Raw genomic sequence first — 61,369 nt, forward strand, 5'->3', positions numbered from 1 at the left:
CAGACATTAATACAGACCCCCAGACCAGAGCCAAGACATAACTACAGACCCCCAGACCAGAGCAACATAACTACAGACCCCCAGACCAGAGCCAGACATAACTACAGACCCCCAGACCAGAGCCAGACATAACTACAGACCCCAGACCAGAGCCAGACATAACTACAGACCCCCAGACCAGAGCCAGACATAACTACAGACCCCCAGACCAGAGCCAGACATAACTACAGACCCCCAGACCAGAGCCAGACATAACTACAGACACATTAATACAGACCCCCAGACCAGAGCCAGACATAACTACGACCCCCAGACCAGAGCCAGACATAACTACAGACCCCCAGACCAGAGCCAGACATAACTACAGACCCCAGACCAGAGCCAGACATAACTACAGACCCCAGACCAGAGCCAGACATAACTACAGACCCCAGACCAGAGCCAGACATAACTACAGACCCCCAGACCAGAGCCAGACATAACTACAGACCCCAGACCAGAGCCAGACATAACTACAGACCCCCAGACCAGAGCCAGACATAACTACAGACCCCCAGACCAGAGCCAGACATAACTACAGACCCCCAGACCAGAGCCAGACATAACTACAGACCCCAGACCAGAGGCCAGACATAACTACAGACCCCCAGACCAGAGCCAGACATAACTACAGACCCCCAGACCAGAGCATAACTACAGACCCCAGACCAAGCAGACATAACTACAGACCCCCAGACCAGAGCAGACATAACTACAGACCCCCAGACCAGAGCCAGACATAACTACAGACCCCAGACCAGAGCAGACAAACTACAGACCCCAGACCAGAGCCAGACATAACTACAGACCCCCCAGACCAGAGCCAGACATAACTACAGACCCCCAGACCAGAGCCAGACATAACTACAGACCCCCAGACAGACCAGACATAACTACAGACCCCCAGACCAGAGCCAGACATAACTACAGACCCCAGACCAGAGCCAGACATAACTACAGACCCCCAGACCAGAGCCAGACATAACTACAGACCCCCAGACCAGAGCCAGACATAACTACAGACCCAGACCAGAGCCAGACATAACTACAGACCCCCCAGAGCCAGACATAACTACAGACCCCCAGGACCAGAGCCAGACATAACTACAGACCCCAGACCAGAGCAAGACATAACTACAGACCCCAGGCCAGACCCAGACATAACTACGACCCCCAGACAGAGCCAGTAACTCAGACCCCCAGACCAGAGCCAGACATAACTACAGACCCCAGACAGCAGACATAACTACAGACCCCCAGACCAGAGCCAGACATAACTACAGACCCCCAGACCAGAGCCAGACATAACTACAGACCCCCAGACCAGAGCCAGACATAACTACAGACCCCAGACCAGAGCCAGACATAACTACAGACCCCAGACCAGAGCCAGACATAACTACAGACCCCCAGACCAGAGCCAGACATAACTACAGACCCCCAGACCAAAGCCAGACATAACTACAGACCCCCAGACCAGAGCCAGACATAACTACAGACCCCCAGACCAGAGCCAGACATAACTACAGACCCCCAGACCAGAGCCAGACATAACTACAGACCCCCAGACCAGACATAACTACAGACCCCCAGACCAGAGCCAGACATAACTACAGACCCCCAGACCAGAGCCAGACATAACTACAGACCCCAGACCAGAGCCAGACATAACTACAGACCCCCAGACCAGAGCCAGACATCAACTACAGACCCCCAGACCAGAGCCAGACATAACTACAGACCCCCAGACCAGAGCCAGACATAACTACAGACCCCCAGACCAGAGCCAGACATAACTACAGACCCCCAGACCAGAGCCAGACATAACTACAGACCCCCAGACCAGAGCCAGACATAACTACAGACCCCAGACCAGACATAACTACAGACCCCCAGACCAGAGCCAGACATAACTACAGACCCCAGACCAGAGCCAGACATAACTACAGACCCCAGACCAGAGCCAGACATAACTACAGACCCCCAGACCAGAGCCAGACATAACTACAGACCCCCAGACCAGAGCCAGACATAACTACAGACCCCCAGACCAGAGCCAGACATAACTACAGACCCCAGACCAGAGCCAGACATAACTACAGACCCCCAGACCAGAGCCAGACATAACTACAGACCCCCAGACCCAGAGCCAGACATAACTACAGACCCCCAGACCAGAGCCAGACATAACTACAGACCCCCAGACCAGAGCCAGACATAACTACAGACCCCAGACCAGAGCCAGACATAACTACAGACCCCCAGACCAGAGCCAGACATAACTACAGACCCCCAGACCAGAGCCAGACATAACTACAGACCCCCAGACCAGAGCCAGACATAACTACAGACCCCCAGACCAGAGCCAGACATAACTACAGACCCCCAGACCAGAGCCAGACATAACTACAGACCCCAGACCAGAGCCAGACATAACTACAGACCCCAGACCAGAGCCAGACATAACTACAGACCCCCAGACCAGAGCCAGACATAACTACAGACCCCAGACCAGAGCCAGACATAACTACAGACCCAGACCAGAGCCAGACATAACTACGACCCCAGACCAGAGCCAGACATAACTACAGACCCCCAGACCAGACATAACTACAGACCCCAGACCAGAGCCAGACATAACTACAGACCCCCAGACCAGAGCCAGACATAACTACAGACCCCCAGACCAGAGCCAGACATAACTACAGACCCCCAGACCAGAGCCAGACATAACTACAGACCCCAGACCAGAGCCAGACATAACTACAGACCCCCAGACCAGAGCCAGGACATAACTACAGACCCCCAGACCAGAGCCAGACATAACTACAGACCCCCAGACCAGACATAACTACAGACCCCAGACCAGAGCCAGACATAACTACAGACCCCCAGACCAGAGCCAGACATAACTACAGACCCCCAGACCAGACATAACTACAGACCCCCAGACCAGAGCCAGACATAACTACAGACCCCCAGACCAGAGCCAGACATAACTACAGACCCCAGACCAGAGCAGACATAACTACAGACCCCCAGACCAGAGCCAGACATAAACTACAGACCCCCAGACCAGAGCCAGACATAACTACAGACCCCAGGACCAGAGCCAGACATAACTACAGACCCCCAGACCAGAGCCAGACATAACTACAGACCCCCAGACCAAGCCAGACATAACTACAGACCCCCTGACCAGAGCCAGACATAACTACAGACCCCCAGACCAGAGCCAGACATAACTACAGACCCCCAGACCAGAGCCAGACATAACTACAGACCCCAGACCAGAGCCAGACATAACTACAGACCCCCAGACCAGACTAACTACAGACCCCCAGACCAGAGCCAGACATAACTACAGACCCCCAGACCAGAGCCAGACATAACTACAGACCCCCAGACCAGAGCCAGACATAACTACAGACCCCCAGACCAGAGCCAGACATAACTACAGACCCCAGACCAGAGCCAGACATAACTACAGACCCCCAGACCAGAGCCAGACATAACTACAGACCCCAGACCAGAGCCAGACATAACTACAGACCCCCAGACCAGAGCCAGACATAACTACAGACCCCCAGACAGAGCCAGACATAACTACAGACCCCCAGACCAGAGCCAGACATAACTACAGACCCCAGACCAGAGCCAGACATAACTACAGACCCCCAGACCAGAGCCAGACATAACTACAGACCCCCAGACCAGAGCCAGACATAACTACAGACCCCCAGACCAGAGCCAGACATAACTACAGAGCGCAGACCAGAGCCAGACATAACTACAGACCCCAGACCAGAGCCAGACATAACTACAGACCCCCAGACCAGACCCAGACATAACTACAGACCCCAGACTAGAGCCAGACATAACTACAGACCCCCAGACCAGACCCAGACATAACTACAGACCCCCAGACCAGACCCAGACATAACTACAGACCCCCAGACCAGAGCCAGACATAACTACAGACCCCCAGACTAGAGCCAGACATAACTACAGACCCCCAGACCAGAGCCAGACATAACTACAGACCCCCAGACTAGAGCCAGACATAACTACAGACCCCCAGACCAGACCCAGACATAACTACAGACCCCCAGACCAGAGCCAGACATAACTACAGACCCCCAGACTAGAGCCAGACATAACTACAGACCCCCAGACCAGACCCAGACATAACTACAGACCCCAGACCAGAGCCAGACATAACTACAGACCCCCAGACCAGAGCCAGACATAACTCCAGACCCCAGACCAGAGCCAGACATAACTACAGACCCCCAGACCAGAGCCAGACATATCTACAGACCCCAGACCAGAGCCAGACATAACTACAGACCCCCAGACCAGACCCAGACATAACTACAGACCCCCAGACCAGAGCCAGACATAACTACAGACCCCAGACCAGAGCCAGACATAACTACAGACCCCCAGACCAGACCAGACATACCTACAGACCCCCAGACCAGAGCCAGACATAACTACAGACCCCCAGACCAGACATAACTACAGACCCCCAGACCAGAGCCAGACATAACTACAGACCCCCAGACCAGACATAACTACAGACCCCCAGACCAGAGCCAGACATAACTACAGACCCCCAGACCAGAGCCAGACATAACTACAGACCCCCAGACCAGAGCCAGACATAACTACAGACCCCAGACCAGAGCCAGACATAACTACAGACCCCCAGACCAGAGCCAGACATAACTACAGACCCCCAGACCAGAGCCAGACATAACTACAGACCCCAGACCAGAGCCAGACATAACTACAGACCCCCAGACCAGAGCCAGACATAACTACAGACCCCCAGACCAGAGCCAGACATAACTACAGACCCCCAGACCAGAGCCAGACATAACTACAGACCCCCAGACCAGAGCCAGACATAACTACAGACCCCCAGACCAGAGCCAGACATAACTACAGACCCCAGACCAGAGCCAGACATAACTACAGACCCCCAGACCAGAGCCAGACATAACTACAGACCCCCAACCAGAGCCAGACATAACTACAGACCCCCAGACCAGAGCCAGACATAACTACAGACCCCCAGACCAGAGCCAGACATAACTACAGACCCCAGACCAGAGCCAGACATAACTACAGACCCCCAGACCAGAGCCAGACATAACTACAGACCCCCAGACCAGAGCCAGACATAACTACAGACCCCCAGACCAGAGCCAGACATAACTACAGACCCCCAGACCAGAGCCAGACATAACTACAGACCCCCAGACCAGACCCAGACATAACTACAGACCCCCAGACCAGAGCCAGACATAACTACAGACCCCCAGACCAGAGCCAGACATAACTACAGACCCCCAGACCAGAGCCAGACATAACTACAGACCCCAGACCAGAGCCAGACATAACTACAGACCCCCAGACCAGAGCCAGACATAACTACAGACCCCAGACCAGAGCCAGACATAACTACAGACCCCCAGACCAGAGCCAGACATAACTACAGACCCCAGACCAGAGCCAGACATAACTACAGACCCCCAGACCAGAGCCAGACATAACTACAGACCCCCAGACCAGAGCCAGACATAACTACAGACCCCCAGACCAGAGCCAGACATAACTACAGACCCCCAGACCAGAGCCAGACATAACTACAGACCCCCAGACCAGAGCCAGACATAACTACAGACCCCCAGACCAGAGCCAGACATAACTACAGACCCCAGACCAGAGCCAGACATAACTACAGACCCCCAGACCAGAGCCAGACATAACTACAGACCCCAGACCAGACCCAGACATAACTACAGACCCCCAGACCAGACCCAGACATAACTACAGACCCCCAGACCAGAGCCAGACATAACTACAGACCCCCAGACCAGAGCCAGACATAACTACAGACCCCCAGACCAGAGCCAGACATAACTACAGACCCCCAGACCAGAGCCAGACATAACTACAGACCCCCAGACCAGAGCCAGACATAACTACAGACCCCCAGACCAGAGCCAGACATAACTACAGACCCCCAGACCAGAGCCAGACATAACTACAGACCCCCAGACCAGAGCCAGACATAACTACAGACCCCCAGACCAGAGCCAGACATAACTACAGACCCCCAGACCAGAGCTAGACATAACTACAGACCCCCAGACCAGAGCCAGACATAACTACAGACCCCCAGACCAGAGCCAGACATAACTACAGACCCCCAGACCAGAGCCAGACATAACTACAGACCCCCAGACCAGAGCCAGACATAACTACAGACCCCCAGACCAGAGCCAGACATAACTACAGACCCCCAGACCAGAGCCAGACATAACTACAGACCCCCAGACCAGAGCCAGACATAACTACAGACCCCCAGACCAGACATAACTACAGACCCCCAGACCAGAGCCAGACATAACTACAGACCCCCAGACCAGAGCCAGACATAACTACAGACCCCCAGACCAGAGCCAGACATAACTACAGACCCCCAGACCAGAGCCAGACATAACTACAGACCCCCAGACCAGAGCCAGACATAACTACAGACCCCCAGACCAGAGCCAGACATAACTACAGACCCCCAGAGCCAGACATAACTACAGACCCCCAGACCAGAGCCAGACATAACTACAGACCCCCAGACCAGAGCCAGACATTAATACAGACCCCCAGACCAGAGCCAGACATAACTACAGACCCCCAGACCAGAGCCAGACATAACTACAGACCCCCAGACCAGAGCCAGACATAACTACAGACCCCAGACCAGAGCCAGACATAACTACAGACCCCCAGACCAGAGCCAGACATAACTACAGACCCCCAGACCAGAGCCAGACATAACTACAGACCCCAGACCAGAGCCAGACATAACTACAGACCCCAGACCAGAGCCAGACATAACTACAGACCCCAGACCAGAGCCAGACATAACTACAGACCCCCAGACCAGAGCCAGACATAACTACAGACCCCCAGACCAGAGCCAGACATAACTACAGACCCCCAGACCAGACATAACTACAGACCCCCAGACCAGAGCCAGACATAACTACAGACCCCCAGACCAGACCCAGACATAACTACAGACCCCAGACCAGAGCCAGACATAACTACAGACCCCCAGACCAGAGCCAGACATAACTACAGACCCCAGACCAGAGCCAGACATAACTACAGACCCCAGACCAGAGCCAGACATAACTACAGACCCCCAGACCAGAGCCAGACATAACTACAGACCCCCAGACCAGAGCCAGACATAACTACAGACCCCCAGACCAGACATAACTACAGACCCCCAGACCAGAGCCAGACATAACTACAGACCCCCAGACCAGAGCCAGACATAACTACAGACCCCCAGACCAGAGCCAGACATAACTACAGACCCCCAGACCAGAGCCAGACATAACTACAGACCCCCAGACCAGACCCAGACATAACTACAGACCCCAGACCAGAGCCAGACATAACTACAGACCCCCAGACCAGAGCCAGACATAACTACAGACCCCAGACCAGAGCCAGACATAACTACAGACCATCAGACCAGAGCCAGACATAACTACAGACCCCAGACCAGAGCCAGACATAACTACAGACCCCAGACCAGAGCCAGACATAACTACAGACCCCCAGACCAGAGCCAGACATAACTACAGACCCCAGACCAGAGCCAGACATAACTACAGACCCCCAGACCAGAGCCAGACATAACTACAGACCCCCAGACCAGAGCCAGACATAACTACAGACCCCAGACCAGAGCCAGACATAACTACAGACCCCAGACCAGACCCAGACATTACTACAGACCCCAGACCAGAGCCAGACATAACTACAGACCCCAGACCAGAGCCAGACATAACTACAGACCCCCAGACCAGCCCAGACATAACTACAGACCCCCAGACCAGAGCCAGACATAACTACAGACCCCAGACCAGAGCCAGACATTAATACAGACCCCCAGACCAGACATAACTACAGACCCCCAGACCAGAGCCAGACATAACTACAGACCCCCAGACCAGACATAACTACAGACCCCCAGACCAGAGCCAGACATAACTACAGACCCCCAAACCAGAGCCAGACATAACTACAGACCCCCAGACCAGAGCCAGACATAACTACAGACCCCCAGACCAGAGCCAGACATAACTACAGACCCCCAGACCAGAGCCAGACATAACTACAGACCCCCAGACCAGAGCCAGACATAACTACAGACCCCCAGACCAGAGCCAGACATAACTACAGACCCCCAGACCAGAGCCAGACATAACTACAGACCCCCAGACCAGAGCCAGACATAACTACAGACCCCCAGACCAGAGCCAGACATAACTACAGACCCCCAGACCAGAGCCAGACATAACTACAGACCCCCAGACCAGAGCCAGACATAACTACAGACCCCCAGACCAGAGCTAGACATAACTACAGACCCCCAGACCAGAGCCAGACATAACTACAGACCCCCAGACCAGAGCCAGACATAACTACAGACCCCCAGACCAGAGCCAGACATAACTACAGACCCCCAGACCAGAGCCAGACATAACTACAGACCCCCAGACCAGAGCCAGACATAACTACAGACCCCCAGACCAGAGCCAGACATAACTACAGACCCCCAGACCAGAGCCAGACATAACTACAGACCCCCAGACCAGAGCCAGACATAACTACAGACCCCCAGACCAGACATAACTACAGACCCCCAGACCAGAGCCAGACATTACTACAGACCCCCAGACCAGAGCCAGACATAACTACAGACCCCCAGACCAGAGCCAGACATAACTACAGACCCCCAGACCAGAGCCAGACATAACTACAGACCCCCAGACCAGAGCCAGACATAACTACAGACCCCCAGACCAGAGCCAGACATAACTACAGACCCCCAGAGCCAGACATAACTACAGACCCCCAGACCAGAGCCAGACATAACTACAGACCCCCAGACCAGAGCCAGACATTAATACAGACCCCCAGACCAGAGCCAGACATAACTACAGACCCCCAGACCAGAGCCAGACATAACTACAGACCCCCAGACCAGAGCCAGACATAACTACAGACCCCAGACCAGAGCCAGACATAACTACAGACCCCCAGACCAGACCCAGACATAACTACAGACCCCAGACCAGAGCCAGACATAACTACAGACCCCCAGACCAGAGCCAGACATAACTACAGACCCCAGACCAGAGCCAGACATAACTACAGACCCCCAGACCAGAGCCAGACATAACTACAGACCCCCAGACCAGACATAACTACAGACCCCAGACCAGAGCCAGACATAACTACAGACCCCCAGACCAGAGCCAGACATAACTACAGACCCCCAGACCAGACATAACTACAGACCCCCAGACCAGAGCCAGACATAACTACAGACCCCCAGACCAGACCCAGACATAACTACAGACCCCAGACCAGAGCCAGACATAACTACAGACCCCCAGACCAGAGCCAGACATAACTACAGACCCCAGACCAGAGCCAGACATAACTACAGACCCCAGACCAGAGCCAGACATAACTACAGACCCCCAGACCAGAGCCAGACATAACTACAGACCCCCAGACCAGAGCCAGACATAACTACAGACCCCCAGACCAGACATAACTACAGACCCCCAGACCAGAGCCAGACATAACTACAGACCCCCAGACCAGAGCCAGACATAACTACAGACCCCCAGACCAGAGCCAGACATAACTACAGACCCCCAGACCAGAGCCAGACATAACTACAGACCCCCAGACCAGAGCCAGACATAACTACAGACCCCAGACCAGAGCCAGACATAACTACAGACCCCCAGACCAGAGCCAGACATAACTACAGACCCCAGACCAGAGCCAGACATAACTACAGACCATCAGACCAGAGCCAGACATAACTACAGACCCCAGACCAGAGCCAGACATAACTACAGACCCCAGACCAGAGCCAGACATAACTACAGACCCCCAGACCAGAGCCAGACATAACTACAGACCCCAGACCAGAGCCAGACATAACTACAGACCCCCAGACCAGAGCCAGACATAACTACAGACCCCCAGACCAGAGCCAGACATAACTACAGACCCCAGACCAGAGCCAGACATAACTACAGACCCCCAGACCAGACCCAGACATTACTACAGACCCCAGACCAGAGCCAGACATAACTACAGACCCCAGACCAGAGCCAGACATAACTACAGACCCCCAGACCAGCCCAGACATAACTACAGACCCCTAGACCAGAGCCAGACATAACTACAGACCCCAGACCAGAGCCAGACATTAATACAGACCCCCAGACCAGACATAACTACAGACCCCCAGACCAGAGCCAGACATAACTACAGACCCCCAGACCAGACATAACTACAGACCCCCAGACCAGAGCCAGACATAACTACAGACCCCCAAACCAGAGCCAGACATAACTACAGACCCCCAGACCAGAGCCAGACATAACTACAGACCCCCAGACCAGAGCCAGACATAACTACAGACCCCCAGACCAGAGCCAGACATAACTACAGACCCCCAGACCAGAGCCAGACATAACTACAGACCCCCAGACCAGAGCCAGACATAACTACAGACCCCCAGACCAGAGCCAGACATAACTACAGACCCCAGACCAGAGCCAGACATAACTACAGACCCCAGACCAGAGCCAGACATAACTACAGACCCCCAGACCAGAGCCAGACATAACTACAGACCCCCAGACCAGAGCCAGACATAACTACAGACCCCCAGACCAGAGCCAGACATAACTACAGACCCCCAGACCAGAGCCAGACATAACTACAGACCCCAGACCAGAGCCAGACATAACTACAGACCCCCAGACCAGAGCCAGACATAACTACAGACCCCAGACCAGAGCCAGACATAACTACAGACCCCAGACCAGAGCCAGACATAACTACAGACCCCCAGACCAGAGCCAGACATAACTACAGACCCCCAGACCAGAGCCAGACATAACTACAGACCCCCAGACCAGAGCCAGACATAACTACAGACCCCCAGACCAGAGCCAGACATAACTACAGACCCCAGACCAGAGCCAGACATAACTACAGACCCCCGGACCAGAGCCAGACATAACTACAGACCCCCAGACCAGAGCCAGACATAACTACAGACCCCCAGACCAGAGCCAGACATAACTACAGACCCCCAGACCAGAGCCAGACATAACTACAGACCCCCAGACCAGAGCCAGACATAACTACAGACCCCCAGACCAGAGCCAGACATAACTACAGACCCCAGACCAGAGCCAGACGTAACTACAGACCCCCAGACCAGAGCCAGGCATAACTACAGACCCCAGACCAGAGCCAGACGTAACTACAGACCCCAGACCAGAGCCAGACATAACTACAGACCCCCAGACCAGAGCCAGACATAACTACAGACCCCCAGACCAGAGCCAGACATAACTACAGACCCCCAGACCAGAGCCAGACATACCTACAGACCCCCAGACCAGAGCCAGACATAACTACAGACCCCAGACCAGACCCAGACATAACTACAGACCCCCAGACCAGAGCCAGACATAACTACAGACCCCCAGACCAGAGCCAGACATAACTACAGACCCCCAGACCAGAGCCAGACATAACTACAGACCCCCAGACCAGAGCCAGACATAACTACAGGCCCCCAGACCAGAGCCAGACATAACTACAGACCCCCAGACCAGAGCCAGACATAACTACAGACCCCCAGACCAGAGCCAGACATAACTACAGACCCCCAGACCAGAGCCAGACATAACTACAGACCCCCAGACCAGAGCCAGACATAACTACAGACCCCAGACCAGAGCCAGACATAACTACAGACCCCAGACCAGAGCCAGACATAACTACAGACCCCCAGACCAGAGCCAGACATAACTACAGACCCCCAGACCAGAGCCAGACATAACTACAGACCCCAGACCAGAGCCAGACATAAGTACAGACCCCCAGACCAGAGCCAGACATAACTACAGACCCCCAGACCAGAGCCAGACATAACTACAGACCCCAGACCAGAGCCAGACGTAACTACAGACCCCCAGACCAGAGCCAGACATAACTACAGACCCCCAGACCAGAGCCAGACATAACTACAGACCCCCAGACCAGAGCCAGACATACCTACAGACCCCCAGACCAGAGCCAGACATAACTACAGACCCCAGACCAGACCCAGACATAACTACAGACCCCCAGACCAGAGCCAGACATAACTACAGACCCCCAGACCAGAGCCAGACATAACTACAGACCCCAGACCAGAGCCAGACATAACTACAGACCCCCAGACCAGAGCCAGACATAACTACAGGCCCCCAGACCAGAGCCAGACATAACTACAGACCCCCAGACCAGAGCCAGACATAACTACAGACCCCCAGACCAGAGCCAGACATAACTACAGACCCCCAGACCAGAGCCAGACATAACTACAGACCCCCAGACCAGAGCCAGACATAACTACAGACCCCCAGAGCCAGACATAACTACAGACCCCCAGACCAGAGCCAGACATAACTACAGACCCCCAGACCAGAGCCAGACATTAATACAGACCCCCAGACCAGAGCCAGACATAACTACAGACCCCCAGACCAGAGCCAGACATAACTACAGACCCCCAGACCAGAGCCAGACATAACTACAGACCCCCAGACCAGAGCCAGACATAACTACAGACCCCCAGAACAGAGCCAGACATAACTACAGACCCCAGACCAGACCCAGACATAACTACAGACCCCAGACCAGAGCCAGACATAACTACAGACCCCCAGACCAGAGCCAGACATAACTACAGACCCCCAGACCAGACCCAGACATAACTACAGACCCCAGACCAGAGCCAGACATAACTACAGACCCCCAGACCAGAGCCAGACATAACTACAGACCCCAGACCAGAGCCAGACATAACTACAGACCCCCAGACCAGAGCCAGACATAACTACAGACCCCCAGACCAGACATAACTACAGACCCCAGACCAGAGCCAGACATAACTACAGACCCCCAGACCAGAGCCAGACATAACTACAGACTCCAGACCAGACCCAGACATAACTACAGACCCCCAGACCAGAGCCAGACATAACTACAGACCCCCAGACCAGAGCCAGACATAACTACAGACTCCAGACCAGAGCCAGACATAACTACAGACCCCCAGACCAGACCCAGACATAACTACAGACCCCAGACCAGAGCCAGACATAACTACAGACCCCCAGACCAGAGCCAGACATAACTACAGACCCCCAGACCAGACATAACTACAGACCCCAGACCAGAGCCAGACATAACTACAGACCCCCAGACCAGAGCCAGACATAACTACAGACCCCCAGACCAGACATAACTACAGACCCCAGACCAGAGCCAGACATAACTACAGACCCCCAGACCAGACCCAGACATAACTACAGACCCCCAGACCAGAGCCAGACATAACTACAGACCCCCAGACCAGACATAACTACAGACCCCCAGACCAGAGCCAGATATAACTACAGACCCCCAGACCAGAGCCAGACATAACTACAGACCCCCAGACCAGAGCCAGACATAACTACAGACCCCCAGACCAGAGCCAGACATAACTACAGACCCCCAGACCAGAGCCAGACATAACTACAGACCCCAGACCAGAGCCAGACATAACTACAGACCCCAGACCAGACCCAGACATAACTACAGACCCCCAGACCAGAGCCAGACATAACTACAGACCCCCAGACCAGAGCCAGACATAACTACAGACCCCCAGACCAGAGCCAGACATAACTACAGACCCCCAGACCAGAGCCAGACATAACTACAGACCCCCAGACCAGAGCCAGACATAACTACAGACCCCCAGACCAGAGCCAGACATAACTACAGACCCCCAGACCAGAGCCAGACATAACTACAGACCCCCAGACCAGAGCCAGACATAACTACAGACCCCCAGACCAGAGCCAGACATAACTACAGACCCCAGACCAGAGCCAGACATAACTACAGACCCCCAGAGCCAGACATAACTACAGACCCCCAGACCAGACATAACTACAGACCCCCAGACCAGACCCAGACATAACTACAGACCCCCAGACCAGAGCCAGACATAACTACAGACCCCCAGACCAGAGCCAGACATAACTACAGACCCCCAGACCAGAGCCAGACATAACTACAGACCCCCAGACCAGAGCCAGACATAACTACAGACCCCCAGACCAGAGCCAGACATAACTACAGACCCCCAGACCAGAGCCAGACATAACTACAGACCCCCAGACCAGAGCCAGACATAACTACAGACCCCCAGACCAGAGCCAGACATAACTACAGACCCCCAGACCAGAGCCAGACATAACTACAGACCCCCAGACCAGAGCCAGACATAACTACAGACCCCAGACCAGAGCCAGACATAACTACAGACCCCCAGAGCCAGACATAACTACAGACCCCCAGACCAGACATAACTACAGACCCCCAGACCAGACCCAGACATAACTACAGACCCCCAGACCAGAGCCAGACATAACTACAGACCCCCAGACCAGAGCCAGACATAACTACAGACCCCCAGACCAGAGCCAGACATAACTACAGACCCCCAGACCAGACCCAGACATAACTACAGACCCCCAGACCAGAGCCAGACATAACTACAGACCCCCAGACCAGAGCCAGACATAACTACAGACCCCCAGACCAGAGCCAGACATAACTACAGACCCCCAGACCAGAGCCAGACATAACTACAGACCCCCAGACCAGACCCAGATATAACTACAGACCCCCAGACCAGAGCCAGACATAACTACAGACCCCAGACCAGAGCCAGACATAACTACAGACCCCCAGACCAGAGCCAGACATAACTACAGACCCCCAGACCAGAGCCAGACATAACTACGGACCCCCAGACCAGAGCCAGACATAACTACAGACCCCCAGACCAGAGCCAGACATAACTACAGACCCCCAGACCAGAGCCAGACATAACTACAGACCCCCAGACCAGAGCCAGACATAACTACAGACCCCCGGACCAGACCCCGACATAACTACAGACCCCCAGACCAGAGCCAGACATAACTACAGACCCCCAGACCAGAGCCAGACATAACTACAGACCCCAGACCAGAGCCAGACATAACTACAGACCCCCAGACCAGAGCCAGACATAACTACAGACCCCCAGACCAGAGCCAGACATAACTACAGACCCCCAGACCAGACCCAGACATAACTACAGACCCCCAGACCAGAGCCAGACATAACTACAGACCCCCAGACCAGAGCCAGACATAACTACAGACCCCCAGACCAGAGCCAGACATAACTACAGACCCCCAGACCAGAGCCAGACCCCCAGACCAGAGCCAGACATAACTACAGACCCCCAGACCAGAGCCAGACATAACTACAGACCCCAGACCAGAGCCAGACATAACTACAGACCCCAGACCAGAGCCAGACATAACTACAGACCCCCAGACCAGAGCCAGACCCCCAGACCAGACCCAGACATAACTACAGACCCCAGACCAGAGCCAGACATAACTACAGACCCCCAGACCAGAGCCAGACATAACTCCAGACCCCAGACCAGAGCCAGACATAACTACAGACCCCCAGACCAGAGCCAGACATATCTACAGACCCCAGACCAGAGCCAGACATAACTACAGACCCCCAGACCAGACCCAGACATAACTCCAGACCCCAGACCAGAGCCAGACATAACTACAGACCCCCAGACCAGAGCCAGACATAACTACAGACCCCAGACCAGAGCCAGACATAACTACAGACCCCAGACCAGAGCCAGACATAACTACAGACCCCCAGACCAGAGCCAGACATAACTACAGACCCCCAGACCAGAGCCAGACATAACTACAGACCCCAGACCAGAGCCAGACATAAGTACAGACCCCCAGACCAGAGCCAGACATAACTACAGACCCCCAGACCAGAGCCAGACATAACTACAGACCCCAGACCAGAGCCAGACGTAACTACAGACCCCCAGACCAGAGCCAGACATAACTACAGACCCCCAGACCAGAGCCAGACATAACTACAGACCCCCAGACCAGAGCCAGACATACCTACAGACCCCCAGACCAGAGCCAGACATAACTACAGACCCCAGACCAGACCCAGACATAACTACAGACCCCCAGACCAGAGCCAGACATAACTACAGACCCCCAGACCAGAGCCAGACATAACTACAGACCCCAGACCAGAGCCAGACATAACTACAGACCCCCAGACCAGAGCCAGACATAACTACAGGCCCCCAGACCAGAGCCAGACATAACTACAGACCCCCAGACCAGAGCCAGACATAACTACAGACCCCCAGACCAGAGCCAGACATAACTACAGACCCCCAGACCAGAGCCAGACATAACTACAGACCCCCAGACCAGAGCCAGACATAACTACAGACCCCCAGAGCCAGACATAACTACAGACCCCCAGACCAGAGCCAGACATAACTACAGACCCCCAGACCAGAGCCAGACATTAATACAGACCCCCAGACCAGAGCCAGACATAACTACAGACCCCCAGACCAGAGCCAGACATAACTACAGACCCCCAGACCAGAGCCAGACATAACTACAGACCCCCAGACCAGAGCCAGACATAACTACAGACCCCCAGAACAGAGCCAGACATAACTACAGACCCCAGACCAGACCCAGACATAACTACAGACCCCAGACCAGAGCCAGACATAACTACAGACCCCCAGACCAGAGCCAGACATAACTACAGACCCCCAGACCAGACCCAGACATAACTACAGACCCCAGACCAGAGCCAGACATAACTACAGACCCCCAGACCAGAGCCAGACATAACTACAGACCCCAGACCAGAGCCAGACATAACTACAGACCCCCAGACCAGAGCCAGACATAACTACAGACCCCCAGACCAGACATAACTACAGACCCCAGACCAGAGCCAGACATAACTACAGACCCCCAGACCAGAGCCAGACATAACTACAGACTCCAGACCAGACCCAGACATAACTACAGACCCCCAGACCAGAGCCAGACATAACTACAGACCCCCAGACCAGAGCCAGACATAACTACAGACTCCAGACCAGAGCCAGACATAACTACAGACCCCCAGACCAGACCCAGACATAACTACAGACCCCAGACCAGAGCCAGACATAACTACAGACCCCCAGACCAGAGCCAGACATAACTACAGACCCCCAGACCAGACATAACTACAGACCCCAGACCAGAGCCAGACATAACTACAGACCCCCAGACCAGAGCCAGACATAACTACAGACCCCCAGACCAGACATAACTACAGACCCCAGACCAGAGCCAGACATAACTACAGACCCCCAGACCAGACCCAGACATAACTACAGACCCCCAGACCAGAGCCAGACATAACTACAGACCCCCAGACCAGACATAACTACAGACCCCCAGACCAGAGCCAGATATAACTACAGACCCCCAGACCAGAGCCAGACATAACTACAGACCCCCAGACCAGAGCCAGACATAACTACAGACCCCCAGACCAGAGCCAGACATAACTACAGACCCCCAGACCAGAGCCAGACATAACTACAGACCCCAGACCAGAGCCAGACATAACTACAGACCCCAGACCAGACCCAGACATAACTACAGACCCCCAGACCAGAGCCAGACATAACTACAGACCCCCAGACAAGAGCCAGACATAACTACAGACCCCCAGACCAGAGCCAGACATAACTACAGACCCCCAGACCAGAGCCAGACATAACTACAGACCCCCAGACCAGAGCCAGACATAACTACAGACCCCCAGACCAGAGCCAGACATAACTACAGACCCCCAGACCAGAGCCAGACATAACTACAGACCCCCAGACCAGAGCCAGACATAACTACAGACCCCCAGACCAGAGCCAGACATAACTACAGACCCCAGACCAGAGCCAGACATAACTACAGACCCCCAGAGCCAGACATAACTACAGACCCCCAGACCAGACATAACTACAGACCCCCAGACCAGACCCAGACATAACTACAGACCCCCAGACCAGAGCCAGACATAACTACAGACCCCAGACCAGACATAACTACAGACCCCAGACCAGAGCCAGACATAACTACAGACCCCCAGACCAGAGCCAGACATAACTACAGACCCCCAGACCAGACCCAGACATAACTACAGACCCCCAGACCAGAGCCAGACATAACTACAGACCCCCAGACCAGAGCCAGACATAACTACAGACCCCCAGACCAGAGCCAGACATAACTACAGACCCCCAGACCAGAGCCAGACATAACTACAGACCCCCAGACCAGACCCAGATATAACTACAGACCCCCAGACCAGAGCCAGACATAACTACAGACCCCAGACCAGAGCCAGACATAACTACAGACCCCCAGACCAGAGCCAGACATAACTACAGACCCCCAGACCAGAGCCAGACATAACTACGGACCCCCAGACCAGAGCCAGACATAACTACAGACCCCCAGACCAGAGCCAGACATAACTACAGACCCCCAGACCAGAGCCAGACATAACTACAGACCCCCGGACCAGACCCCGACATAACTACAGACCCCCAGACCAGAGCCAGACATAACTACAGACCCCCAGACCAGAGCCAGACATAACTACAGACCCCAGACCAGAGCCAGACATAACTACAGACCCCCAGACCAGAGCCAGACATAACTACAGACCCCCAGACCAGAGCCAGACATAACTACAGACCCCCAGACCAGAGCCAGACATAACTACAGACCCCCAGACCAGAGCCAGACCCCCAGACCAGAGCCAGACATAACTACAGACCCCCAGACCAGAGCCAGACATAACTACAGACCCCAGACCAGAGCCAGACATAACTACAGACCCCAGACCAGAGCCAGACATAACTACAGACCCCCAGACCAGAGCCAGACCCCCAGACCAGAGCCAGACATAACTACAGACCCCCAGACCAGAGCCAGACATAACTACAGACCCCAGACCAGAGCCAGACATAACTACAGACCCCCAGACCAGAGCCAGACATAACTACAGACCCCAGACCAGAGCCAGACATAACTACAGACCCCCAGACCAGAGCCAGACATAACTACAGACCCCCAGACCTTCTAAATGCCGACCAGCTCCCTTAATTAATTCAGACTCTGCTTCAGGCCCCCTAAACAACTGCAGACCCCAAATAGACGCCTCCTCTACATGTTCTAACAATTCCAGCTACAATTCAGGACAGGAAGACGCTTAAAGGGGGTTTCCAGTAATCTTGATCATCCCCAAGGGCAATGGTGGGGAATAATAGAAAGCCTACCCCTCTCCAGCTCCCCCTAGTGGCGGCTTCTGGCACCAAACATTTCTCTTTCCCCTTTTTGCAGGTGATTTGAAGTAACAGAGGAGTCGGGAGAACCTGACAGCGGAGAATGGACGGGAGCAGCCAAACTCCTGGAACGTTCCCCTTCCCCTTCCAGCCCTACCCCATCCAGGAGCAGTTCATGGCCGAGCTCTACCGGGTGCTGGAGGAGGGCAGAGTGGGGATATTCGAGAGTCCTACAGGAACGGTGAGGATATTCATAATGTCCAATATAAACTGCGGGGACCCCATCAGGACAGGAGGGGTCACAGGGCCCCCCTGCTATGCTCTATATATTATCTCCAAAATGGGGGTGCACCACACAGACCTCTTCTCTGCTGATCCTTGGGCTGTGAAGTGTTTGGACCCTCAGCATCCAGATCCCGATTCTGTCTCCCTGATTGTATACAGAGCACAGCAGTGTGAGGACACTCCCCCCCCCCCCCCAGTACAATGCTGGAATATAAATTTATTTATCACAGTCCTGCTGCTACTTATAACATACACTAAGGTATGATTACACACCTCTCCAGGGACAATACATAACACTGGCTGCACAGAGCACAGCAGTGTGAGGTCTGATTACACATCTCTCCAGGGACAATACATAACACTGGCTGCACAGAGCACAGCAGTGTGAGGTCTGATTACACATCTCTCCAGGGACAATGCATAACACTGGCTGCAGAGAGCACAGAGCACAGCAGTGTGAGGTCTGATTACACATCTCTCCAGGAACAATACATAACACTGGCTGCACAGAGCACAGCAGTGTGAGGTCTGATTACACATCTCTCCAGGGACAATACATAACACTGGCTGCACAGAGCACAGAGCACAGCAGTGTGAGGTCTGATTACACATCTCTCCAGGGACAATACATAACACTGGCTGCAGAGAGCACAGAGCACAGCAGTGTGAGGTCTGATTACACATCTCTCCAGGGACAATACATAGCACTGGCTGCAGAGAGCACAGAGCACAGCAGTGTGAGGTCTGATTACACATCTCTCCAGGGACAATACATAACACTGGCTGCAGAGAGCACAGAGCACAGCAGTGTGAGGTGTGATTACACATCTCTCCAGGGACAATACATAACACTGGCTGCAGAGAGCACAGAGCACAGCAGTGTGAGGTCTGATTACACATCTCTCCAGGGACAGTACATAACACTGGCTGCAGAGAGCACAGAGCACAGCAGTGTGAGGTCTGATTACACATCTCTCCAGGGACACAACATAACACTGGCTGCACAGAGCACAGAGCACAGCAGTGTGAGGTCTGATTACACATCTCTCCAGGGACAATACATAACACTGGCTGCAGAGAGCACAGAGCACAGCAGTGTGAGGTCTGATTACACATCTCTCCAGGGACAATACATAACACTGGCTGCAGAGAGCACAGAGCACAGCAGTGTGAGGTCTGGTTACACATCTCTCCAGGGACATTACATAACACTGGCTGCAGAGAGCACAGAGCACAGCAGTGTGAGGTCTGATTACACATCTCTCCAGGAACAATACATAACACTGGCTGCACAGAGCACAGCAGTGTGAGGTCTGATTACACATCTCTCCAGGGACAATACATAACACTGGCTGCACAGAGCACAGAGCACAGCAGTGTGAGGTCTGATTACACATCTCTCCAGGGACAGTACATAACACTGGCTGCAGAGTGACAGAGCACAGCAGTGTGAGGTCTGATTACACATCTCTCCAGGGACATTACATAACACTGGCTGCAGAGAGCACAGAGCACAGCAGTGTGAGGTCTGATTACACATCTCTCCAGGAACAATACATAACACTGGCTGCACAGAGCACAGCAGTGTGAGGTCTGATTACACATCTCTCCAGGGACAATACATAACACTGGCTGCACAGAGCACAGAGCACAGCAGTGTGAGGTCTGATTACACATCTCTCCAGGGACAGTACATAGCACTGGCTGCAGAGTGCACAGAGCACAGCAGTGTGAGGTCTGATTACACATCTCTCCAGGGACAATACATAACACTGGCTGCAGAGAGCACAGAGCACAGCAGTGTGAGGTCTGATTACACATCTCTCCAGGGACAATACATAGCACTGGCTGCAGAGAGCACAGAGCACAGCAGTGTGAGGTCTGATTACACATCTCTCCAGGGACAATACATAACACTGGCTGCAGAGAGCACAGAGCACAGCAGTGTGAGGTCTGATTACACATCTCTCCAGGGACAGTACATAACACTGGCTGCAGAGAGCACAGAGCACAGCAGTGTGAGGTCTGATTACACATCTCTCCAGGGACACAACATAACAATGGCTGCAGAGAGCACAGAGCACAGCAGTGTGAGGTCTGATTACACATCTCTCCAGGGACAATACATAACACTGGCTGCAGAGAGCACAGAGCACAGCAGTGTGAGGTCTGATTACACATCTCTCCAGGGACAGTACATAACACTGGCTGCAGAGAGCACAGAGCACAGCAGTGTGAGGTCTGGTTACACATCTCTCCAGGGACATTACATAACACTGGCTGCAGAGAGCACAGAGCACAGCAGTGTGAGGTATGATCACACATCTCTCCATGGACAATACATAACTCTGGCTGCAGAGAGCACAGAGCACAGCAGTGTGAGGTCTGATTACACATCTCTCCAGGGACAATACATAACACTGGCTGCAGAGAGCTCAGAGCACAGCAGTGTGAGGTCTGATTACACATCTCTCCAGGGACAATACATAACACTGGCTGCAGTCGTCATGATCCAGGCTCCCCCTTTGTTTTCCATACTGTTGTTCTCTCCTCTAGGACACGGCTCTCTGCTTTGCTTTCTAACCTCTGATCTCTTCCTGGTCCTTGCAGGGTAAGTCCCTGAGTCTGATTTGTGGGTCTCTGTCCTGGTTGAGGGACTTTGAAGAAAAGAAGCGCCAGGAGGCGGCGCAGGCGCTGGCTGCAGAGGTGACGGAAAAGGATGAAGGTAATAAGACAGAGGGATCCAGCGCTGGAGATGAGCCCGACTGGGTGACCCAATTCCTGCAAAAGAAAGAAGAGCTGGACGTGAAGAACAGGCTGAAGGTGCGGGGTTATTAAGGGGTTAATATAATCAGCGGTAGTGGGGACACGCGGACATCAATTCTTGGAAGCCATAGGTGCAGCGGCAGAGGGTCAGTATACATATACTCTGCCCACAGGTCGCAATAACGCCTGAACAAGCGTCATGACGCATTAACACCCGTGCAGTGCAGACAAATCTGCATGTGATATGTCCTCCTTTATAATGGCAAGTGTTCAGACTGTGTTCACAAGCAGATAAGATGTGATGAGACGGGTCCATCAAATGACTAAACCCATCAGGTCAGAACTTGTGCCACATTTTCAGTTGTATAATATCTGGGCTGCAGTACTGATGCCTGCCTGTAGATGGTGCCATACCCATAGGGACAAGGCTGCTCTCTGCGTGTCATGTGTCTATCGCATGTGTTTTCGCTCGCGCTGTGACGTCCATTAATAATAGCGTTTGTATAGTCTCAGCGCTGATCCCCTCCCCGCTCCTGCCACGAAATGAGATCCTAAACCTCTTTATTACAATTCCCCCCCGCTCCTCACACCTCCCCTCCTATACCGCCAGAGGGGGGTCTCTGTCATAATAATACGTTCCGAGCCCCTGATCCTGTGATGTTAAATAATGCAGAGCGCTGCCAAACTTCTACTCTCCCCAATCTATTTTTAATACCCCCGCGCTCTTACTCGTGTTCATTAGAGGAGATTTCATTCCCTTCAGCAAAGGAAGAGCTTTTAGTAATGGCTTCATACGTCTCTGCCTCAAATCTGCAAAAATCTGAAAACCGCCATTACTTAACTGTTCTTAAAGGGATATCTTGTAAAGGGATGGGGCTGTGATAGGGTCTGACCTCTGGACCCCACAGTAATCCTGGGAACTAATGGCCTGTATTGCAGGTATAGGACTGCACAGGACTGACCCCACGACCCCGGCAGGTATAGGACTGCACAGGGCTGACCCCACGACCCCGGCAGGTATAGGACTGCACAGGGTCTACCCCATGACCCCGGTTGGTATAGGACTGCACAGGGTCTACCCCATTACCCCGGCAGGTATAGGACTGCACAGGGTCTACCCCATTACCCCGGCAGGTACAGGACTGCACAGGGCTGACCCCACGACCCCGGCAGGTATAGGACTGCACAGGGCTGACCCCACGACCCCGGCAGGTATAGGACTGCACAGGGCTGACCCCACGACCCTGGCAGGTATAGGACTGCACAGGGCTGACCCCACGACCCCGGCAGGTATAGGACTGCACAGGGCTGACCCCACGACCCCGGCAGGTATAGGACTGCACAGGGTCTACCCCATGACCCCGGCAGGTATAGGACTGCACAGGGTCTACCCCATGACCCCGGCAGGTATAGGACTGCACAGGGCTGACCCCACGACCCCGGCAGGTATAGGACTGCACAGGGCTGACCCCACGACCCCGGCAGGTATAGGACTGCACAGGGCTGACCCCACGACCCCGGCAGGTATAGGACTGCACAGGGCTGACCCCACGACCCCGGCAGGTATAGGACTGCACAGGGCTGACCCCGGCAGGTATAGGAATGCACAGGGCTGACCCCACGACCCCGGCAGGTAAAGGACTGCACAGGGCTGACCCCACGACCCCGGCAGGTATAGGACTGCACAGGGTCTACCCCACGACCCTGGCAGGTAAAGGACTGCACAGGGCTGACCCCACGACCCCAGCAGGTATTGGACTGCACAGGGTCTACCCCACGACCCCGGCAGGTATAGGACTGCACAGGGTCTACCCCATGACCCCAGCAGGTATAGGACTGCACAGGGTCTACCCCATGACCCCGGCAGGTATAGGACTGCACAGGGTCTACCCCATGACCCCGGCAGGTATAGGACTGCACAGGGCTGACCCCACGACCCCGGCAAGTATAGGACTGCACAGGGCTGACCCCACGACCCCGGCAGGTATAGGACTGCACAGGGCTGACCCCGGCAGGTATAGGACTGCACAGGGCTGACCCCACGACCCCGGCAGGTATAGGACTGCACAGGGCTGACCCCACGACCCCGGCAGGTATAGGACTGCACAGGGCTGACCCCACGACCCTGGCAGGTATAGGACTGCACAGGGCTGACCCCACGACCCCGTGCAACTCAATTCAAGGTTATAGGAGCAGCTGCCCCTTACCCATATGTTATACTGATGATCAGAAGGGATCTGACACCCAGACACTACACAGACTTTTCGTTGAGACGTCCGAAGTGGAGAAAGTGTGAAGATCCTTTTCATATCTCTGCTTGCTGCTAGTAAAAGAAACTTGTCTCGGTGTCCCTTGTAGCACATTTATAGGAATAGTGGAAAAAACCCAACGAAACAAGGGGGAAGGGAGCTGGCACACGGCCCCCCACCCCATGTTACCTGTAGTTAGTGATTCCCTCTACAACATCTCCATCCTTTCTCTGTGTTTCCTACAGGAGGAGCAGCTGCGGAGGAAGAAGAGGGAAGAGAAGTTGGAGCAGATGCGGCATAATGTTCAGCTGAAGTTTGCTTCCAAGAGGAAGGTGAGACATAGGAGGGTGGATATGGAAGAATACCTGTATACTATACCCTATACAGATATGGAAGAATACCTGTATACTATACCTTATACAGAGAAGGTTTGATGCAATTGAATGGTTAGTGAGCGGTGTACGCACTCCTATACCTCTGCTTGCTGTGCTCAGTTCATCCATCCCTTGTGTAACATACCAGTACACAGCAGACTATCAACATTACACACAATATCAAACCTGCAAGTGCAGCTGTGGTCCCTTGGGTGACACGGTCTATAGGACGGTAAGTGGGCACACATGCGGTTGCCACCCCATACAACTTCATAGAGGGCACTGGCAACGAATCCCAGGCCGGTCATAACTCACCTACTACCGGAGGTAATGCTCTGTGTTGTAAGTGATCACATCTTGTAGGGTTCATGTGATGGCGAGACGGAGCGCCCAAACTGAACTGGCAATGTGCCGATACAGCAATCACAGAAGTTACTTATTGATAACTTATCGCTCTGGCACAACATTCAATGGTATCGCCATCCTCAGATTATCATTGTAGCTTCCCTCACGGGGGCTCCAGACAGGATTGCAGAAGCTCCAATAGATGATGATAATCCGACCTCCTGTCTAGTGAGCAGGGCAATGGCCCAAGTGCCCACAGAGAGGGCTAATATATCCGTGCTATACATTAGCCAACACTGCCCTAGTATCTCAAGTGCTAAGAGCGAAGCGTTTCTAACCACGCTCAATTCTCACCTCTACCATTAGGGGGCAGTGTAATGCCAGTCGTCAGCACAAGGTAAGGCAATAGGATTGGAATAAATCCCTGCATATCACAGGACTCCCGGCCTGCTGTCACTCATAGCACGAGCCTCCGTGAGCCGCCACGCAGCCCGTATATATAACACTGCCTGGTGATGAAAGGGTGCGGATATTCCAGGTGTTATGGCTGATAATATAACGGGATGATTAGCGCTACATCCGCCAGTAATTATACCGTTATATAACTCCGCCGCCCACACACACATCTGATCAATTTCCTTGTTTACCGGAGACATTTGTTCTTCAGTTATTGCACTTATTGTTATTGTCAATTTCTGTTTTTATTATGTTGTGTAATTTGACTATAATGACTGCAACGTAAAGAGTAATGGACCCGTAAGAGCCGTAACATTGATTACGTGGTGACAACGGCGCCTCCCGGTGGTGGGGAAAGGAGCGAGCAGCTCCAGATTGTAGGTGCTTGTCATGTCGTGGCTGATGGGTGAGATCTGCTCACACTGTAATGTCTCCCCTCTATGGATTCTCCTGCGGGATTGTTCATAGGATCTTTGTACATTTCCATCTCTCGTCTCTAGAGGGAAGAAGATGATGAGACGATTCGTCTTCTAAGACTCAGTCAGCAGATATTGTCCCCCGGAGGAGAGGGCCCGGCCCTGGAAGAAGGAGAGGAGGAGCTGGTCCTCGCCGAATATGAGAGTGACGAGGAAACAAAGAAGAGCGCAGGGTACAACACTTGTAACATGTATTACATATCACTTACTACTATACTCACCTCTCACCCCCTCAGGTCCGGATGAAATGTCCTTTCTAGAATTCCTTCTTTTGTGTGAAATCTCACCTGTTTACATATACAAAACATTCCCAAAAAGTCGGGTAAATATGACTCTTCTCACCCCAATGTGATGAGTCAAGTTTAGAGGCTGCAGAAGCCCATATCTTCTGTTCCGCAGCACCAAGGAATGAGCTGCTGGTGTCATATTAAAGATAAGTATGTCGTCTTTGAGATCTAATTTTAGTTATCTACAGAATCGGACACACAGGCAGGAACAGGATCTTTATCTGCAGCTTGCCTTTCCAACTATAGATTTACCTGCCTGTAACTCTGGTTCTGTAGCTCAGAAATCCACAAGCCTGATGGGATCGGATAGATGAGTTGCTGATCTTTAATATAACACCAGTAGAGTGTTTCTAGGTGCTGTACAAGGGCATCTGAAGTCACTTTTCCCCTGCAGCCTCCAAACTTGACTCTTCTCTGCTGATTTTTTTTTTTTTATATCGGCAAATGGATGAGATTTCACACAACGGATGGAATTCTAGAAAGGACATTTCATACTAATAGTTTAGTGGTTCCCTTTAAAGCGGTGCCCCATGATGGAAAGTTATCACTTCGCTTGTTTATCACCAATCCCATGGATATGTTTTATCCTTGGGGCATCCAGGACACGGGGGGGGGGGTAGGTAACACTTTGAGGACAATGCATTGTGTAGTGTTATAGAGCGCAGTGTGTACATCTGTCACCAGGCCGGTTACTGAGCGCTGGGCACAGGTGATAATGCAGAAGGTTTACATTGATATGTAGCCGGCGAGGTACATGATGTGCTCTGACGGACGCGTCACTTTATGTGACAGATCTTGTATGTCCGTGCAGCGGTTTTGATCTGGAGGTGCACGTCAGACGTCCGCCGCTCGGATGTGGGGTGACACGGCCTCATCGCGCTGTATAAATAAGCCTGGCATTTGCTTTTGCGCAAGCAAACAAGCACACATTCACCTTTCACGCGGGAGACGTCTCTGCGGGTGACATGCCTGCAGCGCCGGGGACGCAGATACAAACTGACACGACCATTTCCTGTCATTATGTGTGTTTCATCTGTTTTTACTTTTCTTCCCCCCTGTTCTGCTGCCAGACTGGATGAGGAGGATGACTTTGAAGAAGAACATGTGACGAAGGTAAGAGACGCATCAAATCAGTCTTTACCCTCCTCTCCTCAGCGTCAGATCATCTCCTTGTCCTGAACGTATTACACGACCCTTCGCTGCTGCGTCACAAATCTCTTATCGTAGTCATAGGCTCCGTGTCCAGCCACGCTTCACAAGTTACTACAAGTTGCTATATGGTCATAGATTGCAAAGAACACACGGCCAAGAAAAAATAATGACCATCCTGATAAACCAGGGACATTACTCAGAGATCCAGGCACTGGGACTGTGGGATCTTCTAATATTTGTTATCCATGGCCTCCATCCTTCTAAAATCAGCTTTTAAAATTATGCTACTGAGCCGGAAGGACTCCTGGGGGTGTAACCAGAGCCTCTCTGTGTTGCGGATTCACAGGATGTTACACTGTCTCCCTCTCCCCCCTCTCAGCACTTCCCCCTCACCCTGTGTGTTGCTGCCATAAGATTACAATAGGCAGAGCAAGGGGTGAAATGCTGAGGGAGCAGGAGGATAGTCAAGCTACAGCATGAAGGGGCTTTGGTAACACTCCCCAGAGCACTTCAGGCTCATTAGCATAATTGAAAAAGTTGATTTGAGAAGGAAGCAGGCCATGCATAACAAATAACACAAGATTACCACAGTCAAGTGTCCCTGATTTATCATCATGGATTTAGATTTCCTTTACGTTTATGTCACGTGATGATTGAGTAGTCACCACCAGGGGGAGCTCAGTGTAATACTGATTATACATTAGTATAATTAGAAATTTGTTACTTACTGAGACGTAACGCTTATTGAAAGTTCTGCAATACATTGTATGATCCCCATAATAGAAAATCCACTACATCCCCTATAGACATAGTGCTGCTTCCCGTAGAGACGTTGTGCAAGACTCCCAGTGATTACAGGTAGATGGGAGGTACAGACTATAGATATAGGGGCAGATTTACTTACCTGGTCCATTCGCGATCTAGCGGCGCGTTCTCTGCGGTGGATTCGGGTCCGGCCGGGATTCACTAAGGTAGTTCCTCCGACGTCCACCAGATGTCGTTGCTGCGCTGAATTTTCCCCGAGGCCCGCCGGAATGCCCTGATATTCACTGGCCTATACCTGGTTTCGCAACACAATTTTTTTTTCCAAATCCGTCGGGTTTTCGTTCATCCACTCTCCGTCGCGTGCATGCCGGCGCCGATGCGAGACAATCCGATTGCCGTCGCCAAAAACCCGGGGCAATATTTGGGTAACACGTCGGGAAAACGCGAATCGGGCCCTTAATAAATGACCCCCATAGTGTCACCCACATCCTCCCTCTTATGTCTCCCGCACAGATTTATTACTGCAGCCGCACTCACTCCCAGTTATCCCAGTTTGTCCATGAACTACAGAAGAGCCCATTTGGGAAAGAGACCCGACTGGTGTCCCTAGGCTCCCGGCAGGTAAGTCACACATGCACATTGTAGCCCTGTGGGTATACTAAGGTATAATCCAGAGCTGTCTGCAACGCCACATGTGCAACCCCTCTAAAGGAGACCTACCTGGTAAGGTGGATCCATTGCTAGGTTGTTCCTTTTGTAAACCGTTTTACTTTAATCCTTGGCTTTTGCCAAAACCGATATAAACTTTGTCTTGCAAATAAGCAAATAATTTTCGCAACTCCCTGCCCTGATAATTTGCTAGATATTATATCGGCTTTTGCAACATCCAAGGATTAAAGTAAAAGCGTTTAGGGTTCAGGACAAAAGGAAGAACCCTCTCGGTGGTAAGTGTCCTCTAAGCTCAGTGTAGCGGCACACGATTCCCTTATAGAGGATAGAGGTTTGCATCTCCTTGCTAATATCCAGGGCCCCGGTGTCTGGCCTCAGCACTTATGAGATTGCAGAACCTGCGATGCTTCCCCATCATAAACCGCTCTCAATCGCCTCTTATGTTAATGCCTCGTCATATACGGCGTCCAGCGAGGCGTTTCACTGCCGCCCAGGACAGCGGCTCTTCCCAAGTCTTTGACTAAAGTTGTAAAGTGCTGACACCATCTCCGAAAGGAGAGTGATAAATATTCCCGGGGAGGCTTTCACTCACCCGTGCAGCCGCCTGGCACATTTTAACATAATGTTCCCCATTTCGGTGGAGAAACGACTTGGTCCTCGTACAGAAGTCTCATTTGGTATTGCTGCTGTGTCACCAGTGAATATCACCTCCCCTGTAATATATGCATGGGTGCATACAATGCTAATAATAGCCCGAATATTATACAGAATGATCCCAGCCGCAAAATCCAAGAGCACATGAAGGAGAAGGAGATGGATAACACCAGCCGCCTGCTACTACTGGACTTGTCATGTCTCCTTCTCTGATCCTAGAAATGGCTCCCATTATCTCTGGGGTCCAGATACAGGGACAGATCCGCAGTTCACCCTCGTGTCTTGTGTTACTCCACAGAATTTGTGTGTGAATGAAGAAGTGCGGCGCCTCGGATCTGTGCAGCTCATCAATGACCGCTGTATGGAGATGCAGAAGAACAAGCACGGTGAGAGGTTAAAGGGCTTGTCCACTGGAGAGGGGACGGTCACTGCTGGGGTGTGAATGAGAGCTGAATAAAGCACAAGTGCAAAGGTGGGAATAAGAGTCATTTTTGGGACAACCCTTTGGAAATATACTCTGTGTCCCAGTTACAGAAATACAAAAATACTAATTATTAGGCAGCAAATCATCAAAGCATGAAATCAGCTGCATTACTTCATCTAGAACCTCTACATACACACCTGAGCTGCTGCAGAACCTCTACATACACACCTCAGCTGCCGCAGAACCTCTACATACACACCTCAACTGCCGCAGAACCTCTACATACACACCTGAGCTGCCGCAGAACCTCTACATACACACCTGAGCTGCTGCAGAACCTCTACATACACACCTGAGCTGCTGCAGAACCTCTACATACACACCTGAGCTGCTGCAGAACCTCTACATACACACCTGAGCTGCCGCAGAATTTCTACATACACACCTCATCAGCCGCAGAACCTCTACATACACACCTGAGCTGCCGCGGAACCTCTACATACACACCTGAGCTGCCGCGGAACCTCTACATACACACCTGAGCTGCCGCAGAACCTCTACATACACACCTGAGCTGCCGCAGAACCTCTACATACACACCTGAGCTGCCGCAGAACCTCTACATACACACCTCAGCAGCCGCAGAACCTCTACATACACACCTGAGCTGCCGCAGAACCTCTACATACACACCTCAGCTGCTGCAGAACCTCTACATACACACCTCAGCAGCCGCAGAACCTCTACATACACACCTCAGCAGCCGCAGAACCTCTACATACACACCTCAGCTGCTGCAGAACCTCCACATACACACCTCAGCAGCCGCAGAACCTCTACATACAGACCTGAGCTGCCGCAGAACCTCTACATACACACCTGAGCTGCCGCAGAACCTCTACATACACACCTCAACTGCCGCAGAACCTCTACATACACACCTCAGCTGCTGCAGAACCTCCACATACACACCTCAGCTGCTGCAGAACCTCCACATACACACCTCAGCTGCCGCAGAACCTCCACATACACACCTCAGCAGCCGCAGAACCTCTACATACACACCTGAGCTGCCGCAGAACCTCTACATACACACCTGAGCTGCCGCAGAACCTCTACATACACACCTGAGCTGCCGCAGAACCTCTACATACACACCTCAGCAGCCGCAGAACCTCTACATACACACCTGAGCTGCCGCAGAACTTCTACATACACACCTGAGCTGCCGCAGAACCTCTACATACACACCTGAGCTGCCGCAGAACCTCTACATACACACCTGAGCTGCCGCAGAACCTCTACATACACACCTGAGCTGCTGCAGAACCTCTACATACACACCTCAGCAGCCGCAGAACCTCTACATACACACCTCAACTGCCGCAGAACCTCCACATACACACCTCAGCTGCTGCAGAACCTCCACATACACACCTCAGCTGCTGCAGAACCTCCACATACACACCTCAGCTGCTGCAGAACCTCTACATACACACCTCAGCAGCCGCAGAACCTCTACATACACACCTGAGCTGCCGCAGAACCTCTACATACACACCTCAGCTGCTGCAGAACCTCCACATACACACCTCAGCTGCTGCAGAACCTCCACATACACACCTCAGCTGCTGCAGAACCTCTACATACACACCTCAGCAGCCGCAGAACCTCTACATACACACCTCAGCAGCCGCAGAACCTCTACATACACACCTCAGCTGCTGCAGAACCTCCACATACACACCTCAGCAGCCGCAGAACCTCTACATACACACCTGAGCTGCCGCAGAACCTCTACATACACACCTGAGCTGCCGCAGAACCTCTACATACACACCTCAACTGCCGCAGAACCTCTACATACACACCTCAGCTGCTGCAGAACCTCCACATACACACCTCAGCTGCTGCAGAACCTCCACATACACACCTCAGCTGCCGCAGAACCTCCACATACACACCACAGTTGCTGCAGAACCTCCACATACACACCTCAGCTGCCGCAGAACCTCCACATACACACCACAGCTGCTGCAGAACCTCCACATACACACCTCAGCTGCTGCAGAACCTCCACATACACACCTCAGCTGCTGCAGAACCTCTAGAATTCTAGAATTCCATCTTTTATGTGAAATATCACCCATTTACCTATAAATCTAACTCTTCTCAGCTCATTTTCACATGAGATGAGTGAAGTTTAGTGCTAGTCAGCGGAGGGTCACTTCAGAAGGGGGCTCTCAGGTGCTCAGTCGGACCGTGCAAAGTCCGACAGAAATGTGTTGCATGCCCCATGTTAAAAGTGCACCAAAAAATAAGTGGTGCTCTTTGTCAGGGCGGTGCAGGAGGCGCCAGATTCATGAAGAACGTGCGCCAGAAATCCTGAATCTGGCGCCTCCTGCAGACTACACAGGACACTGCACATAGTACACACTGCACATAGTACACACTGCACATAGTACACACTGCACATAGTACACACTGCACATAGTACACACTGCACATAGTACACACTGCACATAGTACACACTGCACATAGTACACACTGCACATAGTACACACTGCACATAGTACACAGGACACTGCACATAGTACACACTGCACATAGTACACACTGCACATAGTACACACTGCACATAGTACACACACTGCACATAGTACACACTGCACATAGTACACACTGCACATAGTACACACACTGCACATAGTACACACTGCACATAGTACACACTGCACATAGTACACCCCCTGCACATAGTACACACTGCACATAGTACACACTGCACTGTTCTTGGTAAATGTGGGACATAGTTGGAAAGGTAAGTTGCTAGATCTAGTTCCCACCTTTTATTTTAGCTGGCTGTATGTCCAGTTCTGTAGCACACAGAACAATCAGCTTTGGATCTGAAAGATGAGATTCTTATCTTTAATATGACACCAGCAGCATGCTTCTAGATGCTATGGTACCAAAGATGGTGGCGTATAAAGTGACACTACCCCTGCAAGCACTAAACTTCACTAATTTCTTGTGAAAATGAGATGAGAAGAGTCATATTTGCCTGCCTATATCTACCCTGTATCTAACCCATACCGTGCCAGGAGTTGTGCCAGGACCTCTGCAGAGGGGAGATCAGGGAGCCAGTGGCAGGCACCAGAGTCCTCCATATACAATCCCATTCTCTCCTGGCACATCTCGTCTCTTCTCCAAGTCCTTGTCACGAGTAGTTTTTCTTCTTCTTTGTGTGCAGATAAGAAGAGCGAGGAGCCTGAAGGGAAGAAGAAGCGTGGGGGCGCTCGCCTCACCTGCCCCTACTACGCCTACGAGCAGATGCAGCATCTGCGGGATGAGATTCTTGCAGAGGTGAAAGACATTGAGCAGCTGGTGACACAGGCGCGGGAGGCCAAAGCGTGCCCCTACTATGCCAGCCGCTATGCCATACCCGCTGCTCAGGTGAGGCCAAAGGCACTGATATAGGGGGGGGGACCCTCATCCAGTGATATAGGGGGGGGCCCTCATCCAGTGATATAGGGGGGTGTGATCCCTCATCCAGTGATATAGGGGGGTGTGATCCCTCATCCAGTGATATAGGGGGGGGGACCCTCATCCAGTGATATAGGGGGGTGTGATCCCTCATCCAGTGATATAGGGGGGTGTGATCTCTCATCCAGTGATATAGGGGGGTGTGATCCCTCATCCAGTGATATAGGGGGGTGTGATCCCTCATCCAGTGATATAGGGGGGTGTGATCCCTCATCCAGTGATACAGGGGGGGGGGGCCTCATCCAGTGATATAGGGGGGTGTGATCCCTCATCCAGTGATATAGGGGGGTGTGATCCCTCATCCAGTGATATAGGGGGGGTGTGATCTCTCATCCAGTGATATAGGGGGGTGTGATCCCTCACCCAGTGATATAGGGGGGTGTGATCCCTCATCCAGTGATATAGGGGGGTGTGATCCCTCATCCAGTGATATAGGGGGGTGTGATCCCTCATCCAGTGATATAGGGGGGGGACCCTCATCCAGTGATATAGGGGGTGTGATCCCTCATCCAGTGATATAGGGGGGTGTGATCCCTCACCCAGTGATATAGGGGGGGTGATCCCTCACCCAGTGATATAGGGGGGTGTGATCCCTCATCCAGTGATATAGGGGGGTGTGATCTCTCATCCAGTGATATAGGGGGGGGGACCCTCATCCAGTGATATAGGGGGGTGTGATCCCTCATCCAGTGATATAGGGGGTGTGTGATCCCTCATCCAGTGATATAGGGGGGTGTGATCCCTCATCCAGTGATATAGGGGGGTGTGATCCCTCATCCAGTGATATAGGGGGGTGTGATCCCTCATCCAGTGATATAGGGGGGTGTGATCTCTCATCCAGTGATATAGGGGGGTGTGATCCCTCATCCAGTGATATAGGGGGGTGTGATCTCTCACCCAGTGATATAGGGGGGTGTGATCCCTCATCCAGTGATATAGGGGGGTGTGATCCCTCATCCAGTGATATAGGGGGGTGTGTGATCCCTCATCCAGTGATATAGGGGGGTGTGATCCCTCATCCAGTGATATAGGGGGGTGTGATCTCTCATCCAGTGATATAGGGGGGGGGACCCTCATCCAGTGATATAGGGGGTGTGTGATCCCTCATCCAGTGATATAGGGGGGGGCCCTCATCCAGTGATATAGGGGGGTGTGATCCCTCATCCAGTGATATAGGGGGGTGTGATCCCTCATCCAGTGATATAGGGGGGTGTGATCCCTCATCCAGTGATATAGGGGGGTGTGATCTCTCACCCAGTGATATAGGGGGGTGTGATCCCTCATCCAGTGATATAGGGGGGTGTGATCTCTCATCCAGTGATATAGGGGGGTGTGATCTCTCATCCAGTGATATAGGGGGGTGTGATCCCTCATCCAGTGATATAGGGGGTGTGATCCCTCATCCAGTGATATAGGGGGGTGTGATCCCTCATCCAGTGATATAGGGGGGTGTGATCTCTCACCCAGTGATATAGGGGGGTGTGATCCCTCATCCAGTGATATAGGGGGTGTGATCCCTCATCCAGTGATATAGGGGGGTGTGATCCCTCATCCAGTGATATAGGGGGGTGTGATCTCTCATCCAGTGATATAGGGGGGTGTGATCCCTCATCCAGTGATATAGGGGGTGTGATCCCTCACCCAGTGATATAGGGGGGTGTGATCCCTCATCCAGTGATATAGGGGGGTGTGATCCCTCATCCAGTGATATAGGGGGGTGTGATCCCTCATCCAGTGATATAGGGGTGTGTGATCCCTCATCCAGTGATATAGGGGGGTGTGATCTCTCATCCAGTGATATAGGGGGTGTGATCCCTCACCCAGTGATATAGGGGGGTGTGATCTCTCATCCAGTGATATAGGGGGTGTGTGATCCCTCATCCAGTGATATAGGGGGGTGTGATCCCTCATCCAGTGATATAGGGGGGTGTGATCCCTCATCCAGTGATATAGGGGGGTGTGATCCCTCATCCAGTGATATAGGGGGGTGTGATCCCTCATCCAGTGATATAGGGGGGTGTGATCCCTCATCCAGTGATATAGGGGGGTGTGATCTCTCACCCAGTGATATAGGGGGGTGTGATCCCTCATCCAGTGATATAGGGGGGGGGGGACCCTCATCCAGTGATATAGGGGGGTGTGATCTCTCATCCAGTGATATAGGGGGGTGTGATCCCTCATCCAGTGATATAGGGGTGTGTGATCTCTCATCCAGTGATATAGGGGTGTGTGATCTCTCATCCAGTGATATAGGGGGTGTGTGATCCCTCATCCAGTGATATAGGGGGGTGTGATCCCTCATCCAGTGATATAGGGGGTGTGATCCCTCATCCAGTGATATAGGGGGGGTGTGATCCCTCATCCAGTGATATAGGGGGTGTGATCCCTCATCCAGTGATATAGGGGGTGTGATCTCTCATCCAGTGATATAGGGGGGTGTGATCTCTCATCCAGTGATATAGGGGGGTGTGATCTCTCATCCAGTGATATAGGGGGGTGTGATCCCTCATCCAGTGATATAGGGGGTGTGATCCCTCATCCAGTGATATAGGGGGTGTGATCTCTCATCCAGTGATATAGGGGGGTGTGATCCCTCATCCAGTGATATAGGGGGGTGTGATCCCTCATCCAGTGATATAGGGGGGTGTGATCTCTCATCCAGTGATATAGGGGGGTGTGATCCCTCATCCAGTGATATAGGGGGGTGTGATCTCTCATCCAGTGATATAGGGGGTGTGATCTCTCATCCAGTGATATAGGGGGGTGTGATCTCTCATCCAGTGATATAGGGGGGTGTGATCCCTCATCCAGTGATATAGGGGGGTGTGATCCCTCATCCAGTGATATAGGGGGGTGTGATCCCTCATCCAGTGATATAGGGGGTGTGATCCCTCATCCAGTGATATAGGGGGGTGTGATCTCTCATCCAGTGATATAGGGGGGTGTGATCCCTCATCCAGTGATATAGGGGGGTGTGATCCCTCATCCAGTGATATAGGGGGGTGTGATCCCTCATCCAGTGATATAGGGGGGTGTGATCCCTCATCCAGTGATATAGGGGGGTGTGATCCCTCATCCAGTGATATAGGGGGGTGTGATCCCTCATCCAGTGATATAGGGGGGTGTGATCCCTCATCCAGTGATATAGGGGGGTGTGATCCCTCATCCAGTGATATAGGGGGGTGTGATCCCTCATCCAGTGATATAGGGGGGTGTGATCCCTCATCCAGTGATATAGGGGGGTGTGATCCCTCATCCAGTGATATAGGGGGGTGTGATCCCTCATCCAGTGATATAGGGGGGTGTGATCCCTCATCCAGTGATATAGGGGGGTGTGATCCCTCATCCAGTGATATAGGGGGTATGATCCCTCATCCAGTGATATAGGGGGGTGTGATCCCTCATCCAGTGATATAGGGGGGTGTGATCCCTCATCCAGTGATATAGGGGGGTGTGATCCCTCATCCAGTGATATAGGGGGGTGTGATCCCTCATCCAGTGATATAGGGGGGTGTGATCCCTCATCCAGTGATATAGGGGGGTGTGATCTCTCATCCAGTGATTTAGGGGGGTGTGATCCCTCATCCAGTGATATAGGGGGGTGTGATCTCTCATCCAGTGATATAGGGGGGTGTGATCCCTCAACCAGTGATATAGGGGGGTGTGATCCCTCATCCAGTGATATAGGGGGTGTGATCCCTCATCCAGTGATATAGGGGGGTGTGATCTCTCATCCAGTGATATAGGGGGGTGTGATCCCTCATCCAGTGATATAGGGGGGTGTGATCTCTCATCCAGTGATATAGGGGGGGGGGTGATCTCTCATACAGTGATATAGGGGGGGGAGGGGGACCGTCATCCAGTGATATAGGGGGTGTGATCCCTCATCCAGTGATATAGGGGGGTGTGATCCCTCATCCAGTGATATAGGGGGGTGTGATCCCTCATCCAGTGATATAGGGGGGTGTGATCCCTCATCCAGTGATATAGGGGGGTGTGATCTCTCATCCAGTGATATAGGGGGGGGGTGATCTCTCATACAGTGATATAGGGGGTGTGATCCCTCATCCAGTGATATAGGGGGGTGTGATCCCTCATCCAGTGATATAGGGGTGTGATCCCTCATCCAGTGATATAGGGGGGTGTGATCCCTCATCCAGTGATATAGGGGGGTGTGTGATCCATCATCCAGTGATATAGGGGGTTGTGATCCCTCATCCAGTGATATAGGGGGTGTGATCCCTCATCCAGTGATATAGGGGGTGTGATCCCTCATCCAGTGATATAGGGGTGTGATCCCTCATCCAGTGATATAGGGGGGTGTGATCCCTCATCCAGTGATATAGGGGGGTGTGTGATCCATCATCCAGTGATATAGGGGTGTGTGATCCCTCATCCAGTGATATAGGGGGTGTGATCCCTCATCCAGTGATATAGGGGGGTGTGTGATCCATCATCCAGTGATATAGGGGGGTGTGATCTCTCATCCAGTGATATAGGGGGGTGTGATCCCTCATCCAGTGATATAGGGGGGTGTGATCCCTCATCCAGTGATATAGGGGGTGTGATCCCTCATCCAGTGATATTAGGGGGTGCGATCCCTCATCCAGTGATATAGGGGGGTGTGATCTCTCATCCAGTGATATAGGGGGGTGTGATCCCTCATCCAGTGATATAGGGGGTGTGATCCCTCATCCAGTGATATAGGGGGTGTGATCCCTCATCCAGTGATATAGGGGTGTGATCCCTCATCCAGTGATATAGGGGGGTGTGATCTCTCATCCAGTGATATAGGGGGGTGTGATCCCTCATCCAGTGATATAGGGGGGTGTGATCCATCATCCAGTGATATAGGGGGGTGTGATCTCTCATCCAGTGATATAGGGGGGTGTGATCCCTCATCCAGTGATATAGGGGGTGTGATCCCTCATCCAGTGATATAGGGGGTGTGATCCCTCATCCAGTGATATAGGGGTGTGATCCCTCATCCAGTGATATAGGGGGGTGTGATCTCTCATCCAGTGATATAGGGGGGTGTGATCCCTCATCCAGTGATATAGGGGGGTGTGATCCATCATCCAGTGATATAGGGGGGTGTGATCTCTCATCCAGTGATATAGGGGGGTGTGATCCCTCATCCAGTGATATAGGGGGGTGTGATCTCTCATCCAGTGATATAGGGGGGTGTGATCCCTCATCCAGTGATATAGGGGGGTGTGATCCCTCATCCAGTGATATAGGGGGGTGTGATCTCTCATCCAGTGATATAGGGGGGTGTGATCTCTCATCCAGTGATATAGGGGGGTGTGATCCCTCATCCAGTGATATAGGGGGTGTGATCCCTCATCCAGTGATATAGGGGTGTGTGATCCCTCATCCAGTGATATAGGGGGTATGATCCCTCATCCAGTGATATAGGGGGGTGTGATCCCTCATCCAGTGATATAGGGGGGTATGATCCCTCATCCAGTGATATAGGGGGGGTGATCCCTCATCCAGTGATATAGGGGTGTGTGATCCCTCATCCAGTGATATAGGGGGGTGTGATCCCTCATCCAGTGATTTAGGGGGGTGTGATCTCTCATCCAGTGATATAGGGGGGGGGGGACCGTCATCCAGTGATATAGGGGGGTGTGATCCCTCATCCAGTGATATAGGGGGGTGTGATCCCTCATCCAGTGATATAGGGGGGTGTGATCTCTCATCCAGTGATATAGGGGGGGGGGGACCGTCATCCAGTGATATAGGGGGGTGTGATCCCTCATCCAGTGTTATAGGGGGGTGTGATCCCTCATCCAGTGATATAGGGGGGGGGGGGAGAACGTCATCCAGTGATATAGGGGGGTGTGATCCCTCATCCAGTGATATAGGGGGGGGGGGACCCTCATCCAGTGATATAGGGGGGTGTGATCTCTCATCCAGTGATATAGGGGGGTGTGATCCCTCATCCAGTGATATAGGGGGGTGTGATCTCTCATCCAGTGATATAGGGGGGTGTGATCCCTCATCCAGTGATATAGGGGGGGTGATCCCTCATCCAGTGATATAGGGGGGTGTGATCCCTCATCCAGTGATATAGGGGGGTGTGATCTCTCATCCAGTGATATAGGGGGGTGTGATCCCTCATCCAGTGATATAGGGGTGCGTGATCTCTCATCCAGTGATATAGGGGGGTGTGATCCCTCATCCAGTGATATAGGGGGGTGTGATCTCTCATCCAGTGATATAGGGGGGTGTGATCTCTCATCCAGTGATATAGGGGGGTGTGATCCCTCATCCAGTGATATAGGGGGATGTGATCTCTCATCCAGTGATATAGGGGGGTGTGATCCCTCATCCAGTGATATAGGGGGGTGTGATCTCTCATCCAGTGATATAGGGGGGTGTGATCCCTCATCCAGTGATATAGGGGGTGTGATCCCTCATCCAGTGATATAGGGGGGTGTGATCCCTCATCCAGTGATATAGGGGGGTGTGATCCCTCATCCAGTGATATAGGGGGGTGTGATCCCTCATCCAGTGATTTAGGGGGGTGTGATCTCTCATCCAGTGATATAGGGGGGGGGGGGACCGTCATCCAGTGATATAGGGGGGTGTGATCCCTCATCCAGTGATATAGGGGGGTGTGATCTCTCATCCAGTGATATAGGGGGGTGTGATCTCTCATCCAGTGATATAGGGGGGTGTGATCTCTCATCCAGTGATATAGGGGGGTGTGATCCCTCATCCAGTGATATAGGGGGGTGTGATCTCTCATCCAGTGATATAGGGGTGTGTGATCTCTCATCCAGTGATATAGGGGGGTGTGATCCCTCATCCAGTGATATAGGGGGGTGTGATCCCTCATCCAGTGATATAGGGGGGTGTGATCCCTCATCCAGTGATAAAAGGGGGTGTGATCCCTCATCCAGTGATTTAGGGGGGTGTGATACCTCATCCAGTGATATAGGGGGGTGTGATCTCTCATCCAGTGATATAGGGGGGTGTGATCTCTCATCCAGTGATATAGGGGGGTGTGATCCCTCATCCAGTGATATAGGGGGTGTGATCCCTCATCCAGTGATATAGGGGGGTGTGATCCCTCATCCAGTGATATAGGGGGGTGTGATCCCTCATCCAGTGATATAGGGGGGTGTGATCCCTCATCCAGTGATATAGGGGGGTGTGATCCCTCATCCAGTGATATAGGGGGGGGGGGGAGAACGTCATCCAGTGATATAGGGGGGTGTGATCCCTCATCCAGTGATATAGGGGGGGGGGGGGACCCTCATCCAGTGATATAGGGGGGTGTGATCCCTCATCCAGTGATATAGGGGTGTGTGATCTCTCATCCAGTGATATAGGGGTGTGTGATCCCTCATCCAGTGATATAGGGGGGTGTGATCCCTCATCCAGTGATATAGGGGGGTGTGATCCCTCATCCAGTGATATAGGGGGTGTGATCTCTCATCCAGTGATATAGGGGTGTGTGATCCCTCATCCAGTGATATAGGGGGGTGTGATCCCTCATCCAGTGATATAGGGGGGGTGTGATCTGTCATCCAGTGATATAGGGGGGGGTGATCCCTCATCCAGTGATATAGGGGGTGTGATCTCTCATCCAGTGATATAGGGGGGTGTGATCTCTCATCCAGTGATATAGGGGGGGGTGTGATCCCTCATCCAGTGATATAGGGGGGTGTGATCTCTCATCCAGTGATATAGGGGGGTGTGATCCCTCATCCAGTGATATAGGGGGGTGTGTGATCTCTCATCCAGTGATATAGGGGGTGTGATCTCTCATCCAGTGATATAGGGGGGTGTGATCTCTCATCCAGTGATATAGGGGGGTGTGATCCCTCATCCAGTGATATAGGGGGGTGTGATCTCTCATCCAGTGATATAGGGGGGTGTGATCTCTCATCCAGTGATATAGGGGGGTGTGATCTCTCATCCAGTGATATAGGGGGGTGTGATCCCTCATCCAGTGATATAGGGGGGTGTGATCTCTCATCCAGTGATATAGGGGGGTGTGATCCCTCATCCAGTGATATAGGGGGGGGGGGGACCCTCATCCAGTGATATAGGGGGGTGATCCCTCATCCAGTGATATAGGGGGGTGTGATCTCTCATCCAGTGATATAGGGGGGGGGGGGCTCATCCAGTGATATAGGGGGGTGTGATCCCTCATCCAGTGATATAGGGGGGTGTGATCTCTCATCCAGTGATATAGGGGGGTGTGATCCCTCATCCAGTGATATAGGGGTGTGTGATCTCTCATCCAGTGATATAGGGGTGTGTGATCCCTCATCCAGTGATATAGGGGGGTGTGATCTCTCATCCAGTGATATAGGGGTGTGTGATCCCTCATCCAGTGATATAGGGGGGTGTGATCCCTCATCCAGTGATATAGGGGGGTGTGATCCCTCATCCAGTGATATAGGGGGGTGTGATCCCTCATCCAGTGATATAGGGGGGTGTGATCCCTCATCCAGTGATATAGGGGGGTGTGATCCCTCATCCAGTGATATAGGGGGGTGTGATCCCTCATCCAGTGATATAGGGGTGTGTGATCTCTCATCCAGTGATATAGGGGGGTGTGATCCCTCATCCAGTGATATAGGGGGGTGTGATCCCTCATCCAGTGATATAGGGGGTGTGATCCCTCATCCAGTGATATAGGGGGTGTGATCCCTCATCCAGTGATATAGGGGGGTGTGATCTCTCATCCAGTGATATAGGGGGGTGTGATCCCTCATCCAGTGATATAGGGGGTGTGATCTCTCATCCAGTGATATAGGGGGGTGTGATCTCTCATCCAGTGATATAGGGGGGTGTGATCCCTCATCCAGTGATATAGGGGGGTGTGATCCCTCATCCAGTGATATAGGGGGGGGGCCCTCATCCAGTGATATAGGGGGGTGTGATCCCTCATCCAGTGATATAGGGGGGTGTGATCCCTCATCCAGTGATATAGGGGTGTGTGATCTCTCATCCAGTGATATAGGGGGGTGTGATCCCTCATCCAGTGATATAGGGGGTGTGATCCCTCATCCAGTGATATAGGGGGGTGTGATCCCTCATCCAGTGATATAGGGTGTGTGATCCCTCATCCAGTGATATAGGGTGTGTGATCCCTCATCCAGTGATATAGGGGGGTGATCCCTCATCCAGTGATATAGGGGGGTGTGATCTCTCATCCAGTGATATAGGGGGGTGTGATCTCTCATCCAGTGATATAGGGGGGTGTGATCCCTCATCCAGTGATATAGGGGGTGTGATCCCTCATCCAGTGATATAGGGGGGGGTGATCCCTCATCCAGTGATATAGGGGGGTGTGATCTCTCATCCAGTGATATAGGGGGGTGTGATCCATCATCCAGTGATATAGGGGGGTGATCCCTCATCCAGTGATATAGGGGGGTGTGATCTCTCATCCAGTGATATAGGGGGGTGTGATCTCTCATCCAGTGATATAGGGGGGTGTGATCCCTCATCCAGTGATATAGGGGTGTGTGATCTCTCATCCAGTGATATAGGGGGGTGTGATCTCTCATCCAGTGATATAGGGGGGTGTGATCCCTCATCCAGTGATATAGGGGGGTGATCCCTCATCCAGTGATATAGGGGGGTGTGATCTCTCATCCAGTGATATAGGGGGGTGTGATCTCTCATCCAGTGATATAGGGGGGTGTGATCCCTCATCCAGTGATATAGGGGGGTGTGATCCCTCATCCAGTGATATAGGGGGGTGTGATCTCTCATCCAGTGATATAGGGGGGTGTGATCCCTCATCCAGTGATATAGGGGTGTGTGATCTCTCATCCAGTGATATAGGGGGGTGTGATCTCTCATCCAGTGATATAGGGGGGGTGATCCCTCATCCAGTGATATAGGGGGGTGTGATCCCTCATCCAGTGATATAGGGGGGTGTGATCTCTCATCCAGTGATATAGGGGGGTGTGATCTCTCATCCAGTGATATAGGGGGGTGTGATCCCTCATCCAGTGATATAGGGGGGTGTGATCCCTCATCCAGTGATATAGGGGGGTGTGATCTCTCATCCAGTGATATAGGGGTGTGTGATCTCTCATCCAGTGATATAGGGGGGTGTGATCCCTCATCCAGTGATATAGGGGGGTGTGATCCCTCATCCAGTGATATAGGGGGTGTGATCCCTCATCCAGTGATATAGGGGGGTGTGATCTCTCATCCAGTGATATAGGGGGTGTGATCTCTCATCCAGTGATATAGGGGGGTGTGATCCCTCATCCAGTGATATAGGGAGGTGTGATCTCTCATCCAGTGATATAGGGGGTGTGATCCCTCATCCAGTGATATAGGGGGGTGTGATCCCTCATCCAGTGATATAGGGGGTGTGATCTCTCATCCAGTGATATAGGGGGGTGTGATCCCTCATCCAGTGATATAGGGGGGGGGTGATCTCTCATCCAGTGATATAGGGGGGTGTGATCTCTCATCCAGTGATATAGGGGGGGGTGTGATCCCTCATCCAGTGATATAGGGTGTGTGATCCCTCATCCAGTGATATAGGGGGGTGATCCCTCATCCAGTGATATAGGGGGGTGTGATCCCTCATCCAGTGATATAGGGTGTGTGATCCCTCATCCAGTGATATAGGGGGGTGTGATCCCTCATCCAGTGATATAGGGGGGGACCCTCATCCAGTGATATAGGGGGTGTGATCCCTCATCCAGTGATATAGGGGGGTGTGATCTCTCATCCAGTGATATAGGGGGGTGTGATCCCTCATCCAGTGATATAGGGGGGTGTGATCCCTCATCCAGTGATATAGGGGGGTGTGATCCCTCATCCAGTGATATAGGGGGTGTGATCCCTCATCCAGTGATATAGGGGGGTGTGATCCCTCATCCAGTGATATAGGGGGGTGTGACCCCTTATCCAGTGATATTGGGGGGGGGGTGATCTCTCATCCAGTGATATAGGGGGGTGTGATCTCTCATCCAGTGATATAGGGGGGTGTGACCCCTTATCCAGTGATATAGGGGGGGGTGATCTCTCATCCAGTGATATAGGGGGGGGGGCCCTCATCCAGTGATATAGGGGGGTGTGATCCCTCATCCAGTGATATAGGGGGGTGTGATCCCTCATCCAGTGATATAGGGGAGTGTGATCTCTCATCCAGTGATATAGGGGTGTGTGATCCCTCATCCAGTGATATAGGGGGGTGTGATCTCTCATCCAGTGATATAGGGGGGTGTGATCTCTCATCCAGTGATATAGGGGGGTGTGATCCCTCATCCAGTGATATAGGGGGGTGTGATCTCTCATCCAGTGATATAGGGGGGTGTGATCCCTCATACAGTGATATAGGGGGGTGTGATCTCTCATCCAGTGATATAGGGGGGTGTGATCTCTCATCCAGTGATATAGGGGTGTGTGATCTCTCATCCAGTGATATAGGGGTGTGTGATCTCTCATCCAGTGATATAGGGGGGTGTGATCCCTCATCCAGTGATATAGGGGGGTGTGATCTCTCATCCAGTGATATAGGGGGGTGTGATCCCTCATCCAGTGATATAGGGGGGTGTGATCCCTCATCCAGTGATATAGGGGGATGTGATCTCTCATCCAGTGATATAGGGGTGTGTGATCCCTCATCCAGTGATATAGGGGGGTGTGATCCCTCATCCAGTGATATAGGGGGGTGTGATCTCTCATCCAGTGATATAGGGGGGTGTGATCCCTCATCCAGTGATATAGGGGGGTGTGATCCCTCATCCAGTGATATAGGGGGGTGTGATCTCTCATCCAGTGATATAGGGGGGTGTGATCCCTCATCCAGTGATATAGGGGGTGTGATCTCTCATCCAGTGATATAGGGGGGTGTGATCCCTCATCCAGTGATATAGGGGGTGTGATCCCTCATCCAGTGATATAGGGGGGTGTGAACCCTCAACCAGTGATATAGGGGGGTGTGTGATCCCTCATCCAGTGATATAGGGGGGTGATCCCTCATCCAGTGATATAGGGGGGTGTGATCTCTCATCCAGTGATATAGGGGGGTGTGATCTCTCATCCAGTGATATAGGGGGGTGTGATCCCTCATCCAGTGATATAGGGGGGTGTGATCCCTCATCCAGTGATATAGGGGGGTGTGATCTCTCATCCAGTGATATAGGGGGTGTGATCCCTCATCCAGTGATATAGGGGGGTGTGATCCCTCATCCAGTGATATAGGGGGGTGTGATCCCTCATCCAGTGATATAGGGGGGTGTGATCCCTCATCCAGTGATATAGGGGGGTGTGATCCCTCATCCTGTGATATAGGGGGTGTGATCCCTCATCCAGTGATATAGGGGGGTGTGATCCCTCATCCTGTGATATAGGGGGTGTGATCCCTCATCCAGTGATATAGGGGGGTGTGATCTCTCATCCAGTGATATAGGGGGGTGTGATCCCTCATCCAGTGATATAGGGGGGTGTGATCTCTCATCCAGTGATATAGGGGTGTGTGATCCCTCATCCAGTGATATAGGGGGGTGTGATCCCTCATCCAGTGATATAGGGGGTTGTGATCTCTCATCCAGTGATATAGGGGGGTGTGATCTCTCATCCAGTGATATAGGGGGGTGTGATCCCTCATCCAGTGATATAGGGTGTGTGATCCCTCATCCAGTGATATAGGGGGGTGTGATCCCTCATCCAGTGATATAGGGGGGTGTGATCTCTCATCCAGTGATATAGGGGGGTGTGATCCCTCATCCAGTGATATAGGGGGGTGTGATCTCTCATCCAGTGATATAGGGGGGTGTGATCTCTCATCCAGTGATATAGGGGGTGTGATCCCTCATCCAGTGATATAGGGGGGTGTGATCTCTCATCCAGTGATATAGGGGGGGGGGACCCTCATCCAGTGATATAGGGGGGTGTGATCCCTCATCCAGTGATATAGGGGGGTGTGATCTCTCATCCAGTGATATAGGGGGGTGTGATCTCTCATCCAGTGATATAGGGGGTGTGATCTCTCATCCAGTGATATAGGGGGGTGTGATCTCTCATCCAGTGATATAGGGGGGGGGGGACCCTCATCCAGTGATATAGGGGGGTGTGATCCCTCATCCAGTGATATAGGGGGGTGTGATCCCTCATCCAGTGATATAGGGGGGTGTGATCCCTCATCCAGTGATATAGGGGGGTGTGATCCCTCATCCAGTGATATAGGGGGTGTGTGATCCCTCATCCAGTGATATAGGGGGGTGTGATCTCTCATCCAGTGATATAGGGGGGTGTGATCCCTCATCCAGTGATATAGGGGGGTGTGATCCCTCATCCAGTGATATAGGGGGTGTGATCTCTCATCCAGTGATATAGGGGGGTGTGATCCCTCATCCAGTGATATAGGGGGGTGTGATCCCTCATCCAGTGATATAGGGGGGTGTGATCCCTCATCCAGTGATATAGGGGGGTGTGATCTCTCATCCAGTGATATAGGGGTGTGTGATCCCTCATCCAGTGATATAGGGGGGGGTGATCCCTCATCCAGTGATATAGGGGGGTGTGATCTCTCATCCAGTGATATAGGGGGTGTGATCCCTCCTCCAGTGATATAGGGGGGTGATCCCTCATCCAGTGATATAGGGGGTGTGATCCCTCATCCAGTGATATAGGGGGGTGTGATCTCTCATCCAGTGATATAGGGGGGTGTGATCCCTCATCCAGTGATATAGGGGTGTGTGATCCCTCATCCAGTGATATAGGGGGGTGTGATCCCTCATCCAGTGATATAGGGGTGTGTGATCCCTCATCCAGTGATATAGGGGTGTGTGATCCCTCATCCAGTGATATAGGGGGGTGTGATCTCTCATCCAGTGATATAGGGGGGTGTGATCCCTCATCCAGTGATATAGGGGGGTGTGATCCCTCATCCAGTGATATAGGGGGGTGTGATCTCTCATCCAGTGATATAGGGGGTGTGATCTCTCATCCAGTGATATAGGGGGGTGTGATCTCTCATCCAGTGATATAGGGGGTGTGATCCCTCATCCAGTGATATAGGGGGGTGTGATCCCTCATCCAGTGATATAGGGGGGTGTGATCTCTCATCCAGTGATATAGGGGGTGTGATCCCTCATCCAGTGATATAGGGGGGTGTGATCCCTCATCCAGTGATATAGGGGGGTGTGATCCCTCATCCAGTGATATAGGGGGGTGTGATCCCTCATCCAGTGATATAGGGGGGTGTGATCCCTCATCCAGTGATATAGGGGGGTGATCCCTCATCCAGTGATATAGGGGGTGTGATCCCTCATCCAGTGATATAGGGGGGTGTGATCTCTCATCCAGTGATATAGGGGGTGTGATCTCTCATCCAGTGATATAGGGGTTGTGATCTCTCATCCAGTGATATAGGGGGGTGTGATCTCTCATCCAGTGATATAGGGGGGTGTGATCTCTCATCCAGTGATATAGGGGGGTGTGATCTCTCATCCAGTGATATAGGGGGTGTGATCCCTCATCCAGTGATATAGGGGGGGGGGACCCTCATCCAGTGATATAGGGGGGTGTGATCTCTCATCCAGTGATATAGGGGGGTGATCCTCATCCAGTGATATAGGGGGGTGTGATCCCTCATCCAGTGATATAGGGGGGTGTGATCTCTCATCCAGTGATATAGGGGGGTGTGATCTCTCATCCAGTGATATAGGGGGGTGTGATCTCTCATCCAGTGATATAGGGGGGTGTGATCTCTCATCCAGTGATATAGGGGGGTGTGATCTCTCATCCAGTGATATAGGGGGGTGTGATCCCTCATCCAGTGATATAGGGGGGGGGGACCCTCATCCAGTGATATAGGGGGTGTGATCCCTCATCCAGTGATATAGGGGGGTGATCCCTCATCCAGTGATATAGGGGGGTGTGATCCCTCATCCAGTGATATAGGGGGGTGTGATCCCTCATCCAGTGATATAGGGGGGTGTGATCCCTCATCCAGTGATATAGGGGGGTGTGATCCCTCATCCAGTGATATAGGGGGGTGTGATCCCTCATCCAGTGATATAGGGGGGTGTGATCCCTCATCCAGTGATATAGGGGGGTGTGATCCCTCATCCAGTGATATAGGGGGGTGTGATCCCTCATCCAGTGATATAGGGGGGGGGGACCCTCATCCAGTGATATAGGGGGTGTGATCCCTCATCCAGTGATATAGGGGGGGACCCTCATCCAGTGATATAGGGGGTGTGATCCCTCATCCAGTGATATAGGGGGGTGTGATCCCTCATCCAGTGATATAGGGGGGTGATCTCTCATCCAGTGATATAGGGGGGTGTGATCCCTCATCCAGTGATATAGGGTTCTCATCCAGTGATATAGTGGGGTGTGATCCCTCATCCAGTGATATAGGGGTGTGTGATATCTCATCCAGTGATATAGGGGGGTGTGATCCCTCATCCAGTGATATAGGGGTGTGTGATCCTCTCATCCAGTGATATAGGGGGGTGTGATCCCTCATCCAGTGATATAGGGGGGTGTGATCCCTCATCCAGTGATATAGGGGGGTGTGATCCCTCATCCAGTGATATAGGGGGTGTGATCTCTCATCCAGTGATATAGGGGGGTGTGATCCCTCATCCAGTGATATAGGGAGGGTGTGATCCCTCATCCAGTGATATAGGGGGGTGTGATCCTCTCATCCAGTGATATAGGGGGTGTGATCCCTCATCCAGTGATAGGGGGGTGTGATCCCTCATCCAGTGATATAGGGGGGTGTGATCTCTCATCCAGTGATATAGGGGGGTGTTGATCTCCTCATCCAGTGATATAGGGGGTGTGATCCCTCATCCAGTGATATAGGGGAGGGTGTGATCCCTCATCCAGTGATATAGGGGGGTGTGATCTCTCATCCAGTGATATAGGGGGTGTGATCTCTCATCCAGTGATATAGGGGGGGTGATCCCTCATCCAGTGATATAGGGGGGTGTGATCCCTCATCCAGTGATATAGGGGGTGTGATCCCTCATCCAGTGATATAGGGGGGTGTGATCCCTCATCCAGTGATATAGGGGGGTGTGATCTCTCATCCAGTGATATAGGGGGGTGTGATCCTCATCCAGTGATATAGGGGGGTGTGATCCCTCATCCAGTGATATAGGGGGTGTGATCCTCATCCAGTGATATAGGGGGGTGTGATCCCTCATCCAGTGATATAGGGGGGTGTGATCCCTCATCCAGTGATATAGGGGGGTGTGATCCCTCATCCAGTGATATAGGGGGTGTGATCCCTCATCCAGTGATATAGGGGGGTGTGATCCCTCATCCAGTGATATAGGGGGGTGTGATCCCTCATCCAGTGATATAGGGGGGTGTGATCCCTCATCCAGTGATATAGGGGGGTGTGATCCCTCATCCAGTGATATAGGGGGGTGTGATCCCTCATCCAGTGATATAGGGGGGTGTGATCTCTCATCCAGTGATATAGGGGGTGTGATCCCTCATCCAGTGATATAGGGGTGTGTGATCCCTCATCCAGTGATATAGGGGGGTGTGATCTTCTCATCCAGTGATATAGGGGGGTGTGATCTCTCATCCAGTGATATAGGGGGGTGTGATCCCTCATCCAGTGATATAGGGGGGTGTGATCCCTCATCCAGTGATATAGGGGGGTGTGATCTCTCATCCAGTGATATAGGGGGGTGTGATCCCTCATCCAGTGATATAGGGGGGTGTGATCCCTCATCCAGTGATATAGGGGGGGTGTGATCCCTCATCCAGTGATATAGGGGGTGTGATCCCTCATCCAGTGATATAGGGGGGGTGATCCCTCATCCAGTGATATAGGGGGGTGTGATCTCTCATCCAGTGATATAGGGGGGTGTGATCCCTCATCCAGTGATATAGGGGGGGGTGTGATCCCTCATCCAGTGATATAGGGGGGGGTGTGATCCCTCATCCAGTGATATAGGGGGGTGTGATCCCTCATCCAGTGATATAGGGGTGTGTGATCCCTCATCCAGTGATATAGGGGGGGTGTGATCCCTCATCCAGTGATATAGGGGGTGTGATCCCTCATCCAGTGATATAGGGGGGGTGATCCCTCATCCAGTGATATAGGGGGGTGTGATCTCTCATCCAGTGATATAGGGGGTGTGATCCCTCATCCAGTGATATAGGGGGGTGTGATCCCTCATCCAGTGATATAGGGGGGTGTGATCTCTCATCCAGTGATATAGGGGTGTGTGATCCCTCATCCAGTGATATAGGGGGTGTGATCCCTCATCCAGTGATATAGGGGGTGTGATCCCTCATCCAGTGATATAGGGGGGGGGGTGTGATCTCTCATCCAGTGATATAGGGGGGTGTGATTCCTCATCCAGTGATATAGGGGTGTGTGATCTCTCATCCAGTGATATAGGGGGGGGGGGTGTGATCTCTCATCCAGTGATATAGGGGGTGTGATTCCTCATCCAGTGATATAGGGGTGTGTGATCTCTCATCCAGTGATATAGGGGGGGGGGGTGATCTCTCATCCAGTGATATAGGGGGGGGGGGGTGTGATCTCTCATCCAGTGATATAGGGGGTGTGATCCCTCATCCAGTGATATAGGGGGGTGTGATCCCTCATCCAGTGATATAGGGGGGTGTGATTCCTCATCCAGTGATATAGGGGGGTGTGATCCCTCATCCAGTGATATAGGGGGGGGGGGGTGTGATCTCTCATCCAGTGATATAGGGGGTGTGATTCCTCATCCAGTGATATAGGGGTGTGTGATCTCTCATCCAGTGATATAGGGGGGGGGGTGATCTCTCATCCAGTGATATAGGGGGGGGGGGTGTGATCTCTCATCCAGTGATATAGGGGGTGTGATCCCTCATCCAGTGATATAGGGGGGTGTGATCCCTCATCCAGTGATATAGGGGGGTGTGATTCCTCATCCAGTGATATAGGGGGGTGTGATCCCTCATCCAGTGATATAGGGGGGGGACCCCTCATCCAGTGATATAGGGGGGTGTGATCTCTCATCCAGTGATATAGGGGGGTGTGATTCCTTTATCCAGTGATATAGGGGTGTGTGATCCCTCATCCAGTGATATAGGGGTGTGTGATCTCTCATCCAGTGATATAGGGGGGTGTGATCTCTCATCCAGTGATATAGGGGGGTGTGATCCCTCATCCAGTGATATAGGGGGGTGTGATCTCTCATCCAGTGATATAGGGGGGTGTGATCCCTCATCCAGTGATATAGGGGGTGTGATCCCTCATCCAGTGATATAGGGGGGGTGATCCCTCATCCAGTGATATAGGGGGGTGTGATCTCTCATCCAGTGATATAGGGGGGTGTGATCCCTCATCCAGTGATATAGGGGGGTGTGATCCCTCATCCAGTGATATAGGGGGGTGTGATCCCTCATCCAGTGATATAGGGGGGTGTGATCCCTCATCCAGTGATATAGGGGGGTGTGATCCCTCATCCAGTGATATAGGGGGGGGGGTGTGATCTCTCATCCAGTGATATAGGGGGGTGTGATTCCTCATCCAGTGATATAGGGGGGGGGTGTGATCCCTCATCCAGTGATATAGGGGGTGTGATCCCTCATCCAGTGATATAGGGGGGTGTGATCTCTCATCCAGTGATATAGGGGGGTGTGATCCCTCATCCAGTGATATAGGGGGGGGGTGTGATCTCTCATCCAGTGATATAGGGGGGTGTGATCCCTCATCCAGTGATATAGGGGGGTGTGATCTCTCATCCAGTGATATAGGGGGGTGTGATCCCTCATCCAGTGATATAGGGGGGTGTGATCTCTCATCCAGTGATATAGGGGGGTGTGATCTCTCATCCAGTGATATAGGGGGGTGTGATCTCTCATCCAGTGATATAGGGGGGTGTGATCCCTCATCCAGTGATATAGGGGGGTGTGATCCCTCATCCAGTGATATAGGGGGGTGTGATCTCTCATCCAGTGATATAGGGGGGTGTGATCCCTCATCCAGTGATATAGGGGGGTGTGATCCCTCATCCAGTGATATAGGGGTGTGTGATCTCTCATCCAGTGATATAGGGGGGTGTGATCCCTCATCCAGTGATATAGGGGGGTGTGATCTCTCATCCAGTGATATAGGGGGGTGTGATCTCTCATCCAGTGATATAGGGGGGTGATCCCTCATCCAGTGATATAGGGGGGTGTGATCTCTCATCCAGTGATATAAGGGGTGTGATCCCTCATCCAGTGATATAGGGGGGTGTGATCCCTCATCCAGTGATATAGGGGGGTGTGATCCCTCATCCAGTGATATAGGGGGGTGTGATCTCTCATCCAGTGATATAGGGGGGTGTGATCCCTCATCCAGTGATATAGGGGGGTGTGATCCCTCATCCAGTGATATAGGGGGGTGTGATCTCTCAGCCAGTGATATAGGGGGGTGTGATCCCTCATCCAGTGATATAGGGGTGTGATCCCTCATCCAGTGATATAGGGGGTGTGATCCCTCATCCAGTGATATAGGGGGGTGTGATCCCTCATCCAGTGATATAGGGGGGTGTGATCTCTCATCCAGTGATATCGGGGGGTGTGATCTCTCAGCCAGTGATATAGGGGGGTGTGATCCCTCATCCAGTGATATAGGGGGTGTGATCCCTCATCCAGTGATATAGGGGGGTGTGATCCCTCAGCCAGTGATATAGGGGGGTGTGATCCCTCATCCAGTGATATAGGGGGGTGTGATCCCTCATCCAGTGATATAGGGGGGTGTGATCCCTCATCCAGTGATATAGGGGGGTGTGATCCCTCATCCAGTGATATAGGGGGGTGTGATCTCTCATCCAGTGATATAGGGGGGTGTGATCCCTCAGCCAGTGATATAGGGGGGTGTGATCCCTCATCCAGTGATATAGGGGGGTGTGATCCCTCATCCAGTGATATAGGGGGGTGTGATCTCTCATCCAGTGATATAGGGGGGTGTGATCCCTCATCCAGTGATATAGGGGGGTGTGATCCCTCATCCAGTGATATAGGGGTGTGTGATCTCTCATCCAGTGATATAGGGGTGTGTGATCTCTCATCCAGTGATATAGGGGGGTGTGATCTCTCATCCAGTGATATAGGGGGGTGTGATCCCTCATCCAGTGATATAGGGGGGTGTGATCTCTCATCCAGTGATATAGGGGTGTGTGATCTCTCATCCAGTGATATAGGGGGGTGTGATCTCTCATCCAGTGATATAGGGGGATGTGATCTCTCATCCAGTGATATAGGGGGGTGTGATCTCTCATCCAGTGATATAGGGGGGTGTGATCTCTCATCCAGTGATATAGGGGGGTGTGATCTCTCATCCAGTGATATAGGGGTGTGTGATCCCTCATCCAGTGATATAGGGGGGTGTGATCCCTCATCCAGTGATATAGGGGGGTGTGATCCCTCATCCAGTGATATAGGGGGGTGTGATCTCTCATCCAGTGATATAGGGGGTGTGATCCCTCATCCAGTGATATAGGGGGGTGTGATCCCTCATCCAGTGATATAGGGGTGTGTGATCCCTCATCCAGTGATATAGGGGGGTGTGACCCCTTATCCAGTGATATTGGGGGGGGGGTGATCTCTCATCCAGTGATATAGGGGGGTGTGATCCCTCATCCAGTGATATAGGGGGGTGTGATCCCTCATCCAGTGATATAGGGGTGTGTGATCTCTCATCCAGTGATATAGGGGGGGTGATCCGTCATCCAGTGATATAGGGGGGTGTGATCCCTCATCCAGTGATATAGGGGGGTGTGATCTCTCATCCAGTGATATAGGGGGGTGTGATCCCTCATCCAGTGATATAGGGGGGTGTGATCCCTCATCCAGTGATATAGGGGGGTGTGACCCCTTATCCAGTGATATTGGGGGGGGGGTGATCTCTCATCCAGTGATATAGGGGGGTGTGATCCCTCATCCAGTGATATAGGGGGGTGTGATCCATCATCCAGTGATATAGGGGATGATGTGAGGACGTGACATTTGTCTTGCAGCTGGTCGTCCTCCCGTACCAGACGCTGCTCCATGACTCCACCCGTCGGGCGTCCGGCATCAAACTGAAGGACCAGGTCGTGATCATAGACGAGGCTCATAACCTGATAGACACCATCACTGGCATGTACAGCTCCCAGGTGACCGGGGCCCAGGTGAGTCTCACACCCTCTACACCTATGTCCTACCTACATGTTACTGCAGGTCATCTCTGATGCAGCCCTGGGGTCAGAGGTTCACAGTGAGACTTGTAGAGGTGTGTTACTACTAGCGCCCCCCTCTGGTTGTATCATCTATGACCCCACCCCTGACCATGACCATCTATGCGCCATCCCTGACCATGGTTTGTGCCGGTATTGCAGCTGCATAGAGATGAATGACTCTGAGCTGTAATACCGGCACTGGCCAGGCTCAGGTGTGGCGCTGTGTTTGGGAATAAAGCAGCCATGTTTTTCATCATCCAAACATCTGGTTCAGCCTGCACCGACCCTGCGCTTCCTGCGTGTGGCGCTGTCCCCTTTAAGGTGGAGATGGCAGTAATAATTTAGTTTTAATGAAATTCTTTCTCCCTTTGGGTCATTTTTTTCAGATAAAAGGAAAATATTAATTAAGGTAGAAAATGGAAGCGTCTGCCGGGAGATGTCCCGGGGGAGGCCGCCGCTCGCTTCTGTGGTGTGAATGACGCCCGATGAATAGAATTATTATCAGCTCCGCAGCTTTGTGTAGTGTAATAGCTATTATTACCCTCCAGGTGCAGAGAGGAGGAGTCGCCCCCTGCAGGGCGTGGTCCCGGGGTCACCCATACATATGTCACCTCTGTGTCTTCTTATGGGCAAAAAGGTTCTGTGAGAGAAACTTTATAGGGAACCTGTCAGCAGGCGTGACCCTGCAGAATACAGACGTGTACTGTCCCTGCACAGATGTGTAATCAGACCTCTGTGTATGTAGTTAGTAGCAGCAGGACTGTGATATATGGATTAATATTCCAGGGTTTTACTGGTGATATGTCCTCACACTGCTGTGATCTGTGCTCTCTGCAGCCAGTGTTAGGTTCTGTGCCTGGAGAGATATGTAATCAGACCTCACACTGCTGTGCTCTGTGCTCTCTGCAGCCAGTGTTATGTATTGTCCCTGGAGAGATGTGTAATCAGACCTCACACTGCTGTGCTCTGTGCTCTCTGCAGCCAGTGTTCTGTACTGTCCCTGCAGAGATGTGTAATCAGACCTCACACTGCTGTGCTCTGTGCTCTCTGCAGCCAGTGTTATGTACTGTCCCTGGAGAGATGTGTAATCAGACCTCACACTGCTGTGCTCTGTGCTCTGTGCAGCCAGTGTTATGTACTGTCTCTGGAGAGATGTGTAATCAGACCTCACACTGCTGTGCTCTGTGCTCTCTGCAGCCAGTGTTATGTATTGTCCCTGGAGAGATGTGTAATCAGACCTCACACTGCTGTGCTCTGTGCTCTCTGCAGCCAGTGTTATGTATTGTCCCTGGAGAGATGTGTAATCAGACCTCACACTGCTGTGCTCTGTGCTCTCTGCAGCCAGTGTTAGGTTCTGTGCCTGGAGAGATATGTAATCAGACCTCACACTGCTGTGCTCTGTGCTCTCTGCAGCCAGTGTTATGTATTGTCCCTGGAGAGATGTGTAATCAGACCTCACACTGCTGTGCTCTGTGCTCTCTGCAGCCAGTGTTATGTATTGTCCCTGGAGAGATGTGTAATCAGAACTCACACTGTTGTGCTCTGTGCTCTCTGCAGCCAGTGTTATGTATTGTCCCTGGAGAGATGTGTAATCAGACCTCACACTGCTGTGCTCTGTGCCCTCTGCAGCCAGTGTTATGTATTGTCCCTGGAGAGATGTGTAATCAGACCTCACACTGTTGTGCTCTGTGCTCTCTGCAGCCAGTGTTATGTACTGTCACTGGAGAGATGTATAATCGGACCTTTGTGTATGTTGTTAGTAGCAGCAGGACTGTGATATATGGATTTATATTCCAGGATTATACTGGAGAGTGTCCTCACACTGCTGTGCTCTGTGCTCTCTGCAGGCAGTGTTAGATATTGTCTCTGTAGAGATGTGAATCAGACCTTTGGTTATGCTGTTAGTAGCAGCAGGACTGTGATATATGGATTTATATTCCAGGATTGTACTGGAGGTGTGTCCTCACACTGCTTTGCTCTCAGTTGCTTTAAATCTTCTTCACTCTTCTCTAAGGAAAGCTGTAGCAGTGATTTAGAGCAGAGGGGAGATGCTGTGGAGCTGTGTGCACAGTGCACAGCAGTGTGAGGTCATGCTCCCACTACAATCCTGCAACATAAATCCATTTATCACAGTCCTGCTGCTACTAATAACATACACAAAGGTCTGATTACACATCTCTACAGGGACAATACCTAACACTGGCTGCAGAGAGCACAGAGCACAGCAGTGGGAGGTCTGATTACACATCTCTCCAGGGACAATACATAACACTGGCTGCAGAGAGCACAGAGCACAGCAGTGTGAGGTATGATTACACATCTCTCCAGGGACAGTACATAACACTGGCTGCAGAGAGCACAGAGCACAGCAGTGTGAGGTCTGATTACACATCTCTCCAGGGACAATACATAACACTGGCTGCAGAGAGCACAGAGCACAGCAGTGTGAGGTGTGATTACACATCTCTCCAGGGACAATACATAACACTGGCTGCAGAGAGCACAGAGCACAGCAGTGTGAGGTCTGATTACACATCTCTCCAGGGAAAATACATAACACTGGCTGCAGAGAGCACAGAGCACAGCAGTGTGAGGTCTGATTACACATCTCTCCAGGGACAATACATAACACTGGCTGCAGAGAGCACAGAGCACAGCAGTGTGAGGTCTGATTACACATCTCTCCAGGGACAATACATAGCACTGGCTGCAGAGAGCACAGAGCACAGCAGTGTGAGGTCAGATTACACATCTCTCCAGGGACAATACATAACACTGGCTGCAGAGAGCACAGAGCACAGCAGTGTGAGGTCTGATTACACATCTCTCCAGGGACAATACCTAGCACTGGCTGCAGACAGCACAGAGCACAGCAGTGTGAGGCCTGATTACACATCTCTCCAGGGACATTACATAACACTGGCTGCAGAGAGCACAGAGCACAGCAGTGTGAGGTCTGATTACACATCTCTCCAGGGACAATACATAACACTGGCTGCAGAGAGCACAGAGCACAGCAGTGTGAGGTATGATTACACATCTCTCCAGGGACAGTACATAACACTGGCTGCAGAGAGCACAGAGCACAGCAGTGTGAGGTCTGATTACACATCTCTCCAGGGACAATACATAGCACTGGCTGCAGAGAGCACAGAGCACAGCAGTGTGAGGTCAGATTACACATCTCTCCAGGGACAATACATAACACTGGCTGCAGAGAGCACAGAGCACAGCAGTGTGAGGTCTGATTACACATCTCTCCAGGGACAATACCTAGCACTGGCTGCAGACAGCACAGAGCACAGCAGTGTGAGGCCTGATTACACATCTCTCCAGGGACATTACATAACACTGGCTGCAGAGAGCACAGAGCACAGCAGTGTGAGGACACTCCTAGAATATAAATCCTTATATAACAGTCCTGCTGCTACTAATAACATACACAAAGGTCTGATTACACACCTACACAAGGTTATAATGCTGTTAGAGGTACAATACGCAGCAGTACAGGGCAGTATTGTGTGTATGATAAGGATTGGGGGGGGGAGCCTGACCTCTAATGACCTCACTCTATAGATTAGTAAATTAGATTCTTCTATAAATAGATTATTTCCGGGGTGTAGATGGCGCCCCCGTTACGCTGAGTCCTTCCCGTGACGCCGGCGGGAAAAGCAATAGATTTGTGATGAAGCTGTAATTGGTTTTCCGGCTGAGTGAACAAATAGCGCCATTCTCCTTGACCAATTGTGTTTGTTCTCTCCCCATCGCGGCCTCGCGTCTCCCCGTCTTTCATTTCCATTTATATCATCTCGCACATCTGGGCGGCCATGACGCCTCATAATAAGGTCGCGTGCTCGGACCTGCCCCGGATTGGCTGCGGGTTATTACCACCCGTCATATCACTTACCTGCAGGTGACGCGTCCGGAGCCGGAGATGCTGAGTGGATGGAGATCAATGTAATCACACGCAGCGTCTAACACCTTGTAAACGCAATACTATATGTTTACAGCAGGTTAACGTTGTGTTTACAGCGCTGTAGCATAACCTTGACGTATGTGCATTACACTGCGTGTGCGTCCCGTTTACAGTGCGCCTGCGCAAACACAATGGATGCGTACAGCTAATGCATCGTGTGAATAGAGCCCCTGAGGGAAGTGGCCCCCCCCCCCCGTCTGCCCCCACCATGTTTAAATCTAACAAAATTGGTGTCAAACATTTGAGCTGCATAAATTTTCGTTTGTGCCGTTATCGCTTTTTAAGATATTAATAAAAGTTTCTAGAGGTCATCAAAGGTCAACCACCCCCCCCCCTCCGCCCCCAACTTTACCCAAATCAAACAAAACTGGTGCCAATCAGTTTTGCTACGCTTGTGCTGCTCAAATTTAGCTTTTTGCTGTTTTTGTTTTGAAGATATTAACTAATTTGTAAAGTTCTAAAGGTCACCCAGCCCCCCCCCCCTCCCCCACATTAACCGAATCAAACTAAAGCGGCGTCAAACGTTTGTGCAGCAATAATTTTCGTTTGCGCCGCGATCGGTTTATAATGTACGTTTAGGTGTTTACTTAAGTTAAAAATAAGAAACCTCGTGACACTTCTCTGGTTTGATCACCAGGGGGAGCGAGCGAACACGTTTTACTTTGGAAGGAATGACCTCTGATGACCTCTGCAATCAATACATTAAAAAAATGATAGCGGCACAAACGTTTGACGCCACTTTTGTTTGATTCGGTTAATGTCGGGGGGGGGGGGTTTGACCTTTTGACCTTACAAATTCGTTAATATCTTCACAACAAAAGTGGCACAAAGAAAAATTTGAACAGCACAAATGTAGCAGGATGGATTGGCACCAGTTTTGTTTGATTTGGGAAATGTGGGGGGGGGGGGCCTGGTTGACCTCTGATGACCTCTGGAAACTTTTATTAATATCTGCTGCACAAACCAGCACAAACATTTGACACCAATTTTGTTAGTTTTGAATAAGGTGGTGGTGGGGGGGGGGGGGCAACTTCACTCAGGTGAACAGAGCCTCAGGGGCTCCTTACCAGGCCGGTGCTCCACAAATGAACGTCAGGAATCCGCCAGAAAACATTACTGACTATCATGTGTCTCGCAGCAGAGGGTTTGCTACCATCGCATCCACCTTGGATAATGTTGTACGTGCGATGATACAGCTCTGCGCCGATACAATGTAACAAACTAACTAGTAGAGGGATCTGGATACAATTGCAACAAACCCTCAGCTGTGATAAGCAGGACTGTGTATAAAGGAAGAGGATTTTTATTGGTGTGTTTTTCGGTCCACATTGGTTGTGTGAATATTGCAGCACATAATGGCCGCGCTCTCGCCCCACGCCGGGCTGTTATATCGCTCATCAGGGCGTCCGAAATCGCGGCTAATTACTGCACGTGCGATGCTCTGCAGGTCCGTCCTCATAGCCGCATCTTGTCAGTGATTGTCAGAGTCTCCGAGTAATCTCCATGTCCTCCCCAGGCCCCTGCGCTGTGTTTGCGGCCCCCGCGCTGAGTTTGCGGCCCCCGCGCTGTGTTTATGGCCCGGGACTACGCTGACTCTCTGTCTCTCTCGTTGCAGTTGTGTCAGGCGCACTCCCAGCTTGCGCAGTACACGGAGCGATACAGGTACTTACTGTAATCATTCTGTAATCTGTTCTCTCTCACATGTTCATTTCCCTGGTAATTTTCCTCCATTACTGGAGATGACAGCTTCGGCTCCCTGCTCCCTCCCCAGCCCCCGCACATTAACCCTTGTATGTACTCATTACTTATCCTCTACTGAACTCAGCTCCAGAACCAGCTCCTGTAATATACCCCAGAGCTGCACTCACTATTCTGCTGCTGGTGCAGTCACTGTGTACATACATGACATTACTTATCCTGTACTGATCCTGAGTTACATCCTGTATTATACTCCAGAGCTGCACTCACTATTCTGCTGCTGGTGCAGTCACTGTACATACATGACATTACTTATCCTGTACTGATCCTGAGTTACATCCTGTATTATACCCCAGAGCTGCACTCACTATTCTGCTGCTGGTGCAGTCACTGTGTACATACATGACATTACTTATCCTGTACTGATCCTGAGTTACATCCTGTATTATACCCCAGAGCTGCACTCACTATTCTGCTGCTGGTGCAGTCACTGTACATACATGACATTACTTATCCTGTACTGATCCTGAGTTACATCCTGTATTATACCCCAGAGCTGCACTCACTATTCTGCTGCTGGTGCAGTCACTGTGTAC

At 52.1% G+C, this 61,369-nt stretch overlaps 1 protein-coding gene across 1 annotated transcript; it reads left to right on the forward strand.

The window, feature by feature from the left end:
* Positions 1-19,543: 19,543 nt before the first annotated feature.
* On the forward strand, positions 19,544-60,737 carry LOC140111471 (ATP-dependent DNA helicase DDX11-like; the record flags this gene model as incomplete). The annotated part of the gene is made up of 10 exons (XM_072132384.1): positions 19,544-19,721; positions 22,376-22,588; positions 25,026-25,112; positions 26,456-26,604; positions 27,789-27,831; positions 29,149-29,256; positions 30,257-30,344; positions 33,634-33,836; positions 54,899-55,051; positions 60,691-60,737. Coding segments are annotated over exons 1-10 (1,229 nt in total), but the record flags the coding sequence as incomplete, so codon positions are not given.
* Positions 60,738-61,369: the final 632 nt, after the last annotated feature.

The sequence above is a fragment of the Engystomops pustulosus genome, unplaced genomic scaffold (genome assembly GCF_040894005.1).
Source record: "Engystomops pustulosus unplaced genomic scaffold, aEngPut4.maternal MAT_SCAFFOLD_468, whole genome shotgun sequence".
In the NCBI taxonomy this organism is placed as follows: Eukaryota; Metazoa; Chordata; class Amphibia; order Anura; family Leptodactylidae; genus Engystomops; species Engystomops pustulosus.